The sequence below is a fragment of the Pan paniscus genome, chromosome 1 (assembly GCF_029289425.2).
Source record: "Pan paniscus chromosome 1, NHGRI_mPanPan1-v2.0_pri, whole genome shotgun sequence".
Taxonomy (NCBI): Eukaryota; Metazoa; Chordata; class Mammalia; order Primates; family Hominidae; genus Pan; species Pan paniscus.
Window position 1 is genome coordinate 45,859,306 of NC_073249.2, and position 69,397 is coordinate 45,928,702.

Below are 69,397 nucleotides of genomic sequence, written 5' to 3' on the forward strand. Positions count from 1 at the left end.
ACCCCTCCATGAAACTCCAGCAGGAGCTCCTTTCATGCTCTGCCCCCTGAATCCGCCTCTCCTGCCCTCTCCACCCCCACCTCTGCTCACGCCACATGCGCCAGCTGCTGCCTGCACAGTGCTCCCTCTGTTGAGGGTCCCCGAGTGCCTTCCTTCCCCCACCCTATGCCCAGGAGCTTCCACCAGTCCTAGGTGTCCTGGTCCAGCGTCCCTGCTTTCAGGATCCTTCTTTGGTCTTTGCCTCCTCATGAACTGGCTGCTCCACATTGGTGCTGCCATTGGCCATGTGCATGCCTCTGTCCCCACTTACTGCTTTATTTTTATTTTATTTTATTTTTTGAGACAGAGTCTCACTCTGTTGCCCAGGCTGGAGTGCAGTGGTGTATTCTCGGCTCACTGCAACCTCTGCCTCTCCAGGTTCAAGCGATTCTTCCACCTCAGCCTTCTGAGTAGCTGGGATTACAGGTGCTTGCCACCATGCCCAGCTAATTTTTGTATTTTTAGTAGAGACGGGGTTTCACCATGTTGGCCAGGCTGGTCTCAAACTCCTGACCTCAGGCAATCCACCTGCCTTGGCCTCCCAAAGTGCTGGGATTACAGGCGTGAGCCACCGCTCCAGGCCACTGCTTTGTATTTTAATGTTCTATTCCTGTACCTGTGCAACTCCCTCCCCACCTCCTTGCCCTGCTGTATGTCTCACATCTCCAGCACCTGGAGTCCCTGGCACGTAAGAAAGGCCTCTACATCCTGAACAAGGGAAATATATTGAATGAAGGAATGACTAGAAGTGAGCCGGTCCGGTGGGCAGAGGCTCACAGGGAGGGGTTGAAAGCGTGGGCGTATGGAGAGGCAGGTTGGGGGAGCAGCATTTGAGGTAAATTAGAAAATAGTGCCAGACTTAGCCGCAGGGGGAGAAAGGCTTTGAATATACAAAACACCCCTTCCCTCGCTGCTCCTGTCAGCACCTTCTCAAAGCGAGGAAAATAAATCTGTTTTCTTTATGACAAAGCCTGATTTGATGATAAACCCTCTCAGCTTCCCGGGAGGTGGCAGTGACTCTGATAGGTGGGGAGGAGGCAGGAGTACGTAAAGGAAGTGGGGGCTGGGGGAGAGAAAAAAAGAGAGAGAGAGACAGAGGCGGGGGAGGAGAGGGAGAGAAAGCACTTGTTCTGTGCGCTGATTACTAATGCGGTGGAAAAGCTGGGCAGGTTCTGGAGGGAGGCATTTATCCCGCATGAGAAAGCAGGCAGCGTGTTTCAGAAGCTATCCCCAGGCCCCCGCCGCCAAGCTAGAGGGAAGGAGATGGGGAAGGAGAGGGCAGGGCAGGGCCTGGGGCTTGGCTCTGCCCTGAGCCACAGCATGAAGAGGGACAGGGCTGCTGAACTCTTGGCTCTCAGGGCCACAGTCACCTGGGGCTCTTCTTTTTCCAGGGGGCTGCTTCATCCGCCGAAGTCGCAGCCTTCTTCCTTGGGGACGTGTTTACAGGGTCACTTGGCTCCTTTCTCTACCTTTCTGGGGGGTGGGGGAAACCCAGCCCCATTCCTGGCACCTAAAGTTGGAAACTGAGGGAGGCTCCTGGGAGTCCCCATCCCTGAGGGAGGTGTGGTGTCTTTGGGGTGGCTGGGTCTGAGCAGCGTGTGGATGCCGGGGAGCCAGGAGGCATACCCCTGTAACTTTCCTCTCTTACCATGAAGAGAGGCAGAGCCGTCTGCCACAGGGTTAGGCAACTTGTCCCTCATCCCTTGTGGGGACCCCTCTCTAAGTAGCCTTCCTGTTAAGAAAACAAAAGAACATGTGAGATCACGGAGCTGCAGACTGCACCTTGGAGATCACTGAATCTTCTCTTCTGTTGGCCAGAGGAGGGAATAGAAGAAAGCAGACATGCCTGAGGCCACACAGCTGGTTAGTATCCAAGCGGGAGCAGTGGCCCCTTCTACCCAAATTCCAGTCTCCACAGTGCAGCCCCAGACAGGGGCCTCTGCTTCTCCTGTAACCCAAATCAAACAAGGCCTTCCTGCGTCTACTGTGAGGCACACTTCAAGCTGGAGACACACCCTAAAGAACCCAGTATCTGACTCTAAAAGCTTTAAGACACAGTGAAGCACCTGCCTGAGTCTTCTGGAGACGGTGGCCTGCATTACACCCACACTTCCTTCAAATGCTCTCTGTTCCTTTCTTCAAAGCCCCACACCTCCTGGAAGCTGCTCACATTCTCCCTCCCTCTGCAGGCTCTAGCCCATGAGGGGTTCCTGCCCTTTCCCCACCGCCCCTCTTCTAGGTCTCTCTTCTTTCTCCATTTCTGTTCCCCATTTCCACTCGTTACCTTGTTGCCTGGTAGCCAAGCAACAGATCCTTCCTCTTTAAAAGGTTAAACTTGCTCTGGTCACTGTCACCCTCCAGTCTGTGAATCATGCTGCCTTTCCCTCCTGCCTCGTGCTTTCAGCATGACTAACAGGCAGAGAAGGCGGCAAGGGGTGTGGGTTTCTCAGAGAAGGATCCCGTGCACTCACAATAGAATCCTCGGAGGCTTTCCTATCCAGGACCCTGCCGCCTCTGACCGCACCCCAAGCCTTCTCTGCTGCTCACATGGGCTCCTCTCTCCTTTGTGCTTTTCGCCTTCTGTTCCCACTGCCTGGAAAACGTTCCCCTCACATTTTGCATGGCTGCTGCCTTCTCATCACAGAGGTCTCAGGTCAACCATCACCACCCCCAGGAGGCCTTCCTTGACTGCCCTATCTCCTGTCACTGGCCTCCACTACCAGTCACTGCCATGTTCACTTCCTTTTGTTGTCATCTAGCACCTGTCCCTGTCTGAATTGTATCATTTATCTGTTATTATTTGTTTATTCTGTTCCTGCCTGTCTCCCTGAGGCCAGGGACCTTGTCTGTCTTTATTACTATGCTGACCCTGGTGCTCAGCACTTAATAAAGAATCATTAAAACAAAATGAATGAAGGACACTAAAGGTGGGTAAGATTGAGGCAGGGCCTGGATCTGTGTAAATCTCTTTGTCGACGGGGCCTTGCACACTCAAGGGTTCCTTCTCTACCCTGCTCAGGAAACTGAGACTCAGGATTTACGGGAGACCGGGGACCTCCTTGGTTAAGAGTTAGGACATCCCCGTCAGCCCCTGAGATGTAGGAGCTGTGGCTGCCTGCTCTATTCCGGGTGGGGTGTGTGCTCTTGCTTCTGGGGTGTTGATGTCCCCACATTGTCTATTTCTCTTTCTTTGCAGGCTGTCATAGAAGTTACTTGGACAACACCACCCACCCCTGGGGAGTGGGGTGGTGGGAACTTGCTTGGTGATGGCAACAAACAAACAAACACTTTCCCCTTCCCACTTCTCTTCCGGTATTCCAGACAGGAGGTAAGTGGGCAGTTCCTGGACTTCATGGAAGTAATGAGGCAGTAAGTTTGGTGCTGTACCCTCTCAAACTGTAATGCTCTAGAATGGAGAGGAGCAGCAGAGAGGCAGGGGCATGCCAGGCCACCTCTCTAGGAGTTCATGTCCCCATTAGAAAAAAAAAAAAAAAACTGGGACAAAAGTCTGAGAGAGAGGCTCGATCAAGAGCTCAAACCTAGCCTAGAACACACTCGGGCTTGTTGTGACTCTGTTTACCAATAAGCAGGAAGGAGCCTATTGTACTCAGGGTTACAGAAGCGGAAAGAAATCCCATGAATAGGAGCACAGGAGCCAAGAAGTTGGGCTCAGAGACAATAGATAGGAAGGGAGGGGGTGTGGGAAGGGAGATCCAGACTGGTGAGGCTTAGAGGACAAAGCCAGGTGTGCAGGGGCCACCACTAGGAACATCAGGAGAGGAGGGGTAGAAAAGGAGCCATTTACATGGTCAGATTTCTGTAGCAGGTCTGCCTCCCCACCGTGCCGTGGAGCGAGCTGGCTTGGCACAAGGTTTATTGGGTATGTTCTATGAGCAAGGAAGTGTGAGTGAGGCAAGATGGATTTAGCAGGTGTGTCAGACACGCAGTTCCAAGGCCAGAGGGCCAGCAGGCTTTGCACTCAGGTCAAATTTGAATATCTAGTCTGCCTCTTACTCCTCACCGTGTGACCTTGGACCAAAAGTTAACCTCTCTGCCTTCTTTTTTTTTTTTTTTTTTTTTGAGTTGGAGTCTCACTCTCTCACCCAGGCTGGAGTGCAGTGGCGCGATCTGGGCTCACTGCAAGCTCCGCCTTCCGGGTTCAAGCAATTCTCCTGCCTCAGCCTTCTGAGTAGCTGGAATTACAGGTGCCCACCACTACACCTGCCTAATATTTGTATTTTTAGTAGAGACAGGGTTTCACCATGTTGGCCAGGCTGGTCTCGAACTCCTGAGCTTAGGTGATCTGCCCGCCTCGGCCTCCCAAAGTCTGCCTTCTATAAAATTGGGGTAGCGCCCACCTCATCAGGCTACGATGGAGATGAAACAGGTGATGTGCGTAATGTGTAGGGCTAGCATGATGTCCTACAGATGGTGGCAGGTGCTTTCCGCAGCCTGCACCTCTGGCCCTGGCGTAAACCAGAGAAGATCACCATCTGCACTAGGTAAAGCCCTGCCTAGACACAGGTGCATGGACCAAAGGACCCTGAGGCCTCTTTGGTCCTTTGAAATATTGACTTTCTGACAGCTTCCTGTCTTCATTTCCTATCATCTCTGCAGGAATAATGTACTGATCTGCTGACATTAAGAAGGACCCTATTTTCAGACTGACTTCTTCAAAGGAGCAGCATCTACATTGGCAAGGTGATTACAACCCAAGCACACAGCTGATTTGGAAGACTTGAGTCCCAAAAGATGACTTTTTTTTTCCTCCTCCTCTGCAGGATGCTTTAGCTTGAAACATCTGGGTAACTGCTTAACACCTTCCTATTTTGCAGAACATTCCCAGCATCGGGGCTGTTTGCATCTTTCTGGGCTAGTATTTTTCAGGATTATTTAGAGCCAAGGACCTCAGGCACTGGGGGAGGTCCTGCTCTTCTCTGCCCACCCCATTTCTCATGCCCCCACTTCCACCTCCAACACTCCCTCAAGGGCAGAGGCTCATCTTCCACTGTATGTCCGCAGGGTTAAAACCTGCCATCTTGCCTGTCTCCCAGGACATGGCTCCTTCAGGGATTTCTTTCTTTCTTTTTTTTTTTTTTTGTTTTTTTTGAGACACAGTCTCGCTCTGTCACCAGGCTGGAGTGCAGTGGTGCAATCTCGGCTTACTGTAACCTCCACCTCCCAGGTTCAAGCAATTCTCCTGCCTCAGCCTCCTGAGTAGCTGGGATTATAGCGCACACCACCACACCCGGCTATTTTTTGTATTTTTAGTAGAGACGGGGTTTCACCACGTTGGTCAGACTGGTCTCGAACTCCTGACCTTGTGATCTGTCTGCTCGGCCTCCCAAAGTGCTGGGATTACAGACGTGAGCCACTGTGCTGAGCCTCCTTCAGGGATTTCTTAGATCTCCAAGAGAGGTGCTGCAGCTCTCACAGGTGTTGGGCTCCAGGAGCCTGTCCTGGGAGGCAGGGGGCCTCTCTGTGGGAGGAAGCACCTCTCCTAAGACTGCCCAGTGATCCTTGGGGGACACTGATTATGGACAACGTGCAATTCAAAGGTCGTTACCTTTGGTTTCAGGATGGGTCAGAAAGGGCGTGAAAAGCTTGGATTATTCTCTCTTCTGCATGGACTAGAGAAGGGTCAGGAAGGCCTGCAGCTAAGCAAGCTTTAAAGCCATGGTATAGTTGATCTGGGCTCAGAAAGCTCAACTTGTGAGACTAGACTGATTGTGTGTCTGTATTTTCTGTACTTCCTTCCTTTTCTCCTTTACCATTTGATACCTCTTTGTCAATGGTAGTCTGTGCTACTGGGAACAGTAGGAGAGGGTTGGGTCTTTGTTCTTAGACTAGAAATGTAATAAGATAGGGATAGGCCCCACACCCCCTGGGCTTGGATATGCTTTGAGCAACAGATTTGGAGTGAGGGAACTCCAAGGGGCCAGGACAGAGTGAGGTGCTGGTGTGATCAGGATATAGGGTAGTCAAACTCAGGTCTTCAGACTCTCATTCCAGTGCTCACTCCCTTGCATCACAGTTCCTCTACAGGTGCCATAACAAGAAACACTTCCACTCCCTCCTGTGTCTGAACTGTGTGTTAGACACAAAAGAAAAGAATTCTGGAGTCGGTACAGTGGCACACATCTGCAACCCCAGCGACTCAGGAGGCTAAGGCAGGTGAACATTTGAGCCCAAGAGTTCAAAACCAGCCTAGGTAACCTAGTGAGACCCAGTCTTTTAAAAAAAGAGAGAGAGAGAGAAAAGAATTCCTGAAGGCAGGGCTGGGACTGGTAGTGCCAGGAGGAAACAAAAAGCTATTTGCTGTGGTGCCTGAGCACAGAAGGAGAATAGAGAAAAAGGAGGCAGAAGGAGTGCAGAGGGGAGGAAGGGGAGAGCAGGCGTTCTGTGTGGGCTCGTTTGAAAGGAAGTACACAAGCCCATCCAGGCCATGGGTTTGGCCATATCTGGAAGGGCTGGACAGGCCAGGTTCAAGACAAGAAGGCCTCAGTGTGGGGAATTTTATTACAATGAGGCAGGAAGGAGGTGGTCCTTGGGCTTCTTTGTCACCCGCAGGGAGAAGGGAGACGTGAGAGCTGTGGGGAAAGAAGCAGGCCTCCTCCCCCTGCATGGAGACCTTTGTCCATGCTGCCGGCGGCCACAGGAGGGAGGCGTGTGAGATGGCGCCTGCTGGAGAATGTGATGCCCGCTGGTCCAAGAGATGACCTTGAGAGAGAGGAGAGACAAAATTGAGCTGGTGTCTAGTGTGGGGGAGAGGGGAGGGGCGGGTGAGGTGGGAGGAGAAAGCTGAGAGGCAGCTAGACAGGGAGGGGGCGGGGAGAGCCGGGGCCACCTCCCCGTCTGGTCTGTCTGCCTCTGTCCTGGCCAGAAGGAAGGAGGACACAGACACAGGCATGTAGGGGTGCGGCAGAGATGGGGGGCCATGTGTCTTTGAGCCCCAAGGTTCTCCTGAGCTGAGACCTTCATTACCTCATGTGCTTCCTAAGGATACAGGCCTTGATCCTGGTGGGGGCAGGCCCTGGACTCAAGCTCCATAGGCAGCCCCCCTTTTTCTAGCCTGGGTGATGCCCTCCCGAGTCCTTGCTTTTCAAAGCATTTTGGGGGGACGTGGTAGGGGCACCCATCCTCTGCTCCAGGAGCTGGAGATGGGATTTCCCATTTCTCTGACAAGAAGTCCCAAGAAGTGATGGCTGTCACTGCAGCTCCACCCCCATGCCCATCTTTCTTTTTCTGTTATAGATTGTTTATGTTAAGTCATCGTTCTCTGGGACAAAGTACTTAGCCTCTCATTTTCATCAGTAAAAGCAGGGATAATAATTCCTTCCTCACAGAGTTGTTAGGACTGCCAAATTAGGTCCCATATGTAAAAGAGCTTGCTGAAGTGCAAACTGACAGCAGAAATGTAAGAGATTACTATTCCCAGGGAAGAGACAAAAGAGAAAAGGAAGCAGGAGGGGAGTCCAGGCAAGGTCAGGGTGGGGAAATGGCCTTGGCTCCTAAAACAGACTTAGCTCCAGCCTCTCCAGCAGCCCCTCCCACCCTCCCTTCTCCACGAGCCTCCTCTGGCCCTAGGCCTTGCTGGGTAACCTTCGGAAAAACAGGACCCTGGAGCTGAGAATGGGGCAGGCAGAGGGGGAGGTCATTGAAAACTCATCCTTTCTCTCACGGAGAGGAGGGGCCCTGGCCTCTTCCCCTTGACCTCCTCCCGCTGATACTCATAGGACAGGTTAGGGCAAGACCCTCCTGAAGGCCACAGGGTGCCCCAGAGGAGGGAGGCACTCCCCTTCACACAGAGCTGGCAGAATAGTCACCAGGGTGCCGCCCAGAGCAAGTGCCCTTGCCAAGGTCAAATATGAGTTGCTGCTGGGCCACAAAGGACCTGGATGAGTGAGGTTAGGAAAGTCTGGTGTTGGAGGAGGTGGATTTGATGCAAACCTAGACTGCCGGCTGGCATGAGGCCCTCAAGCTGGCTGCCATGCCTGGCTGGACCCCACAGCCCCTCCTCTCACTCCCTTCCTTTGTACTCTCTCAGGGCTGGCTTGCATCTGCTCTGTGTCATTCTCTCCATCTTTACCATTCTACAAGACAGGAGGGCCTCACTCTGGCTAAAGAGGTGCTGTCTGCCTTCCCTGCCAGTAGCCCAACCCTAACCCCTTTAGGTACCTGAGAAACAGGAGGCCTAGCTGTTCACATCAAGATCGAGAAGGAACAGCTGTGGGGTTTCTCTCTCTCTGTCTCTCCCCATCTCTCTCTTCCTCCTTCCCTCCCTGGTGCAGAGGGACAGATGCTCTGTTTAGAATTTCTTCAGGGAGACAGACAACAAGGGCATTCTTTCTATTCCTTGGGCTTCCCTAGCCAAAAATGGGGGATTAGCCAAGAGACAGCTGCAGAGGCAGCGGCCCTTGGGGAACCCCTCCCGGAGCAGCAATGGCCTCGGGAAAGAAACTCTCTGGAGCTGGCCTCCTTTAATTGGAACTTGAAAATCGTGTCTGCATTGGAGTGTGGCAGAGAGCAGGACTTCAGACTCTGGCTGGATGGACCCCGGATTGAATCCTACCTCTGCCACTCTCTTGCTGTTTGGGTTTGGGCCTCTCCCCTTTCAGAAGCCTGTTTCTTCATCTGCGGTCTGAAGATGAGCATCCCTACTCACTAGGGTTTTTGCTGGAATTAAATGAGTTGTTGCACAGAAAAGCTTCTATTATAGGTCTGGCAAACTCCAGGAGTCCAGGGATTGTTAGATCCCCTGTCCCACAATAGAGCAGGAGCCAGGTGACTTTCTGTATTCAGCAAACAGTAACCGAGAGGCATGTGGGAATGATGTGGCTTCCAGTACCCAAAAGCCCCAGTTCTGGAAAACCTTTTTTTTTTTAAATTAGATTTTTGAAAAAATTGGATTCCTCGGCCAGGAGTGGTGGCTCACACCTGTAATTCCAACACTTTGGGAGGCCGAGGCGGGCAGATCACTTGAGGTCAGGAGTTCGAGACCAGCCTGACCAACATGGAGAAACCCTGTCTCTACTTAAAATACAAAATTAGCCAGGTGTGGTGGTGCATGCCTGTAATCCCAGCTACTCAGGAGGCTGAGGCAGGAGAATTGCTTGAATCCGGGAGGCAGAGATTGTGATGAGCCAAGATCACGCCATTGCACTCCCCCCTGGGCAACAAGAGTGAAACTCCATCTCAAAAAAAAAAAAAAGAAAAAGAAAATTGGATTCCTCAATCCAGGGTCTCTTGCATTTGGAGAACTTTAGGCTTTCAGCTGTTGCATGCCTAGGCCTTGTCATAATCCAATAAAGCAGGATATGGAACGGGATATTGGATATGGAAGGGGATAGGATTGGTGGATGAAACAGAGAAACGGAGAGAGAGACAGAAAACACACACACACACACACAGAGAGAGAGAGACAGAGAGAGATTCCGCTGTAACAAACTCTTGGAAGACAGAAAGAGGAGGCAAAGGAGAGGAAGGGCCAGTGACAGCTCTGCTGCTCTGAAAGTCAAGGGGCCCTTGGCTCACTGCCTTCCCCGTCCTTCCCTGGGGCCAGGTGCGCTGGAATCCTAGATTCCCTGGGAGTGAGGGTAGGTACCATGACGGCATGAAGTCACCTCCCACCACCTTCAAGACTTCCCACTGCCAGTCTGTAGCCTGTGTGTTGAGTCCTGGTCCAATCCTGAGTCACCCGTGTGAACTGGGGTCAGTGATTGGTCTCTAGTTCTCCATCTCTCCATCTGAAGAATGTGAATAATAATTTCTGACTTGGCTGTTTACAGGACCGCCGTGAGGATCCAAGTGCACAGTGAGGTGGGGGGAGGCAGATACATGGATTCCTTTCCACGTGGCCCACAAGAAACACCTGTCCCTCCAGACTCGGGGACCACCAGGGACCTTGAATAGTTTCCTTGGCAACTCATTGCCTGGCTAACTCCCACTCCTTTGGGTTTCAGCTTAAACATCAGTTGTGCAAGATCTTCTGGACCCCTAAGTTGGGTCCTCCTCTTGTAAGCATTCATAGCATTCTCTACATACCCTTTACAGCACTTTTATGAGTTGAATAGCATGGTTATTGGTGTGCTTATTTGTTTCACACCTGTCTTTTGCACTAAATTCTAAGCTCTCTGAGGAAAAGGAATATGTTTCTGTTGCGTACCATCTTATCACCACGTAGCAGTGGGTGCTCCATAAGATCCTCCTGCGTGAGTAAGTGAATTCCCTGCCTCATCCCTCTCTCATGCCTTAGCATGAGGCCTGAGGCCAACAGCCCGTCCATCACATACCCCTTGCCCAAAGCCTCCTTATAACCGTCAGGAGAAGGGTGGCATCTCCTCCTCTCCCTTCTAACTCAAGGAACAAATCATTGGCTACATGATAGTTGCCCTTCTTCCCATCCTTCCAGCATAGTAGCCCCTGCCCAGGATCCAAAAGACAGAAGGTAAGTAATTGCTATTTGTATTTATCTTTGCACAAGGCTGCCCTCTGGTGGTCGAACATGCAGGAGCGAATGGGAAGGATGGAAACCCCAGTGGCCAGGAACCAGCCCAGCTGGCTGAGCCAACCACGCTCAAGAGACTGGCCAGCGAGCCAGGGAGTAGGTAAGTGCTACAAGAAGCGCATCTGGGTGAAGATTCGTGTCAGTTCTCCATCCTTATGAATGGCTCCCTCCAAATCTAACAGGAGGCCCTGGCCTCAGAAGAGCAGGAAATGAAGGAATGCCCTATAGAAATCTTACCTACCTCAGCCCCAGTAGGATGGTGTGCAGGTAGGGGGAGCTGGTTTAAGTAGCTATTCTTTCTCCTCAGTGGTATGCAGGCAAACATTTTACAGTCAGCTCTCAAAAAAGGAAATCCCAATTTGTAGTGTTTACCAATTTCTGTAGTGTAAATACCCCTACCATGGCCCATTTTAAACCACCGATATGATGTCACTGAATGAGGAGCTGGAAGAGATGCCCAGTAGCACACCATTATCTAGAGTTTCCCCCATACAGATACCATGGACAGAAATAACTTCAAGGGCACGGTTAATAGTGAAATATAGTAAACTAATTGAAAAATGATGATTTTTGAATAATTATTACATTTGTTTTCAATATAATATATTTAATTGTGAGTTTATATAATTTAATTTTTCATAATGGCTGTGTTTAACAACTGACTTGCAAAATTCTGGAAAATTTAGTAATCGGTTCCTGCAAGTAGTAAGAGCTGGCCCCAGCACATCACTGCTCTCCTCTTCCCCACTTCTTCCTTCTCTTCCTCCTCCCCCTCTTCCTCTCCCACAGCTTTCTTGGCATTCTCTGTGGGTGCAAGAGATGGGGAATATGGAAAAGAGCTCCACTGCAGACACTGCTATTTTCTGAGCCAGGAGCCATAAGTGTCAAGGAAAGAAGATGGAGAAATGCAAATTTGGCTACTGAAAGACATTTCAGTACATGAGTGTGTGTGTGTATGCATGCGTGTGCATGTGTGTGATTTTTGCAAGGGATCGAGAGGTTGATTAATGCCTGGGCTAAAGATCACTGTTTAAAGATAAGGAATTGGGCTTTATGGCTGGAGGCCCATGCCTGCGTGGTCCTTGGAGGGCTCTTACCTGGGAGGAGTGGAAGGGCTCCGAGCTAGGTGAAGCGGCCGATGGGGAGCCGAGGCAGGCAGAAGTAGGCGCTGGGGAAGAGGCTGAGGTTGATGGGGTTGCCATCCAGGCGGATGTCTTCCAGCTGCCTGCGGGTGTGTTTGTGCTCCTCGGGGTCACAGAAGACGTCTCTCTGCATGGTCTCTATCAGGTTATTCTGGGAAGAACACATACCAGCTGAGCCTCACCAAGAGGCTCTGCCCCTTAAGCAGCACCAAAGGCTCACATCAGCTGTCCCTACCAGCTCTGCCTGCTCTGGTGCAACGGGAGAAACTGAAGCATCTAGGGCCAAAGCCACACAACAAGGGTGAGAAGAGGAGCCCCAGGGGGGATGGATGGAGAGAGAGGGCACAGATGAAGAGGAAGAGAAGGGGAGAGAGGAAGGAGGGAAGGACTGAAGGGAAGGAAAGAGACAGAGGGTAGGAAAAAGAGAGAAGGAAAAGCAGTTGGGTGAGATAAAATAAAACGGTGGAGGGAGAGAAAGTGTTTTAAAAAGAAAAAATGGAGAAAATCAAACTGGGGTCATGGACAACTATTTAGACAAGACCTCCCAATCCTTGTCTCCAATAAACCCTCCAATCAAGGAGACCCCACAGCTGCCTAAGCCTCATGCCTCTCTCTGCCACGACCTGCTCCTGGTATCTAACTTCCATCCTCCATGCTGTTTATCACCCTTGCTCTGGGTGGGGCTCCTTACCTGCAGGTGTACAGAGCGCAGGCTCAGGGGCAAAGGCCCCGGGATAGAATCCAGCAGGTTGTCTGACAGGTAAAGGAACTGAAGCTTCTCCATTGCCTGTGGAGAAAGCAAAGAGTGTAGGAGGCTGGTGGGTCCTGTTGGACCCTGGCAGTGAGGAGGGCTATGAGACCAGAGACAGGTGGCCCCATTTGTTCACTCAGGGCTCACTTAGCCTCAGCCATGCGCCAGGCTCTGTGCTGGGTGCCACAGGGGTTGCCCAGGTCTTTAAGGATCTTACAGACACTAACTCCAACTGGATGCAGGAGGAAAGCTGCTACCATTGAGGTGCCAGCCACTGAAGTAGGAAAGAGCTAATCAGCTGGTAATGACACTGGGTAGTGCAGGGGAGGGGCAGGGACAGGGTAGAAGGGAGGACCAGGGGACATTTCCGCTCTGCCTCAACTTCTCTGCTATCAGAAGGGACTTTCCCCAATAACAAGTCTCCAAATGCTAAACCTGGGGCCACGGACAATTATCTAAACAAGACCTCCCAATCAATGTCTCCAATAAACCCTCCAATAAAGGAGACCCCACAGCTGCCTAAGCCTCATGCCTCTCACTGGCATGACCTGCTCCCTGGTATCTAACTTCCATCCTCCATGCTCTGTTTATCGTCCATGCTCTGGGTGAGGAGCAGGTACAGAGCAGACACTCGGGAGACAGCCAGACCAGCAGAATGAGAACCTCAGGCACAGAGAGGTACACAGTGTGTGCATGGGACCGTGCTCTCAGAATTAGACAGTGTTAATCAGAGAAAGGTTTGGGAAGAGACAAGCCTTCAGCAGGGCTCAGGGAGCAAATAAAAATGATAGTTACCATTTATGGAGCATCTACTATGCGTATCTAACCCTCCTGTTCTCTTTGTAAAATGCTATCTTATTTAACCCTCCAGCAGCTGTGTCAAGCAGGTATTATTACCCTCATTTTGCAGATGAGAAAACAAGGTCAGAGAGGTCAGGTGACTCTCGCACAAACCCAGGTCTCTGTGGCTCCAAAGCCCAGGCCTTATCCTGGGCTGAGAAAACAGCTCTGAGTCAAGGCAAAGCAGCACCTCCTAATATGGAGACAGCTGGCATGTTGCTGAGGCTGAGCAGTGGGGAACTTCAGGGATCATGCAATCCCGTTCTTTGAGACCAAAAAACTGAGGCCCGGGGTCACGTGGCCGGCTTCTGATTCCCAGTCTAGTGCTCTTCCACCACAACAGTGGTAGTGACGCTGTTCTGTAAAACTCCCTCAAAGACCACTGCAGACAGGAGAAGGCTGAGAGGGTGGAAGGCACTGGGGAGGGCAGGGCAAGAGGGCGAGCAGGTGTGCCTCTGTGCTCTCATCCTATTTCAAAAATGCAAGTCTAATTTGGTTTATTTGATGCTTCTAAATAGGAATTAGATTGTGTAATTGATTCTACTACTTGAGAGACAGAGAGAGAAAGAGAGACAGCACATGGGCGAACACACCCAGGGCTCTTCCTAGCCCTATTGAATGGGCTGCCCCAGTGGGCATATTTGTGTCATACAACTTAGCCCTTCCCATCAAAACTGGCCAGCCAATGACCAATCAAATAGTCTCTCTTGGACAGGCACAGTGGCTCACGCCTGCCATCCCAGCTCTTCGGGAGGCCAAGGTGGGCAGATCACCTGAGGTCAGGAGTTCGAGACCAGCCTGGCCAACATGGTGAAACCCCATCTCTACTAAAAATACAAAAACTAGCCGGGCATGGTGGTGCATGCCTGTAATCCCAGCTACTCAGGAGGCCGAGGCAGGAGAATTGCTTGAACATGGGAGGCAGAGGTTGCAGTGAGCCGAGATCATGCCACACTGCATTCCAGCCTGGGCGACAGAGCCAGATCTGTCTCAAAACAACAACAACAAAAGCCTCTCTTGAGTATTTGATCATAGAAAGACAACGATTCATCAGTCACTTACTGAAGGGTTTTGGAAATAAAAGGATACGTAGAATTAGGGCCAGAATCAGCACTATTCCAAGCCAAACTCACGTGTATGTTTTCAGGGAGCAGAACCTGTGAGTGTGCAGAGGATGCTGGTGAGCAAACAGGTGAATTGAGCAGATGCACAGAAAGAAGCCAAGACAAGAGGCTGTGTGTCCCAAAGAGGGAGAGAGAGTTGTCCACCTGGACTTCTGAACCCCCATTCCCAGTACAGGTTGAGTATCCCAAATCTGAATATCCAAAATCCAAAATGCTCCAAAACCCAAAACTTTTTGAGCATCAACAAAGTGCTCAAAAGAAATGCTTATTGGAGCCTTTTGGATTCTGGATTTCAGGTTAGGGATGCTCAGCCAGTAACAGGCCCATGAGGCCTGATAGTACTGTTTCCATTCATGGAGGTTCTTGGGATGGCCTTTTCTTGGGTCAGAATCAGTTTCTTGCAACTGAAAGAATCAATAAATGGCAAATTGAAAAGGATGAAAACAGTGGGTGGTGGTGGTGGAGGTGCGTGGTGGGAGTGCAGGTGGGCGGTACAGGTGGGTGGTGCAGGTGGGTGGTGGTGGTGGATATGGGTGGTAGGAGTGGAGGTGGGTGGTGGTGGTGGCAGTGGAAGCAGGTGATGGTGGTGGAGGTGGAGGTGCAGGTGGGTGGTAGAGGTGGCAGAGGTGGAGGTGGGTGGTGATAGAGGTGGAGGTGGGTGGTAGAGGTGCAGGTGGGTGGTGGTGGTGGAGGTGGGTGGTGGTGGTGGAGGTGGGTGGTGGAGGTGGAAGTGGGTGGTGGTTTGTGGAGGTGGGTGGTGGTGTGTGGAGGTGGGTGGTAGGTGGTGGTGGAGGTAGGTGGTGGTGGTGGTGGTGGTGGAGGTAGGTGGTGGAGGTGGAGGTGGGTGGTGGTGGTGGAGGTAGGTGGTGGTGGTGGTGGTAGGTGGTGGAAGTGGGTGGTGGTGGTGGAGGTGGAGGTAGGTGGTGGTGGCGGTGGTAGGTGGTGGAGGTGGGTGGTGGTGGTGGTGGTAGGTGGTGGAGGTGGGTGGTGGTGGTGGTGGAGGTGGGTGGTGGTGGTGGTGGTAGGTGGTGGAGGTGGGTGGTGGTGGTGGTGGAGGTGGGTGGTGGTGGTGGTGGTAGGTGGTGGAGGTGGGTGGTGGTGGTGGTGGAGGTGGGTGGTGGTGGTGGAGGTAGGTGGTGGTGGTGGTGGTGGTAGGTGGTGGAGGTGGGTGGTGGTGGTGGTGGAGGTGGTGGTGGTGGTGGTGGTGGTGGAGGTGGGTGGTGGTGGTGGTGGAGGTGGGTGGTGGTGGTGGAGGTAGGTGGTGGTGGAGGTAGGTGGTGGTGGTGGTAGGTGATGGAGGTGGGTGGTGGTGGTGGTGGGTGGTGGTAGGGGTGGAGGTGGGTGCTGGAGGTGGAGGTGGGTGGTAGAGGTGGAGGTGGGTGGTTGTGGAGGTAGGTGGTGGTGGTGGCGGTGATAGGTGGTGGAGGTGTGTGGTGGAGGTGGAGGTGGGTGGTGGTGGTGGTGGTGGTAGGTGATGGAGGTATGTAGTGGTGGTGGTGGTAGGTGGTGGAGGTGGGTGGTGGTGGTGGTGGGTGGTGGTAGGGGTGGAGGTGGGTGCTGGAGGTGGAGGTGGGTGGTAGAGGTGGAGGTGGGTGGTGGTGGAGGTAGGTGGTGGTGGTGGCGGTGATAGGTGGTGGAGGTGTGTGGTGGAGGTGGAGGTGGGTGGTGGTGGTGGTGGTGGTAGGTGATGGAGGTATGTAGTGGTGGTGGTGGTAGGTGGTGGAGGTGGGTGGTGGTGGTGGTGGGTGGTGGTAGGGGTGGAGGTGGGTGCTGGAGGTGGAGGTGGGTGGTAGAGGTGGAGGTGGGTGGAGGTGGGTGGTGGTGGTGGGTGGTGGTAGGGGTGGAGGTGGGTGCTGGAGGTGGAGGTGGGTGGTAGAGGTGGAGGTGGGTGGTGGTGGAGGTAGGTGGTGGTGGTGGCGGTGATAGGTGGTGGAGGTGTGTGGTGGAGGTGGAGGTGGGTGGTGATGGTGGTGGTGGTAGGTGATGGAGGTAGGTAGTGGTGGTAGTGGTAGGTGGTGTAGGTGGGTGGTGGTGGTGGTGGGTGGTGGTAGGGGTGGGGTTGGTGCTGAAGGTGGAGGTGGGTGGTAGAGGTGGAGGTGGTTGTGGTGGAGGTAGGTGGTGGTGGTGGCGGTGGTAGGTGGGTGGTAGATGTGGAAGTGGGTGGTGGTAGAGGTGGGTGATAGTGGTGGAGGTGGGTGGTAGAGGTGGAGGTGGGTGGTGGTGGAGGTGAGTGGTAGAGGTAGGTGGTGGAGGTGGGTGGTGGTGGAGGTGGGTGGTGGTGGAGGTGAGTGGTGGAGGTAGGTGGTGGAGGTGGGTGGTGGTGGAGGTGAGTGGTGGTGGAGGTAGGTGGTGGAGGTGGGTGGTGGTGGAGGTGGGTGGTGGTGGAGGTGGGTGGTGGTGGAGGTGGGTGGTGGTGGAGGTGGGTGGTGGTGGAGATGGGTGGTGGTGGAGGTGGGTGGTGGTGGAGGTGAGTGGTGGAGGTAGGTGGTGGAGGTAGGTGGTGGAGGTGGGTGGTGGTAGAGGTGGGTGGTGGTAGAGGTGAGTGGTGGAGGTAGGTGGTGGAGGTGGGTGGTGGTGGAGGTGGGTGGTGGTGGAGGTGGGTGGTGGTAGAGGTGGGTGGTGGAGGTGGGTGGTGGTGGAGGTGGGTGGTGGTGGAGATGGGTGGTGGTGGAGGTGGGTGGTGGTGGACGTGGGTGGTGGTGGAGATGGGTGGTGGTGGAGGTGGGTGGTGGTGGAGGTGAGTGGTGGAGGTAGGTGGTGGAGGTAGGTGGTGGAGGTGGGTGGTGGTAGAGGTGGGTGGTGGTAGAGGTGAGTGGTGGAGGTAGGTGGTGGAGGTGGGTGGTGGTGGAGGTGGGTGGTGGTGGAGGTGAGTGGTGGAGGCAGGTGGTGGTGGAGGTAGGTGGTGGTAGAGGTGAGTGGTGGAGGTAGGTGGTGGAGGTGGGTGGTGGTGGAGGTGAGTGGTGGAGGTAGGTGGTGGAGGTGGGTGGTAGTGGAGGTGGGTGGTGGAGGTGATAGATAGTGGGTCTAAGGCCTTGACTCACCCTGAAGGCTGCAGGCTGTATCCCCGAGCTCTGGAGCCGATTTAGGCGGACATCCAGGAACTCAATGCCACTGGGCAGCACGGGCAGAGCTTCCAACTGGTTCTCTGGGAGGATGAGGTCCTGGAGGGCATGTAGCAGGCGGAAGGCATCATTATCGATGGAGGAAATGAGGTTGTTGGAGAGGTCAATCCTCTTCAACTTTGCTGAGAGAGGTTAGGGGAGAACAAAGAGAGAAACCAGAACACACTGTCTTTCCTTGTCCAGGTTGGAGCTGTCTCCACACCTTGCTCCATCCCTCTCAAGATGAGGGGATTCTAACCAGCTCTCCACCTGCACTAGGCCCAAACCAGAGGAAATAACATAAACCAGGACTCCTTGGAAAAGCCCTCGGATGCCTCAGTGCCCCTCCCTGGAGTTTTGTCCTGTGCAGTGGCCGCCCATCTTGCATCCTTTAGAAGAAGCCTCTTGAAAGCAAGAACAAAGAGGCCCAGGAATCCCTGGATCCACCTCACCTCCACTTGTGAGTCTAAACAAAAGGGCAGTGAGGCCTGGAAAGGCTCTGGGTAATTAGTGGTAGAATTTGGATCAGAGCCCAGGTCTCCTGTCTCAAGCAGGGCATAAGGCATAAAGAAGCTAAAAGCACACAAACAACCATGTAAACAGCATCAGTGCCATGGAGAGTAGATTTAAGACTGTCCTGCCCAGAGGCCAGCTGATCACACAGCTGTCACTGCTGGGACATCCTGAAGATGTTGGCAGATCATACCCTCCCCTCCCAGCTTCCCAGACCTTTTTGGAGAACAAATAAAAACAGGTCCCTTCCACCATCTAAATACTTCAAGGAAGGGACTTCTAGAGACTTCGGGCTATTTCCCTTTGACAGCTGGAGGGACTGAGAGCCAACAGGAAAGAGCTAACATGGGGGGGCACTAACACAGTGTTGGTGACTGTCCTAGTGGCAGGGTGGCTGCATATGCCTGCCCCCACTCCTCTTTTCCCAGGGCATTACATACTCAGCCCTTTGAAGTCTTCGGCCCTGATACGGCTGATGCGGTTGAAGCGTGCATACAGGTAGGCAGTCCTCCGAGGAAGAGGAGGAATGTCCTCTAGGTCAATGTCATCGCAATACACAGAGGAACCGAGGCACACGCAGACCAGGCAGGTGGGCAGACCTGGCCCAGGTGGAAGACAGAACAAAGGGAGATCCCTTTAGCCTCTGGGGCCAATGGCCCTCGCCCCAGGGAGTGTCTGAACCATGGCCATCTGTGCCTTTTTGATAGCCTATGGGTTGCTGCCCAGAACTGATGGGCACCATGTACACAGTGCTGTTGTCTGCTCCCCTGTCACTCTATCCTCTACCCCAGAGAGGCAGGTCCATCCTCAGTTACTACCCAGCCCAAGCCCTTTTATACTTTCAGCAGACCCTGGTTCTGTGTACATTTTCCTGGGCCTATGTGGGTGTTTCTAGGAAATCCCTTGGTCTCTTTTCCACAGGATTCCTCTCTGGTCCCAAAAAGTAAAGCCAGAATTAAGTGGGATGGCCAGTGGTTGCTGGCTCTGCCATCTGCCTTGGGGAAGAGAAATTAGACATGTTCTGTGTGGCTCCAAGAAGCACAATAGAACCAAGGTGGAGTACAGTGCCTACCCAGCAACCACTTCCCCTTCTTATGGCATCAGCATGCTAATTTTTCTTTGGGAAGCAGCCCTCTCCTGTTCTGTCCATGACCCTGTCTCTGTACCCACGGGTCATGAGGTTAGGCCAGGTCAGCCACCCCAAGTAGTTGGGGAGACTTTATTGGATCGTACAACTGAATAGCGCAGGTGGTTTCTGTCACTTGCTATCACAAGGCACAGAGATTACTGAGAGACCAGTTTAGCTCAACTCAAGGAATAACTCTGGTAGCAGTGACACAGCCCCCAGATTAAGGAGCTCTTCTCTGCCAGCAGTGACCAGCAGGAGTGGGTAGAGCAGAGGGGCCCCAGCATCTTTCTTATCCTGAGGCTTTGAATGGTGGATTCAGCTGAGGCCCTTTATGGCCTCTTTAAGCCTGAGACTGTAGCTCTGAGAGGTCATGGATTCCTGACTGAATGGTTTTCCTGCCAATGCCCCAATACTCCAGGTCCACCCAAGGCAAACATCCCAAGAAGAGAACAGGGAAACTGCGGGCAAGCAGGTCCAGAATGAACTTCACCCCTCCTCTGCCCACTTCTGATTTCCAGCAGATTGCTGAGGCCTCACTGCCAGGGATGCCAGCCGCAGCCTCCGGGAGGGCATCAGGGAAGGAAAGAGAGCTGCTGAGGAGGGACTTTGAAGCTGAAAAGCAGTGTGACTGCTTCATTTGCTCCCATGCCAAGTGACAGCCACAAAGTTAGTTATTCTTCTCTACAGGCTTTTAATTGTCTGTAATCTAATTACCACTCAACCTGCTTCCCCCGTCATGCTATTAATTAAGGCAGGGTGGCTTTGCTAGGGCATAAGGGAGTTCTTGCCTTTCTTTGCTTCTTACTCAACTTGTACATTCAGGCAAAAGTATCAGGGACAGCCAGTGCCTGTCTTTGAATTCTTTTTTCCTGTTCTTACTGTGGCTATTTCCCCTTCTCTCCCTGCTAGTAAGGGTAGCCCTGACCCTCCATGCCCCAACCCCAATCACGTTCCACTTTGGTACCCCCTGGTGCTGGGTCACAGCTGCTTGGCCTATGACCTAGGGATATTGCGACCATGTGACTGTGCACTTACCATGGTTGGGCTGGGAACTCAGTAGCAGCCCTGCTGTAGTAGGTCTGGTCATCGTGGGGTTTGATGAGGGTGTCCCTGGAGCCGTAGTGCTCTTGGCGGGACTGATGCTGGTTGCAGGAGCGAGGCTAGTCATCTTAACCTGGAGATGTAGCACAGAGTACACAGTAGCCCAGCTTTTGCAAAAAAGGGACTTAACTTTGGACTCTGGGAACCTCAGTGATGGATTTCAAACCAGCAAAGAGTCACTGTGGAGGAGGAGGAGGGAAGGATAGCAGAAAGACTGTGCAAAAAGGGGACCTGACAGAGCATCAGGTCCAGCATGTCCATCCTATGGATGAAGAAACTGGGGCCCAGAGAGGAGAGGGATGAGGATCAAAGAGCCAGCAGGTGGTCAAGGCAGAGACAGAACCTGCTCTCCCGATTTCCCAGGCCGGCACTCTTCCCCTGCTCCACACCGACCAGGCTCACGCACAATCGAGTAGGGACTTCTGGGCTTGCACCCCACGCTGCTGCAGTGAAGGCCAAGAGGGCCTGGGAAAGAACTTCAGACTGGAGGACAGTTTCAGAAAAGAGATGGGGGATGTGGCACTTTTATTTCCTAGAGAATATGATGAGGACATTGCGAACCCCTCCCCCAGTGAGACATAGCTTTGGCAGGGGGAGGCAAGTATGACTTTTGAAGAAGGAGAAGTCCCAGGTTTGTGTCCTGTTTCTTAGTATCATCTAAGTGACAAGTCCCTATGGAGGGATAAGAATTTCCACCTCACAGAGAAAGAGGTGGAGGCTGGAGACACCTGCACTTTGGGGCAGGTGGGAGGGCCCTGGCCTCTGACTCCCAGTGTCATGCAGGGAATGTAGTTGGTCTGCTGTGTCCCTCACCTCGGGGAGTTGGTCCCCATAATCTGTGAGCTCCTCATAGTTGCTCAGGTCAATGACTTCACCATAGTTGTCTGGGTTCAGGACATCATTCCGCAGAGGCAGAACTTCAAAGGAATCGCCTTCCCTGGGCATCTGCTCCTCTCTCCTCTTCCTCTCCTTCCTTGGGAGAGAAGCTGTCCCTGTCTCCTGCAGCACCAAGGCCAGCAGACTCAGGAAAGCCAGGAGCCTCATGGGGAGTCAGATGGGACTGAGAATCCCTTCAGCGGCTGGTCCTGCCAAGTGGGCACGAGGAAGGGCAGCGATCTGAGGGACAGGCTCTCCAGAGGGTTGTGGGAATGGCTCGCAGATTTACTCCACTTCCCACCCCCACACTTGCAGACTCAGTGCTCTCATCACATGCACAAATTCCCTACCAGCTGGGACTATGTCTTGGGGGGTATCTCCTAGCAGCCCCCTCCCTCCACCGCCCCACTTGAGTGTTTTTACACGCTCACCCAAACACTGATATTCACTCACAGAGGCATGTGCAGACACATCTCAACACAGACACATTCACAAGAGTCCCCTTGTTTACAAACGAGGCACACACTGGTGCATGCACACAGATGTCCTCTCTTAAACAACCCCATGCTCAGAACATGACTGCTAGTCACTAAGCTCGATTTAGAGAATGTCAACATCAAAGAATCTTATGGGGTCTTTTTGTTTGTTTGTTTTTTTGAGACGAAGTTTCATTCTTGTTTCCCGGGCTGGAGTGCAGTGGTGCGATCTTGGCTCACTGCAACCTCCGCCTTCTGGGTTCAAGCGAATCTCCTGCCTCAGCCTCCTGAGTAGCTGGGATTACAGGCACCCACCATGCCTGGCTAATTTTTGTATTTTTAGTAGAGAAGGGGTTTCACCATATTGGCCAGGCTGGTCTCGAACTCCTGACCTTAGGTGATCCACCCACCCTGGCTTCCCAAAGTGCTGGAATTACAGGTGTGAGCCACCGCGCCCAGTTGACTCTTGTGGTTTTTTATAAAGATCATCCATTCATGCATTTGCTCAACAAACATTTATGGGTGTCTATTGAGTTCCAGGCACAGGACTTGTCTCTGTGGGTACAGAATGAATGAGGCACAGCCCTTCCTAGGAGCACCTAGTCTCTTTAGGAGACATGGACTTACAATGAAACATACAATGTAAAAAAGAATGTTAGTTTATGAAATATACTTCTAAATGCAGCTTTTTAGAAACAGTTTATTACAGATACAAGAGTTCTTTGTGTGTGATTGCATGAGTGTGTACGCATCTGGAAATTTCCTTAGATACCTGTGTATATTTGTGTGTGTGTGCACACAGATGCCTGCGTATGTATGTGATATGCATGTGAGTACAAATGTTCATGTAGTTCGTATATGTATAGACGGGTCAGGAAATGCATGTGGTGTGGTGTTGTATCCAGGCATAAGTGTATACAACAGTCATACCCAGTGTAGGCTTAACACAGCCCTCCCCAAAGCTAGCTGCACAAGTTTCTAGTAGACTCTCCCCCTTTCTTTCTTTTAAAATTTTTTTTATCTTTTAATTTTTATTTTATTTTCTATTTTTAAGACGGTGTCACTCTGTTGCCCAGCCTGGAGTGTTATGGCATGATCTCAGCTCACTGAAGCCTTAACCTCCTGGGCTCAGGCAGTCCTCCTGCCTCAGCCTCCCAAGTAGCTGGGACTACAGGCGTGTGTTACCATGCCCAGTTAACCTCCCCACCCTTTCTTAATTTTAGCTGGGCAAGGGGGCAAGCCTCTAGCAGTAGCAAGAGGTGTTTCTTCACCTTACCTCCCATACCTCACCCCAAACGAATTACATAATCTCAAAAAAAAAATTTCTAAGACAGTTTAGTGCCCACCCAAAAGTCTTGTCCAACTTCTTTGGCCAGAGGCCTAAACTCTCTTCATTTTCCCTTCCCAATCCCTGCCCCAGCCAAACACTTTGCCCTCATTTGCACACCGATGGCCAGAGGCCTCAACCTTGAGCCTTACCCCTTCAATGCTTCTGGATCCTGGATGGAGAGCCCTGCAGCTTCCAGAAAGGTGGGGACTCTGGTGGAGGCTGTCTGAACTGGGGCTTGGGTTAGACAGTGGTGCCCGGGGGAGGGCAAGGAGTTGGCCAGGCCTGCGACCAATCAGACTTCTCATTCCTTCTGATGTCCAGCTGTTTCCCCTCCTCTTTCCTCAGGGGGTCCTCTGCCCCATTCCTGTGTTTGACAAAAGAGAATTCTCCCCCCACCTTCCGCTTCACCCCCCCACCTCCAGCTCCTGCTCTCTCTCCTCTTACTCTGTCAGCTCCTTCTTTCTTTTCCTTGTCCACTCTCCTGATAAGGCCACATCTTTGAGGAACAGGCAGTGCCATCCCCTGCAAGGAAGGGGCCCCATCCCTCAGATTCTGAGTCCTCAGAGAAGGCTGGAGTGGGGGGATATGGAGAGATAGAGCTTGTCTTTGCAGCTTCTTTCTCCAGCCAGAGAGTGACAAGGCTTCAGCTTCATAGCCAGAATCCAAAGATAAAAAGAGGTGGAAATGAGGCACTTCACCCTCACCTAGAGCACCAGCACAGAGACCATAATTGAATAAAATCACCAGAGACAGGAGCTGCAGGCCTAGGTAGTTCAAAGAGAAGGTGTATGGGGGATGAGATCGGATTTGAAAGCCAACTTCAAGTTCACAGATGATGATCATGAGGATACGGGAAATTCTCTAAATCTGCTAGGAGGAAACCAAATGGAAATTGGGAGGTGGGCCCTAGAAAGGATCATAAACACCAGTAGACATTGTGTAGGGTCTCGGGGGCCTGGGAAGTATCCTCTCCCGCACCCTCAGAGATGTACAGTCGTCCCTCAGTAACCATGGGGGATTGGTTCTGCACGTCCAGTGGATACCAAATCCACATATGCTGAGGTCTTTTATATAAAATGGTGAGTTTGCATATAACCTACGCACATCCTCCTGTGTACTTCAAATCATCTCTAGATTACCTATAACACCAAACACAATGCTTACACCTCACTCCATTCACATGGATTCCACATAGTACTGGCACACAGCAAATTCAAGTTTTCCTTTTTGGAACGTTGTGAATTTTTTTTTTTTTTCTGAATATTTTCAATCTGTGGTTGGTTGAATCCACGGATGTGGAACCCACAGATACAGAGGGCCAACGGCATTCATCTGGAAACACTCCCCTTTCCTTGGTGCCTCGAGCAGGCTGTCGAGCAAGTCCTTGCTGAAGGCAGAGGTGGGGTGGCTAAGGAGTCTTCCCCAGCTTCTGCCAGCCTGTGCCCCGGCGCCCACCCAGGTTTCTCAGTGACTCTCCTTGTTCCCTACTCCTTTCCACCAACCAGATACTGAATTCAAGCTGTGAGACCCCCTAAAGATCTAGTCCAAGTCCTTGTGGTATAGATGAGGAGAGTGAGGCCCAAAGAGGTGACGTGACTTGCCCTAGGTCACACAGAGCCAGGGCCAATGCCTAGATTTTTTGACTCTCGGGTTAGAGAGTTTTCTTTAGTTCATATGACCCTCCCCATTTCCACCTTCTTCCCCAGGAGTCCTGAATCCATGTGTTTCCAGGCCTTCAGAGCAGATGGCTTGGCAGAACTCATCTCTGCCCTGGCACACCAGGTGAAGAGGCAGATCTAATAGCCTGGCCCTCGAGGGCAGCATTTGGCTTGCTGTGTTCCTGGGCACGAGCTGGTGCGAGAGGGGGCGTCCCTCAGCCCAAGAGCCTGGTCACCAGAGAAGAGCATGTTCTTGTACCCCTGGCAGCCCCCCACCTGGGAAAAGACACCATCAGAGGCTCTGCTGGGTGGAGGGAAAGATAGCCCTGGATCCTGGAGGGCATCCAGTAGGCAGATGGCACATTTGGCGGGCTGTATGCCTCCATCTTCTCTCCACAGCCTAGGCTTTGCAGCCAGAGGCCCTCCGCCCCCACAGCCAGCCTAGGCAATCTCCCCCCTCCCACCCCACACATTTATTCCTGGGAGAAATGCAAATGCGAGTGTTCATTCACTCTCCCTGCCGCCTGCTCCCACTCTCCCTCCCTGCTTTCCCAGAGACATACGGTCCTGCCATCCCTGCTTGGTTGCCACACCCCCACCATCGTTCCTCCCCAATGCATACACACCTGCTCCCCCCACTCCCTGCAGGAGCCACATCCAGACTCAGGCTCACATCCTAGACCCTCTCCCAACTTCTTCTCTTGCTTTCCAAGCTCACAGGTCACACACTCTTGTTCTCATGAATATGAGGGGCTGTCCATGGATGTGTACATGTGACCTGGTGGGGGAAACGGCTAACCCCGCAGACTGCTGTTCCAGGCAGCCCAGCTCCCCAAGAGCCTGGCAAAGGAAGCAGGTGGCGGGGGAGGCGTCCTAATCCTAATCTCTCATTAGGAGAGGCAAAAGGCGTGTTGATGAATCGGAGGCGGCAGGTGGTATGGACAGAAGTCTGACCAGCCAACCCTGTTGTTGCCCTTTTCATGGATAGGGAGAGAGAGGCGGGGAAGTTCAGGAACCCTCCTGTGTTTTGGATGACAGGGGTATATCCCCTGCTGAGGGCTTGTAGCCACATAACTCCACTCCATGACCGGAACATGACCCTCTCCTCTTTTTCAGACACACAAGCCCCACAGGGTAGACTCCACACCTTCCTACCTTTGTACTCATGCTGTTTCCTGTCCAGGTGGCGTCTTTTTTTCTTTCATCCACCTGGCAAAATCTGATTTATCCCTTAAGAGCCAGCTCACATGGTAGGAGTCTTTCTGGTTTTCCTCAGGTAGAGGTAAAAGCCCTTTCCTTTATACTGTTCATACACAGTAGTTTCACTCGTGTCTGTGTGAAGAGACCACCAAACAGGCTTTGTGTGAGCAACAAGGCTGTTTATTTCACCTGGGTGCAGGCGGGCTGAGTCCGAAAAGAGTCAGCGAAGGGAGATAGGGGTGGGGCCGTTTTATAAGATTTGGGTAGGTAATGGAAAATTACAGTCAAAGGGGGTTGTTCTCTGGTGGCCAGGGGTGGGGGTTGCAAGGTGTTCAGTGGGGGAGCTTTTGAGCCAGGATGAGCCAGGAGAAGGAATTTCACAAGGTAATGTCATCAGTTAAGGCAGGGACCAGCTATTTTCACTTCTTTTTGTGGTGGAATATCATCAGTTAAGGTAGGAACCAGCCGTCTGGATGTGCACGTGCAGGTCACAGGGGATATGATGGCTTAGCTTGGGCTCAGAGGCCTGACACACAGCATTATTACAAACACTTAGGACACAGAGGTATCCATTCATGGATTTCTTTCCCTTTACCAAGGTATGAGTTCCTCAAGGGTGTGCTGCTATGTATATTATCCATCCTTGAATGCTTAGCTGGGGACCTGGCATGTGACCGATATCCACTGAACATCCGTGAAGTGAACCGAAGTCGATGTTCAGTAGCCAGGTAGGAGCAGCGAGGGCGTCACCTGGCAGTTCTCATTCTAAAGAAGATGGTGTAGCCTGGGAGGGTCATGAATCCCACTTTTGCAACCAACCTTCCCTCAGAAGAGAGAGTCTGGGACACCCTGTTCTAACCCTTCTGTGGACTTCCGCATGGCATGTAGACCATTCCAGATGACTTGGTCTATGCTCTCTGTCCTTGAGATGGCTCTTTTACTGTTTTGTATGCACACTGCATCTCCCCAGTTAGTGTGTAAGCTTTATTTGGGCAGGAAAGACGACCGTTTTGTGTCTTTCTGTGTCTGCCTCAGTACAGAGCTCCTGGGAGACCTTCGACAATTTAGTACATGTAGCTTGAAAGAACCCGAGGCTTTGGGTTTCAAAGGCAGCTGTCAGATTTCTGGTCTGACTTTAGGAATATATATATTTTTTTGTCTGTGGGTGGGCAGTCTTGTGGAATTGAGGATTAATTTTTCATGAGGGTTGTGAGTTTGCGAGAAATTCTTCAAGAAAAGGCTTTGGGGCTGGGCATGGTGACTCACGTGTGTAATCCCAGCACTTTGGGGAGGCCAAGGTGGGAGGATCACTTGAGGCCAGGAGTTCCAGACCAGCCTGGGCAACATAATGAGACCCTGCCTCTATTTAAAAATAATGAGAAGAAAAGAGGAAAGAAAAGGCTTTTGGATAGCTTTCGTAGGAATTTCTTAAGAGTATAATCTTTTCCCCACTCATCTTGTTAGAGCAATTAAGAGGCTTTGGGGCTGGGCATGGTGGCTCAATGGTAGGGGGTGGGTGGCAAGATGACTTTATTTTTATTTTTATTTTTATTTTTATTTTTTTTAAATGAAGTCTCGTTTTGTCTCCTAGGCTGGAGTGCAGTGGTGCAATCTCGGCTCACTGCAACTTCTGCCTCCAGGGTTCAAGCAATTCTCCTGCCTCAGCCTCCCAAGTAGCTGGGACTACAGGCATGTACCACTGCACCCAGCCAATTTTTGTATTTTGAGTAAACAAGGGGTTTCACTATGTTGGCCAGGCTGGTCTTGAACTCCTGACCTCAGGTGATCTGCCCGCTTTGGCCTCCCAAAGTGCTGGGATTACAGGCGTGATCCACCATGCCTGGCCGGCAAGATGACTTTGAAGTGTTATTCTTGACCTGTTCACACCGTGGAGTTCACGCAGGGTGTTTTTCATATTACTTTATTTCCTGTACTGTGAAGTGTGTTGAAATGTGGAAGTTATTTCACAAAGTTAACAGGGTCTTCAAGACAGAAGAGATATACGTGCAGAGTACACACATATACCTACGTACACACCTGTATATGTCGATGACGACAGCATGGAGGGAATGAACTTGTGCATGGAGAAGGGGGCTTTTTTTAAACTTGAAAGAAACCAGCCCATTCTGTGTGTGTTTGGAGGAGGGGAGCCTGTAAAGCCTATTTACCTTGAGTCCCCTCTGGCTTACAGCTGCAGAGAGCAACGGAGAGCAGACATATTCTAGATTGGGCAGTGGGATGATGGTGATTGCGTTGCTGCTCAACGAGTCTGGGTTTGCAGGATCAAGGTAATGACCTCTCCCCTGAGGGCCTCATCAAAGGGGCTGAGGCTGCAAGCTGTGAATAAGATGCAGAAGGGGCTCTTATCCAGGCCGAAGCACCAGGTTGCTTTCGGCCATAATAACGTGTGGACTTTAAGCAGGAGCCTTGAAGAAACCAGCTGCAGCTAGAAAGAATGCGGCGATTGTAGTGGAGCACGGGGGAAGGAGGCTATGATGAAATGGGCCCTATTTTCCATAATTAGCAAAAAAGAAAGGTGAGAAGGAGCATAACGGGCATTTCTTGAAGTTAGGGACCCAGCTTAATCCAATTTCTTAAAAACCTTTGGAACTTTTTTCATCCTAACTTGGGGGTGGGCACTGTGTCTTACTCATTTCTAGAACATCCATCCTCTATGCCTCCCACCAATATACACACGCAGGGGGCTGAGAAGGGGCAACATCCCTTGGAGGAAGTTAGGGGGAAAGGTGAAGTCGAGGCAGCCCTGTCTGGACCGGGTTCCACTTGGAGACCTGCCAAGCTGTTCACCTGGGCCAGGCAATGGAGGGTGGGGAAGCCTCTAGGGGAGGGACAGTCCATACAGAAAATAAATTACTGCAAGGGAAGGGGCAAATATTTAGGACTTGTCCTGCATTCGAGTATGATTTAAAGTGTGGAGCTGCAGACTCGGAACATGAGCGCCGGAGGGACCTCAGAGGAGCATCTTTTTTTTTCTTTTTTGAGACGGAGTCTCACTCTGTCGCCCAAGCTGGAGTGCAGTGGCACAATCTCGCCTCACTGCAACCTCTGCCTCCCCGGCTCAAGCGATTCTCCCGCCTCAGCCTCCCAGTAGCTGGGATTATAGGCGCGCGCCACTATGCCTGGCTAAATTTTTTGTATTTTAGTAGAGACGGGGGTTTCACCATGTTGCCCAGGGTGGTTTCGAACTCCTGAGCTCAGGCAATAATCTGCCCGCCTCGGCCTCCCAAAGTGCTGGGATTACAGGCGTGAGCCACCGCGCCCGGCCGGGAGCATCTTATCCACCTCCTCGGTTTACAGATGAGGGAGCTGAGAAGGCACCTGGGAAGGGCCTACAACAAACGGGAGCCGACTATGTCCTCACCTGGGCTCACTCACGATGGGAATGAGCCCAGTCTGGGGACGTTTGTGCCCGTTAGACCCTAGAGGGGAGCGACACCATGCACACGGCCCATGGCTCTTCCGTGTTGGGACCCCACGGGCCTCCTCCACCGAGGAAAATCACCCCAGGAAGAGGGCCAGGCGCAAGACTGGGACCAGCTGTTACTCCCACCAGCCACTAGGTGGCACCGATGCGTCTGTCTCCGAGGAGGAGGCGCATTTTCAAACGTGGAGGGGCTTCTGGGAGATGTCCAGGTGCTCCGCCCCTTCTTCCCTGTTTCTCAGGAGCCGCCTCCCGAGGGTGGAAATGGCTGGGCCGCGCACACTGATGGAGAACAGATGGCGGGGGCGGGACTGCTGCCTCTTCCTTCCCCCGCCCCCACAAAAACACTGTGAACCCTCCTCCCTAAACCCGAGGTTGGGCAAGGGGGCCGCAGGACCCATCGACGTCACGCGGGCCCATCCCGGGCTTGAACCCTTCCCCTCTCCCATGGCTGCTTCCTAGTTCCTTGGGCCATTCTTCTCCTTGGCTGTTCCTCCTGAGGCCCAGCCAGGAGGGCGTGTGCTATGTTCACCCTGGAACAGAAGGGGGCGCCCTGCGCATCCCTGTGTCCTGCTGGCCAGATGCAGGCCCCTGCGGGAGCCCTGACCCTGCATTCTACCTCCGTCATTCCCTCGCTCCTCCTTCCCGATACCCGGGCCAGCAGGGCCAGGGCTATGTCTGGTGCCGGGGAACCAAGCGGCGGAGCAGCAGCTTTGCCAGAAGGGATCCTTGGCCCAGGAGAACTGGGTTTCTCGGCCTCTTTGAGCCAGAGCTGCCGAAGATGGAGGAGCCCCCAGGGGGACTTTCTGAACCTTGCCTCCGGGCTGTTTGCTCGGCCAGGACCAAGATCAGATAGTCCACGGCCCAGATGTACCCAGGAGTGGCGGGTGGGGGAGGAGAGAGAAGGGGACACCAAGTCTTTAGACACATCTGTGTTTCTGGAGCAAAGGGAAACCACAGAAGGCCAGGAGTTTGGGTGTGCACTGGGTGTCTTTCAACTGGGTGGAACCAAACTGAGCCCTTGGAAGTCTCGCTCCTGAGGCTGCAGAAGAATAGATGGCTTTTCCCTGCCTCGAGGGTGGGATAAGGGAGGCAAAGCTGGGAGAAAGAAAGGGAGAGAGAGAAAACGAATGGCCGGCACAGGTGCCTGGGCCCCAGCCTTCAAGTGCGGTCAGAGCAGATCCGGTGGCGGAGTAGGGCCTAGATGACCACGGACTGCAGGAGGCGGAAGCACATCATGAGGTCCAGCGGGATGGGCGGCTTCAGGTAGTTTCCATCCAGCCGCAGGTAGCGCAGGTGTGGCACGTTCTCCAGGTCCGAGGAGAAGTCATGGAACGCCACTAGGTCGTTGGGGCAAATCTGGGTTCCGTTGATTTCTACGGAAAAAGAAGACGAGAAATCAGAAGGGAGTGGAGGCTGGCGGCCAAGATGAGGAAGGGGAAGGGGGGAAGACACCCGAGAGCAAGGACCGTAGACTTCTCTCTGAAACTGGCTAGCTTTGGGAATGTGTGATCATAGATGAGCTGCCTTGACCTCCAGGCTCAGTTTACTCATTTGTAAAATGAATTAAGTTGGAATTGATCAACAACTGTTATTGCAAGTTAACTCTAGAGAATTGGAAGTAAATTTTGAACTGGGTCTTCAAGAATAGGTAGAATTACAACAGGTGGAGACCTGGGGGATGGTGTTCTGATAGAGGAATCTGTTTGAATGAAGTTGTGGAGGCCAAAATTCTGCTTGTGGGCGAATCTGGGAATAGTAATAGTGCAATGTGATGTACTAAGGAGAGTAAGCTGGGAAGGTAGTTAGGCTTTCAAACAGTCTTTCACTAAGAGGCTTTTGATCTCCGGTCTGAGGAACGGCAGTGAACAGGACCGTCTTTGTGAGAGCGATGTTATTAATAGGCTACTTGAACCATGGTATCCTGGAGCGTTAAATCTGGAAGGGTCCTTAGAGATCCCTATGTTCAGGTTTATGCTGTACAAAGATAATCCGGCTACACTGTGGAGAAGCAATGGAGTAAGGTGAGATCTGAAGCCAGTAGGTGGATGTGAAAATTACTCTGCCGGTTTTCCTTTGAATTGGATGTGAGACATGAGGATGGGCAAAAGATGGTAACTGAAATAAGGATGACAGGAAGAGGAAAGAGGATCTGGGGAGAGCTCCGGAACCCCAGGGACATGATGAGCCTACTGATTCTGAAGGGTCCATGGCCTGAGATTCCATTTCCTCCATCACATCTTGTTGGATGCCTGTGGCACCAGGCATGCCAGCATTTAAATGAACTGTTTTATTCTCCCTAAGCCTTGCCTCACTTATCATTTATGGAGGAGCAGGAGGAGGAAGAGTAGGCATCATCTTCATTGTAATTGTCTTCCTCTTCCTTTTCCTCGTCTTTCTTCTTTGCCATTGGAGTAGCAGAAGGGCCCTGACACAGGGGTTTTCTCTTATGAGCTTGGGGCTGCGGCCTAGCCACCCTCATGCTGAGTTCTTCAATCTGTGAAATGGTAAGAGTGGTGCCTGCCCTGTAATCAGGGGAGAGAATGTTGGCAAAGGCATTTTGTAAGCTGTTTAAGGACAGTACCGGTGGCAGCATTACGGTCATTGTGAAGAACGTAATCATCCCACTGACCTAGGCCCCACTCAGCCCATTCTGTCTGTGAAAGGCACAGGAGACAGGCTGGTTGGGGTGGGCTCATGTGGGTGAGGTGTGAGTTCTCTGACTTCAACCTTAGAAGGTTGGGATGTCCTCCAGCAACCTGTTCTTCCACAATCTGGTAGAGACCTATCAGCCATTTATTAATCAAGGTATCCCTTCTGTCTGTATTTTGGCCTCATAGCTTCCTGGGGGTAATGTGTTTTATTTTAGTGTGCTGTCTCCGGGGTAAAATTATACAGTCTTCCCCTTTTCCCATTTTTTTTTGTAAGATTAAAAAAAAAATCCTCCCCTACTTCTTGAAATTATCCCAAATGAGTGAACGATCTATTCACCCATTGTTGGTGTCGGTGTAGAGACACCAACAATCTCCATCTCATTCTTTGGTTTGGAACCTAAGGATCCCCAAATATCATTCTAGGGGTCCTTCTCTTTTCCCTCAATCCCTCTCTTCCCTTCTGCTGCTGCATCCCTTCTGTGAATGTAGGCTGATTTTGTTCAAGGACCAGAAAATATTATTTCACTTCTAAACCTTTCTGCTAATGCTCTGCTCCAAGCTGAAATTTTTGATTGAAGCAAAACTGCAACTTCCAGCCTCCTCTCCTGGGCTGCAATTGATACTCCAAGTCCAGAACCCTGTAAATGTCACTTAGGCAAACTCTCCCTTAAGTGCACCTAAACATCGCACCCTTCCAGATAGATTCAGAAAGCACCAGCATGCAGACCTTCTTTTCCTGACTGCCACATTTTTACCAGTTGCATACCCTGAATCAAAACCCAGACTCAGGCTTGGGAAGAAGCATCTTCCCACAGGGGCAGGTTTCTGCAGAGGGCAGACCCAGGACATTTCAGGATAGGTATTTAAATGTCTCTGTTCTGTTTTTAGCAGAATGTCCAGGAGTACATTCCATGTCTACCCTACCTATAGATCCAGTTGCCAAGGAACTGGGGCTGAGGAAGAATGGAGGAAGAAAACCTATGACCCTCCAAGTATGGTATTCTGGGCACTTTCTCCATATTAAACTATTACATCCTCATATCACCTTTGTGATAGAAGATATTATTACCATTCTCACTTTACAGATGAGGAAACTTCCCAGACTGGTCAAATATCTTTTCAAGGTCACCCAGATAGCAAGTGGCAAGGCCATAAATTGAAGTCCAGTGCCAAAGTGGATGCTTTTTATACCACCCCACCCTGAGTCTCCCTAGAGAGGGTGGAGGTGCTACACAAGCCAACCTCCTTGCCTTCGGCCCCTCCCCGGCCCACCCCACTCACTCTCGATGCTATTGTTGTTGAGGTACAGGTGTTCCAGCCTGTTGTTGATGGCAGGCACACTGCTGATCCTGTTGTGAGACAGGTGGAGCACAAGCAGGTTGGAGATATTAAAGGAGTTCTTGGGGAGTCCCCTGTCTGTCAGCTTGTTGTAGTTAAGCCGAATGAAGGCAAGATTGGGAAAGCTCTTGAAGTATCCGTTAGGGATGGTCTCAATCTTGTTACTGTCCAGGTAGAGCTGGTGAATGGCGGTGGGGACCCTGGGCGGCATCTTTCTCAGGATGTTGTGGGCCAGGTTGAGCTGCATGAGGTTCTTGAGGCCATGGAAGGTGTCAGGCTTGAAGACGCCGTCGCTCAGCCTGTTGTGCTGGAGATCCAGGAGCAGCAGGTTCTCCAGCTTGCTGAAGACACCAGGCGGGATTCTGGAGATGTGGTTCTGGCTCAGCCTCAGCTGCTCCAGGTTCCGGGGCAGGGCCGAGGGGACCTCTTCCAACTGGTTCTTCTCCATGTAGAGGAACACCAGGCCGGGCAGTTTCTCCAGCACCCTCTGGTCTATCTTGCGGATTCGGTTGTTGTCCAGGTTAATCCATCGCAGGCCTGTGGCATTCTGGAAGGACTCCACCGGGAGCTCAGTGATGAAGTTGTTCTGGAGATAGAGGTAATGGATGCGGGGCGGGATGACAGGGACCTTTCGCAGGTTGCGGCTATCACAGTAGAGGGCAGATGGGAAATCAGGGGGGCAGTAGCATTCGCGGGGACAGTCAGGGAAGATAGATGGAGGGCCTGGAGGGAGGGGAGGAGGCAGGTCTGTTGGCTCTGCTGGTTCATCAGGCTGAGGAAAGCTGGGTGTGGGCCTGGGCCTGGGCCTGGGTCTGCGCCCGGGCCCAGTCCCGGGTCTTGGTCGTCTTGTTGGCTGGCCTTGGGCCACTGAGGCCAAGATGAGAAGTGGGAGGAGCCAGCAGAGGGGTGACCTCATGATCCAGGTGATGCACCTGCAGGGAGAAGACACATAAGGTCATTATCCTTGGGCCCTCAGTAACTAGTTGTCATGTTTTTGAAGCCAGAGTTGGGCAGAACTAGAGCTCCAGGGAAGATGGGCAGAGCTCAGGGAGCTGTAGAAGCATCTCCTTGTTTGCCTGTACCCAGCAGGTAAGGGAATAACAAGGGCTTGAGGCTCTGGATTCCCTGGCCATTGGCTTAGCCACTCGATGTGTTGAGCCTGCTCTGAAGAGGGCGGGGGGCATGCTGGTAGAAAGCACATTGGTGGCCAGGTGCGGTGGCTCACACCTGTAATCCAGCACTTTGGGAGGCCAAGGTGGGCAGATCATGAGGTCAGGAGATCGAGACCATCCTGGCTAACACGGTGAAACCCTGTCTCTACTAAAAATACAAAAAATTAGCCAGGCGTGGTCGTGGGTGCCTGTAATCCCAGCTACTTGGGAAGCTGAGGCAGGAGAATGGCGTGAACCCGGGAGGCGGAGTTTGCAGTGAGCCGAGATCGCACCACTGCACTCCAGCCTGGGTGACAGAATGAGACTCCGTCTCAAAAAAAAAAAAAAAAAAAAGACACATTGGGGCTGGTGGGACAGTGGCATACAAGCCTGTAATCCCAGCACTTTGGGAGGCCAAGGCGGGTGGATCACTTCAGGTCAGGAGTTCGAGATCAGCCTGACCAACATGGAGAAACCCCATCTCTACTAAATACAAAAAATTAGCAGGGTGTGGTGGTGGACACCTGTAATCTCAGCTACTTGGGAGGCTGAGGCAGGAGAATCGCTTGAACCCAGGAGGAGGAGGTTGCAGTGAGCCGAGATTGCACCAATGCACTCCAGCCTGGGCAACAAGAGCAAAACTCTTTCTCAAAAAAAAAAAAGAAAGAAAGAAAGCACATTGGACTCCGAGTCAGGAGTCCTGGGGCTTGTCAGAGAAGACCCTTAACCACTCTGGCCCTCAGTCCTCCCATTCACAGCATGAGAAAATCATCAGTGTCTTCATGAGAGGGATGTTAGGATGTATGAACCTTAGAGTCCTGGTTAAATCCAGAAAGGTCCTTAAAGATCCTATAACATAGTGGTTTTCCAACTCTGCCTTCATTTCTGTGGCACACCCCTGTGGGGAGGAGACTGAGGAGATGGCCCTGGGGTACCCTCAACCCATCCCTGTGCCAACCTCAGCAGCTCTCTTTAAAAAAACCTATTATATATATTGAGGTTTAGCCAAAGCATTCATTTGTTGAGGGGCAGGGGACACGTTTCTTTGCTAAAAATGGCTTGAAATCCACCAATCAACTCCAGACCCCACCATTTGCAAAAACTGAGGACTGGAAGGAAGAAGTGGCTCGCCAAGGCCAAGATGCTGTTTAACAGCAGACCCAGGGCAAGAACCAAGGCCTCCTCCCTTCCAGAGGAGAGCTAGTGGGATCTTGGGAAGGGAGGGAAGTGCTGCCGACACCTTTGCATCCACCCTGGCTCACAGATGCTCTGGGCCTTCCCACCCATCTCCCTACTCCCTGCACTTGGCTCAGAGAACACTGGTCTTTGCCATTGGGAGATATGCCAAGAACGTCTCCCCAGATATGGAGGCTCCCAGGAAAATAAACAGGGAAGGGATTGAAAGATGAGGAGAAAACACTTTCCTTTCTTTTGATCACATATTGCTCCCATATCTTTTGGAGTTGGTGGTATTGGGGTGGGATATCAAGAAGAACCTCCTGCTAGCCTCAGTGACATTGAAATATGGAGCTGAAGGATGTTTTGGTGTTGCCCTCCTTCCCATTGGCCCCAATGACCCCCCAGATAGGGCCATGTGGTTTGAGTTGTGTTGAAACTGGGGAAATAACAACAGACTCATGGCTGCAAACAGAAAGAGGCAGCTCCCACAGGCATCCCCCTGGCCTAGGCTAGGAAGGGTCCCCGGAGGGGATGCCCTGTACCTTCCCCTATCCAAGGATATCATTCCTATGACACCCCCAGCCAGGATCCCTGTTCCCACATTGCTTCAACTGGCCCTCTTTGCCTCTTCCTCAAAATTGGGGTGCCCCTTCCACTACCTCGAGGTCTGGACACACTGGGGATGCAGGCTTCTCTGAGATAGGGTGGGCTGGAGTATGTCCCCAGCTTGCGTCTGGACCCTGTGATCACTGTGCTGATTCAGACACTCTGCCTCTCCCACCTTCCCTTTGAACCCATGTCAGCTTAGACTTTTCTTGCTTGACCCAGTGCCTGGCTCCTTGCTGGCTTTGATCAAAGAAAGACAACAGAAGCCACTCACCAGCTGCCAAATTCTAGGACAGATGCTCAGGAGAAGCTGAATGTGACAAGAAACTGGAAAGAGAAGTGCTTAGCCATGGATGGGTGGAGGGTGTCTCACCGCAGCTTATGTGCATGGACACACACACACACGCCCTTGACCCCCCAGTCTGCACACTCACACACACACCTCTTCAGGTCCCATGCACATAAGCAAACTCACTCACTTATCCTCTGTGTGCGTGTATGAGCCCATATGCAGTACACTGAGTATTGGAAGGAAAGAAGGAAGGCGGAAGGGAAGGAAGGCAGAGACTGTCTTTCTCCACCTCCCTCTAAGGTGGTCTCTTCCAAGGCAGGCCTCTCCAAGGAGGTCTGGAAGGCCATTTTCCCTGGCCCCCTATCACAAAGGACCTTGCAGTTAGGTTTTTGGCTTGATCTCCTGTTAAGGATATAACATTGTCAGAGATACATTGCAAGGATTAAAAAGAGAAGGCATTAATTGCAAAACTTTAAGCTTGAGTCTTGTTGGCTGAACCCCACTTCACTTGAAATTGGTGAACTATGAATTAACATTGTGTAAGTTCTGTAATTTTCTGGAAAACAGAACAGTCATCTTGCATATAAATTAAGGGGGTGGTTAAAGCATTGGTATTCTAAAACAAACATTTCTAAAAGCCTCAATTTTTGTGACCCTGATTTTAAAAAAAAATTTATTTTCTAATCACCCAGAAGCCTAGAAATGATCTAGAAATCTTTCATACTGTGAGAAGCCCTGTCCCAAGGAGGCTCCCAGCACTGGCGGGAGTTTTTCTATATCCCTTCATTGCCTTTGTCACCGAAAGCATATGCCAGGGACTGGGCACCAATTTGCCCAGGGCTTCCAGCAAAAGCAGTGAGGCACTGTGGCTGTGGCCTGTGCTGGGCAGGGTGGGGGGGGTTTCCTTGGCTCAGTGCCAGGGCAGCCCTGGTCTTCATTGTCAGGGGTGAGAGGAACAGGCAGGTTACTCACAGCTCCACCCAGCAGGCTGGCTGTGCGCGCCTTCTCATCCACAGTAAACACAGGCCTTCCTCATCCCCATGTGCAGCACCAGACCCTTTGGGAACTTATCTTTTCACTAGTCCTCTGACCCGTTTACATTCCAGACCTCTGGGCCTAGCCAAGCTGCTCCCAGAGCCAACAGGAGGTTCCCCAGGAAATGCTCCCAGGAGCAAGTTATGTGGGGAAGCTGAGCCTGCTCTCCTCCCCTTCCCTCAGCCCCAGGGCTGAATCAGAACCATTCCAAGTGCAGGGATGCTTCTCTCTTAAGGAAACAGCATTCATTTCTAAGGCTTTTCTCATGGGGTGATGCCCCTTCCTGCTGGAGCTTTGCCATGAGGCGGGATGAAAAGTTCTGACAGCTGACAGCACAGCCATTCTCTCTGGCAGTGCTCCGTGATGTCCTAGGTCTCTGAAACCAGAATCCATGTGACAGACTGAGGGGACCTGGACTCCATGGGTAGTCATAGTCCCTCCTACAAAGCCTCAGACCCACACTCTATGCTCCTGCCTTCTAGAAACTTCTGTCCAATCATAAGGTTCCTTAGGATGGGTCCATGTGTGTGTTTTTAAATTTTTCTTATGCTTTCACAAGTGCACTTCTCCACCCACAGCTTTCTACTGGGCTCTGCTCATTGCTCAATCAGTGAAGGTTTGTTGACCACCTACAACAGCCAACTGCATGCAGTTCTGCTCTCCACCATCAGTTCTGGAAAAGCTGCTGCTTCACGGAAGAGAAAGGCAATTGCTTTGCCCAACCCAACATTCACTCTCCACATTAAAGAACGTTTCCTAAGAGAATCTTAATTTTTTTTTCTTTTTTCACTTTAAACAAAAATGAGATGGGGGTCTCACTGTATTGCTCAGGCTGGTCTTGAACTCCTAAGCTCAAGCAATCCTCCCACCTCAGCCTTTCAAATTGCTGAGATTACAGGTGTGAGCCACTGCACCCAGCCTCTAAGAGAGTTTTAAATTCTAATTTCAATTCCAACTATTGTGGATCTGGGCTTGACTCCTGGCTCTGACTCTCCAACCCGGGCTCCTCATCTGTGTGAGGATCAAATGAGATCATGCATTTGAAGGCATGTTATAAAGTGCAAAATCTCTGCAAGTGGCAGAGGCTTACTTACTCATTTATTTGTTTATAAAGAGCAGATTCTCTAGAGAGACTCCTTGATTTTTTTTTTTTTTTTTTTTTTTTTTTTTTGGTGTTACAGGGTCTCCCTTTGTTGACCAGGCTAGAGTGCAGTAGTGCAATCACAGCTCACTGCAGCCTTAACCTCCCTGGGCTCAGGTGATCCTTCCATCTCAGCGTCCTGAGCAGCTAGTACTATAGGCATGTGCTACCACAGCCGGCTAATTTTTGTCTTTTTTGTAGAGATGGGGTTTTACCATGTTGCCCAGGCTGGTCTCCAACCCCTGAGCTCAAGTGATCTGTCCTCCTCAGTCTCCCAAAGTGCTGGGATTACAGGCATGAGCCACAGCGCCCCATGGACTCCTTGATTTTTAAAGTGAGATAGCCCCCTTCCCTATCTTTCTCATTAATTTAATGTTCAAACCCAGGAGTGGTGGAATGTTTCTGCTCAGGGCAGGGTTGGGTGGAAGTCCTGATGGGTTGGTCAAGTCATTAGGAGCAGCTATTTAAGGCTAATTGGCTTTGTATGGAGAGGTTGAGGTTGGGCTGGGAATGAGGTTGGGTTTGTCTCCCAGGGCTAGGCAGGGTTAGCAGCAGGGTTATGCCGCACTCTGAACTGGCATTCTTCTTACTTGTCAGATCTCCTGTCTAATTGGTCACCCCTAAGCCTCCATGCCTTGACCCAGAGTTACCCTGCAGTGGAGAATGGGGCTGCTTCTGACCCAGCGCTGTGCCGGTGAACGTCGGAACACCCCTCTCTCTTTTTTCCCTTCTTTCTGTTCTCAACCTAGGTGTCTGAAAGCCATCCTGCTCTCTTTATCTCTTCCTGTAGTCCAGAAGGGTGCTGGAAGCAGGGAGAATCAAGCAGTCTTTGCCAATTTATGAGCAGAGTTAGTAGAGGAGTGAGCCTGAGGCCCTTTCAAGGCCCCCATTAGGGCTGATGTGGTCCTGAGATAACAAAGGAGCCTTATGGGGGCATGATGACTTCAAGATGCCCCTTTCTAGGAAGGTGAAACGATACAAGGATGAGCTTGCCTGGGGCAGTGGGAGGAGAGCCTGTGGTGCATACTAGTTAGGAGAGAAGATTCTCGCCCCTCCACCACTACCTAGTGATGCGAACCCTGTTCTGGGCCTCAGTTTTCTTATCTGTAAAATGGGAATAAAAAAATCTTCCCTATACCTATATTCCTTACCCAGTTGTCAGAAGCAAGTGCAGTTAGCAGCTTTAAAATGCACTACAGATCAAAAAGTGCTAAAAATAAAAATAACACTATTATGAAGAGACCATCTGTCTCCCCAGTGTCTACCACAAGGCAAAGTGTAAACAGAATGAAGATTTTCTGGCCTCAGGCCACTAGTTTAGAAGAGAAAGTTTTCCATTCTGAGCGGTGGGGAAGAAACCAGGGTGAGACGACTCTTCTCTGACAGCCCGCCACCTACCATATCCTCTGCCCCGTTCCCCCAGCATCTCCAAGCCTTGAAGAAAGCCTAGAAGAGTGTGTCTGATGCCTTGAGTGATTATAGATCTGAGACCCAATCCTGCAGTTCTTCATTCAGATGCTTAGCTAGGTAGGCTTAGGCAAAGCAATTGCTTTTCTGCTCTATAAAATGGGGATACTAACACCTTCTTTTCTGTTTTGAGGGTTAAATGAGTTAATACATGTAAAGTGAGTGTTTTGTGAATGTTAAGGTCTTGTTGATATTATTTCAAAGTAATGGGGTCTCCTTCCCTCCAGCCTGGCTAGAGGGCAGCCCCCATGCACTGCTCGAAGGCAGGGATCCTTGTGAGTGGGGTACCAGCTCTTCCACACAGAGCAACTTCCTCCCCTTTGTGGCTTGTGAGATCACACTTGGGTCTCAGAAACAACTAACTGAGGAGACTCTGGAAGTCCCCAGCCACCTAGGGAAAGCTTGTTCTGTCTTTCTAATTCACCAACTTCTCACCGATGCTTTCTGCAACAGGTGAGGGGACACTGGCCACAGAAGGTGCAAGTCTGCCTTCCTCAGCGGGCCATGGAGTTCCACTGCGATTCTTGACTTCTCCCAGCCTTTTGCACCCAGCTTTTTGCCCCTTCCAGCCTTGAAATGCTTCACTCACATGCCCAATAAATGGGATTGCCCACTAGGGAGGTGGAGGGGGCATGAAGAAAGTGTTCAGCTCACCCTCTGTGAGAGCCCAGACAGGTGGCTGCTGGGAAGGAGGAGCAGGGACCTGTAAGGGTCAGGGGAAGGGCCCAGCACATGCTCCTGGGGTCCTGGGGCAGGCAGATTAGCAGGTGAGGGGAAACAGAAGCTCTGTGGAGCCATCTTGGGGGAACTTTCTTACTGGAATGTTCCTCTGTGGTATATATGGCTGCTTGTGCTTGCAAGGAGGAGAGAGGGAGACAGCTCTTCCCTGTTTACTCCCACTCCCCAAAAAAGAGATGGCCTATTTGGGACACTCTGGTGCTCCTTTTCCGGGACACAGTCCTTCTGCCCAGCTAACACTGCCAGAGTCTTGGGCTTAAAAATTACAACAAAGCTTTCTCTCAGGCCCCTGATTCTCGAGCCCTGGTGGACCATCAGAATCTCCTGAAGTATTAAAACAAGATTCCTGGGTCTTGATTCAGTAGATCTGCAGTGAGAGCCGACATCTGTATTTTTAGTAAGCCCTCCACACTCCTCCCTCTCCTGCCCTTAGGTGACTGTGAAGATCAGCTGTGTGTGGGACCCCTGATCTCCCTACACCCCGCCTGCCTTGGGACAGACCCTCTCTATTAATAGAGAGGAATGAGCAGGGGAGCAGGAGAGGGGCCGCCCTTCAGTTTTCCCCTCCCCAACTGCTTAAGGAACTGCTGCCTTTTTTTTATTTCTCCTCTGCCACAGGACCTTTTGCCAACCTAAACGGTTGGAATAATTTCAGAACGGCTTTAAAGAAAAATATTTTTCTGGCTGCCTGCAGGAAAAAAAAATAAAAAAATGAACTGTCCCCAGAGCTGGGAATTAGGACCTTCAAGGATTGGGAACTGGGTCGCTTTCTTCTTTCTTTCCAAAAGCCAAGTGGTTTGGACCAGTGAGACAGAAATTGAAAGCTGCTGAGAAGACACTGTGCAGGTTGGAAAAAGCCGTTTTTCTCTCCCTCCTACCCAGTGAAGCCCTAAATAATGAAGAAACCCTTCCAGCTCCCGCTCTTGCTTATCTCCTCCCTATTCGGCCTGGATTTGGGATGCAAGATTTTCTTCTGGCTCTGCCATCTCAGTGGGAAAACGTACTCTATCTTTGCTCTTACAGCTAGGGAGGTGTGTGTGAGAGGGCGAGAGACAAGATGCAGGGAACATGTGTGCATGCATGTGTGTGTGTGTCTGCTGGTGTCTGGTGACGATGTGGTCTAGCTCTGCATGTCAGATGCAGAGGGCAGAGGTGAATGGACAGGATGTCTTCATTTTGTATGGTCGTGTGGGGTGATGGTAGTGAAAGTGCAGCCTCCGTGTGATGTGTGTGACTTCCACAATGTGTGACAATACACAAAAGGTGCAAAGAAATGGGTTCTGGAGTCCAGTTTCTATGGAAACACCTGATCTGTAGAAACACTTTGTGCAGCGTGGCTCTCTGTGCTACAACAAACATCTGCAGCAGGAAAGCTTAACTTTTGCAGTAAGCAAATATAGGGGTACAGAGTGATGAAAAGAAGAGGAAGAGGCTATAGGAAAGAAGTTAGGGAGACTAAATTTGAACTCATTTGAGAGGAGAAAGTGGTGGGAGGAAGGGAGGAGTGAGAGGATAGAGACTAGATCAATAAATGGACAGATCTGGAGGAAACTTACTGGATGAAAGATTCTTCCCAGTCTCCTGCCCATCTCCCGACTGGGCTTACCTGCACACACCTGCCTCTCCTCTCAGCTCTGAGTTTAGTCCTCCTCTTCCACCCCCTCCCTTCGGCGGAGCTGTGGCAGCAGAGAGCCAGCTAGAAGATCTGATCTCCCAGTGGTGTGTGCGTGCTTGTGTTTGCCTGACTTTTCTTCCACCAGATCCTATTGGGGTGGGGAGGTTAGCTTGGGGGGAGGGAGGGGCAGATCATAGGGAGGGAGGGGAGGAGAGGAGAGAGGAGGGAGGGAGGGGAGGGGAGGAGAGAGGGAGGGAGCTTGGGAAAGGAGGAATGACAATAAAGTCTTTATCTGGCAGCCAAAACTCCCAAAGACTTCATCCACACACCATTCCCACTAACAGACTCATTTTTAATAACATTTCCTTCTGCTGCTGCCGCTTCTGGAGAGGGGTTGTTTGACCCATGTTTGGAAAACAAGCCAAATTAACAGAGGGAAAAGGCATGAAAAGCAACCTCTGTGTAAGCCAGGACTGGATGGCTGGGTCCAGCACTAGCCTGTTTAATTCCTCCTAACAATCGCCTTGCCTTCTGGGGCCGTTGCTCCCGTAGTGTTAAATTCCTAAACCAGTGAGGGGTTTGGGATGCTTCCTCTGAGCAGTGACAGTCTTTCCCTAAGTTATCTTCTCCAGGAGGTTGCAAAGGGAGTGGAGTCTCAGGCTGGCATAGGAGATAACTTCGGTTTGGCTGCCAGGGCTGTTCTGAGAACCAGAGAGGGAGAAGTCTGGCCTGAGTTGCACAGCAAAGTTAAGGCAGAATTAAGATTTAATGTAAGACCTAAAGTCACTGTTCCTAGCTCATGTGGACAATGTAGTGGCTTCTTTCAGCTTCTCCATATCACACTTAGGTGAGATTTAGGGGCTGTGTGGTCATCACACAGTGATGGGAAATCCAAATTTCCCCTGTGCACATCAACACCCCAGAAGACCCAGTCAAGTAACACCACTACCTCTAACAATCCTCTAACAATGCCCCTCAATTAAGAAAGCACAACACACTTGCAGGTAAGTAGATGCCCATCAAAATTTCCTGCCATGGCCAGGCACAGTGGCTCACGCCTGTAATCCCAGTACTGTGGGAGGCAGAGGCAGGCGGATCACCTGAGGTCAGGAGTTTGAGACCAACCTGGCCAACATGGTGAAACCCTGTCTCTACTAAAAATACAAAAAAATTAGCTGGGTGTGGTGGCGGGCATCTGTAGTCCCAGCTACTAGGGAGGCTGAGGCAGGAGAATTGCTTGAACCCGGGAGGCAAAGCTTGCAGTGAGCCAAGATCATGCCACTGCACTCCAGCCTGGGCAACAAGAGCGTGACTCTGTCTCAAAAAAACAAACAAACAAAAAAAAAATTTCCTGCCATCCCAGCTGACTACTTAGAAAATGCAACGCAATTTTCTTCTCCATTATTGGTTCCATGGAGAGCTGCAGAGCCCCATGACAGGGGACTGCCTGCCTGCCCTCCCCAATATGGGGTAGAGGACAGAACATTAAAATTAGGGTCTGCAGCCCTGGGCTCAGCCACCCACAAGCTATATGGTCTTAGGTGAATCACTTGATCATGAGGACCTTCAGTTTCCTCATTTACAAAATGTGGATAATATTGACCTCACAGGGTTGGGAAGATTAAATATTGTAAATGTGAGAGCACTTTATAAACTGGGAAGATATTAGGGTTTAGGAAAGGGATTGCGATGAATGGTAATTAGCCTAAGAAAAGGAGAAGGAAAAATAAAACCCAGACCTTTCTCCAACCCCCTTCCACCCCAGATCTCATGGCTTCACACCCTGCTGGTGAGGTCTTGCTGGAAGACAGCACGGTTCCTCTCCAGGTTCACATTAACTGTGGCTCTGCCAGGCTGCTCACGTGCTTCATTTCTCATCCAGATGGGATATGGCATCTTCTGCAGGCCAGGAACATCAGACCCCAGATTTGCTTGTTTTCCTTGGTATGGTGGGTGGTAGATGATAGAGGGCAAAAAAGACTGGCTGGGCACGGAGACTCATGTCTGTAATCCCAGCACTATGGGAGACGAAGGCAGAAGATTAATTGAGCCCAGGAGTTCGAGACCAGCCTGGGCCATATGGGGGGACCCTGTTTGTACAAATAATTTAAAAATTAGCTGGGTGTGTTGGTGTGTACCTGAAGTCCCAGCTACTTAGGAGACTGAGGTGAGACGATTATTTGAGGCCAGGAGACCAAGGCTGTAATGAGCTATGATTACGCCAGTGCCCTCCAGCCTGGGTCACAGAACAAGACCCTGTCTCAAAAAATAATAAGGTGAGCAAAGTACAGTGAGGTGCAGATATGATGGGTAGAGTGTCTGTGGGGATAGACAGACTGGAAGGAGTGTGGAGTATGGGCAGGGGCAGGGGTGTCACCTGTATCCATTTGTATGACAGCCATCCAAATCCCAAGAGTCTATGCTCTCGGGAATGGATGGCCAACTTCCAAGCCCTGCCTAAGCCAGTTATCTCCCTTCCTCCCTCTCCTCTCTCCCGCATCCCACGCTATGCAGAGAGAATTGGAAAGAAGTATAGACATGGCCAGCAGGATATTCAGGAGTGTCCAGAATAGAGTTTGCTAATCAGTGGCTTGTGGACCTAATATGGCTTGAGTACCTAATTTTTTTGACAGCACATTAATTTTTTAAAAGTTTTGTGGAAATTTTAAAACGTATACATATTTACACAGGATAGTATTAATATCCCCATTATCTAATACCTAGCTTCAACAATTACCGACTCATGGCCAATCTTGTTTCTTCTGTGTTCCCCACTCCCACAAACCCTACTGGTATATTTTGAAGCATTGGTTAAAAAAAAAAAAAGGATTTGAACACCTTTAGTCAGGACAAGCACTTCCCAGTTCAACACAGTCGCCATCCTGGTAGACAGGGGTCCAGGTTCTTGGGACCTGGCTTTGCCCCATTGCATGCTGTGTGACCTTGAAGATGTCCCTCTCCCTCTCTGACCTCAGTTTGCCATTTATAAAACACGAGCTTGTACCAAATGACCTATCAGTGCTCTTCCAACAATACTGTGAAGAGAGAGTATAAGGTTTGGGGTTAGGAAACCTGGATTAAGATGTCAACTCTGCTGTTCTCTAGCTACCTGGTGAGCAGGTCTCAGCACACGAGCCTTGGTTTTCTCATCTGCCCCATCTCCCTCCCAGGGTATACCCGAGATAACACGAGGATCATTGGCAGCAATGGCAGGGGAGTATTTTGTGATTCACTGGCTTCATGCACCCTGGGACTATGTGGATCCTCCAGGAAGAGCCTCCTCTACTCCCCTAGAGTCTCAGGGACACCAGTGGTGTGTCTTCAACCCAGGGGAGGTATTTATCTCTTGCTGGTGTAGCCAGAGGACAGTCACAGGCACATGATGTGAATGCTGGGGCATATGGTGAGAAGTCCAGATATGCACATTGTTGCTGCTACTGCTGCCTGGTCCTAGGAGAGGGCTAGGGGCAGCATGGTTAGGAGACAGAATGCAGGCAGGGCCAGGCAGCAGAGGGAGGGGGCTCTCCAAGTTGGTGGGTTTCAGCTGCATTTGCAGAGTTGGGACCTGCCCACACTTCCCATCCAGACCAAAATCCATTTGGGGGGCTTACCATTTCTTTGACCCTCACAGTAATTGCTGCCTTGGTTACAAGCAGTGAGTGCTTAAAGCAAGAGAAGAAAGGACACAATTGTGTAATACTCTTTCCATAGAAGTACAGGAGGGAGGTACTCAAGCTTCCCACCTCCCCCGTGGTGGTCCTGAGACTTTGCCGGGAAGGAGCAGTGTGGGCCTGAAGAGTTTGGCTCAAACTGCTCAGTGGTCATCAGGACCCACAGAGGCTGGACCTGGACGGACCCTCACCCTGTACTAGTTGAGGCTCCCAGTCCAGGGTGGGTGGGGTCTGGGCAAATGCATAACGGGGGAGAAGCTGTGTTAGTCCTGTGGCAGCCTGTCCCACCCTCCAGCCTGGGGGGCCTGGGTTGCCTGGGGTGAGTGGGCCCCTGCTGGGCAGAGACAGCATCCTGTTCATCATGGTATAACCCACAGCACCCACCAACGGCTTGGCACACCCTGGGTGCTCAGTAGGGGTCTGTTTCATTGAATTTAAGAGGGTTGAACAAGGAGATTCTCTGTCACCCTCTTTTTTTTAAAATAAGGTTATTATTTTTTGAATAGGTAATACATTCTCTTGATTGAAAATCTAAGAGGTATAAGAGCTTGCATAGGGAAAAAGTCTTTTCCCTTGCCCATCCCCTCATCACTCACTTTCCCCCAGAAGACCGTGCGCCAGTTTCTTGTGTCCTCACAGATTTATTTAATGCACACTCTAGTAACAAATAAGCAGCTATGCACTTTTATTTTCACTTAGTGGTACAGGTATATTTTGAAGATGATCATATTGGTCCTTTTGGTGATTCTTTCTCTGCCCCCACCCCCCAATATTTATTTATTTGAGCAGTCTCTCTTGGTGAACATTTGGACTCCTCTTTTTTCTTTCTTTTTTTTTTTTTTGTGACAGAGTCTCCCTCTTGTCGCCAGGCTGGTGTGCAATGGTGCAATCTCGGCTCACTGCAATCTCCGTCTCCGGGGTTCAAGTGATTCTCCTGTCTCAGCCTCCCGAGTAGCTGGGATTACAGGTGCCTGCCACCAAACCCGGCTAATTTTTGTATTTTTAGTAGAGAAGGGGCTTCACCATGTTGGCCAGGCTGGTCTTGGCCTCGAACTCCTGACCTCAGGTAGTCTTCCTCCCTTGGCCTCCCAAAGTGCTGGGATTACAGGAGTGAGCCACCTCACCTGGCCTGGGCTCCTCATTTTTTTTTTTTTTTTTTTGAGATGGAGTCTCACTCTGTCGCCCAGGCTAGAGTGCAGTGGTGCAATCTTGGCTCACTTTGAGCTCCGCCTCCTGGGTTCACGCCATTCTCCGGCTTAGCCTCCCGAGTAGCTGGGACTACAGGCGCCCACCACCACGCCTGGCTAATTTTTTGTATTATTTAGTAGAGACAGGGTTTCACCGCGTTAGCCAGGATGGAGACCTCCTCATTTTTAAGGTAGGCAGTGCTGGAGTTGGAGTCTCACAAACTTGGTTGCAGGCCTGGCTCTGCCTCCTCTCCATGCTAACGGGGCGGCCTTGGGCTACGCAGCCCTTCCTGAGCCTCAGTTTTCTCCTTTTATGTCTCAGGTATTCAAGGCAGTCCATCAGCTCAGTAGTGACAGAAACACAACTTTATCCTATCATTTCACTTCTCTAATTTCTGGATCCAAGTGCTCATTTCACCAGGATCGTGAAATACTCCATCTCAGTCCTTGGTACCCGTGGGGGACCACCCAGCAGCTTGAGGCAGGTTTATGCAGTGGCAGCTCCAACGGGGATGGAGGGTGTCTGTGGGGAGGGGACGTACATGGCTCCTGGCTGATGCTGCTGTGGGACACACCCTCCATCCCACCAGGCCCCTTCTGGCCGAGCAGCCCTCTGACGCTTCCTAGGCTACATGTAGGGGACAAGAACTTTCTGCAGGAACTTTCCTCTCTGGAAACATGCTGGCTGCCTGGCACTCTGCCAGGGGCAGGCTCCCTGATTCCCTCTCTCAGGGCTCTCATTCTCCTCCAGCCCAACTCCTTTTACATGCACATTAAAGCCAGGGGCCCTTTTCTTTTCTGGGGAAAGAAGTTTCCATGTTCCCCTTTCTTCTGGCCAAGACACTGTGTCTATGCCCAGAAGCCCCCAAGAACCTAGGCTTATGGAAAATGAAGCCAAAGGCACAGGCAGGCGGCTTCTGCTTCCTGCCTCCCCACAGATCTGATCTGCTTGTTTCGATGAGAGGAAGGGACAGGGCAAAGGCAGCGGAGGAAGAAATAAAACTTATCTGTCGACCACACAGTGAGCACAGCCGGACTGGAGAACCCCTAAATCCCTCTGTGCAAATTGTCCGTGATCCTGTTGAGGGGTTGTCAGCTTGTGGACCATCTGAGCAGTCCTACAGAGAGAGGGCTGTTGACACCTGGTGGGAAAGAGGGTGCTGATACACGAATGCTATAGACATGGCTTTTAGGCCTAAGTGCAAAGGCTACACTGTCAGCTGGTGTTAGCAGACAGCACTAGCCTGGGGCTGCTCAGTAAGCACTGCTCTGGGCTTCCCTAGGTCTCCCAGAAGCCAGGCTCGAGTGAGTGGTGATGGCATTTTGCCTTCCAAGGTGAGGTCCTCCTAGATTCTGGGATCTCCCAATCACATCATCCTGAAACCCCAGCCTAATTTAATTTTATGTTGTAAAAGTCACAAGTCACAGCAAGTCACAAGCACCTGGATCGAATATCCAGGTTCCAGGTATCATCCTGAGCAAGCTTCCAAATGCCATCCTGCTCCATGTAATAGACTATTGGGTAATGACACTGCCTCATACAGGCACAGTCCCACTGCATCCTGTGACGATGGCCAGTCTGTGGACATGTGTGGTCAGTTATGCTGCATGTCACAAGGTCTAGGAGGGCAGGAGCAAGGCAGCCCTGCCAGGGAACCCCACACATGACCTTGGGGGTCCCCACATCCATTTGTGCACCAAGCAACGTCTCTAAATTGAATAACAGTAACAATAATAAAGCCTCTTGAGAATTATTATAGGCAAAGCACCCTTCTTAGCCCACCCTTCTTAGCTCAGTGAGGCAGGGACTGCTATAATACTCATTTAACAGGTGAGAGACTGAGGCACAGACAGTTTACATTCCAAAGGTCACAAATCTAGTAATGGCAGAGATAAGATTTGAACCCAGGTCGTCTTCCTATGATGTTCTTGTTTGTGTATATGTATACTGTTGTGATGAATAAAATGCAGATTATTTAAAATCATCTTTAAATTCATGTAGCTTTGTGTCATTACGTATTCATACAAGTCCAACTATCATCACATACTTCTTTTTTAAGTTGAAAAGAAATCTTTGCACTTAAAACTGTTAAGAACCACTGATCTAGGTTTCAGTTACTCCTTCTTAAAAGACAGAGTTGCGTTCAACTGTTCCCTTCACCCTGCTCCCCACGCCCTGGACTCTCCAAGTCCAGTCAGTTCTATTTCCTCGATGGCCTGACAGCTGGCCCCCTCTCTCCTGTCATGGCACTGTTTTCTTCTAGACACTGGCCCACTGCTACGGTGTCCTGATGGGTCTCCCTGCCCTCCACCCTCCACCTGGCTCTTCCTCAGGTCACCTTGCATGGTTCCCTGTCCCCATGACCATTGTTCTTGGCCCACAGCACATGTTAGATTCACCTAAGTGTTCCTGAAAGTGCCTGAGGCCGCAGCCCTAGAGATGCTGGGTCAAATACATGTGCGTTTTCCAGGCTGTCGTCAAGAGTGATTCTGATCTGTGCCCTTTGCTGATAATTAGACCTGTAGAATGCAGTCCAAGCTCCATGGTCTGTCTCCTGCTTACCTTTCCAGCCCTGTTTCTCAAAGTCTAGACTCCAAGCATGTGACTGTCTCACAGCAGCCAGAGTACTCCAAGAGATTTCATCTCTGCATGCCTTTGCCCACTGCTCCTTCCATGTAGAAAGCCCTTCTTCACTTATACCTGTAATCCCAGCACTTCGGGAGGCCGAGGCGGGTGGATCACGAGGTCAGGAGTTTGAGACCAGCCTGATCAACATAGTGAAACCCTGTCTCTACTAAAAATATAAAAATTAGCCGGGTGTGGTGGCATGTGCCTGTAGTCCCAGCTATTCGGGAGGCTGAGACGGGAGAATGGCTTGAACCCGGGAGGTGGAGGTTGCAGTGAGCTGAGACCACACCATTGCACTCCAGCCTGGGTGACACAGTAAGACTCCATCTCAAAAAAAAAAAAAAAGAAAGAAAGAAAGAAAGAAAAAAGAAAAAAAGAAAGCCCTTCACCCCCAAGGTGTTACATCTTCTAGGATGCTCTCCCGACAGCACTCTCCTCTTTGACCCCTGGTCTCTCCGTTTGCTGCCAGTGGATGGCCCTCCCAGGAACCGTGCCACTTCCTCGCCCTTCTCTGCTCTCCCAACAGCACTCTCCTCTTTGACCCCTGGTCTCTCCGTTTGCTGCAGCAGTCCCCCAGTGGATGGCCCTCCCAGGAACCGTGCCACTTCCTCGCCCTTCTCTGCTCTCCCAACAGCACTCTCCTCTTTGACCCCTGGTCTCTCCGTTTGCTGCAGCAGTCCCCCAGTGGATGGCCCTCCCAGGAACCGTGCCACTTCCTCGCCCTTCTCTGCTCTCCTGTCTGCCTTATCCACAAGCTCCCATGGGCCTGTGCCAAACCGGATTCCTACTTGGAGTCCCAAGACCTACATGGTTCCAACATAGAGTAGGCGCTCAGGATCCTGCACTCTGGCCCCAGCAGGAATCGGGCAGTGAGCCGAGAAGCGCTAGAACACTTTCTCCTCTTAGCGTGTTTGTCTGAATAATTGCAAAATCCTCCTGTTTTTATTTTTTTCCTGAAGCCTTCTCATCTTCTAATCTGTTTTCCATGACCGAACAAGTGTGTTATTTCCTCAAACACAAACCTGATCATGTAATTCCCTTGCTTAAAATTTTGCAATGTCTCTCAGGTATTTATAGAATAAAATTCAAATGCCTTGGCATGACATTTGAGACCCTGCAGCCTGACCTGACTTTCTTGCCATTCTCATTTCCTTTCATAGTTCCTGTGGAACCAGAGAACCAGACTCATGGGATCCTGGTTCCCTGGGTTTTTTGTTTTGTTTTGTTTGTGAGACAGAGTCTCGTTCTGTCACCAAGGCTGGATTGCAATGGCATGATCTTGGCTCACTGCAACCTCCACCTCCCAGGTTCAAGCGATTCTCGTGCCTCAACCTCCCAAGTAGCTGGGATTATAGGTGTGCACCACCATGCCTGGCTATTTTTTGTATTTTTAGTAGAGACGGGGTTACGCCATGTTGGCCAGGCTGGTCTCAAACTCCTGAACTCAGATGATCCACCCACCTCGGCCTTCCTAAGTGCTGGGATTACAGGCATGAGCCACCGCACCCGACTGGTTCCCTGAGTTTTTATGCCTCTATGCCTTTGCCCAGTCTGAGTTCAGCTGTCCTTCTTTCTCCTGTTCTCCATTTGGGGGAACTCCTATTCATCCTGCAAGGCCCAAATCAAATGTCACCTCCTGTGTGAGGCTCTCCTCGGTTCCCACGGGCAGAGTGAGCTCACTCTTGACTGTGCCTCCCTGGGCCACAGCTCTGCACAGCACTGTTACTTCTTGTTTCCACGTCTGCCTACTGTGTGATTGAAGGGTCTCCAAGGCAGAAACCCAGCTCCTGGCAAATAATTAAATAATAATGGTCAGGATAGCTAGCCCTTACAGAGTACTTACTATGTGCCATGCATGTGCTTTACAGGGCATTGGCTCATTTAATCCTCATAACAGCCTCAGGAGTAGGAGCTATTATTACCATCCCCACTTTACAGATGAGGAAGCTAAAGCAGAGTGTTATCATACAGTCAGTAAGGGTTAAGGTATTACAGTAAGGGTTGAAGCTGGGATTTGAACCCAGGCAGCCTGACTCCGGGATTCACGCTGTCTATGCGGTCCTGATAAATGCCCTTAGAATGAATGGTAATCTGCAGGCTCTGAGCTAGTGAGTGTGTGTGTATGTGTGTGTTAACAAGACATGATATGACTCTGTCCCTGCCCACATAAGCTCTGGTGTCAAACTGGGTTGGAAAGGTGTTCTCCTGAGGCCTGGTACAGACTGTGGCTTTCAGTGAAATAACAGAATTGTCATCTCTTCCAGCAGGTGCTACCCACCCTCGCCCACTCCCCTCATTTCTCCCACAAGCCTCGGCCTCCTTTCTTTGTTATTTCTCCTTTATTTTGTTCTGCTTGGCCAGTCTTGAAAAATGACTGGTTGGCCTGCAGCTCGGGGAGCGGTGCTTGGTCTTCCTCTTGGCCTCTCCAGGCCCCTCCTTCTAACCCCCCCCCCGTGCACAGCCCTGGCCTTGTTCAGAGCCAAATCACAGGGTTCAGGGGCTGGGCCACATGTCTGCCCACCCCGCTGCCTTCTGAGCCTGTGAGCCTCCCGACTCCTGCCCCACCACAAGCAAATGACCCAGCCAGAGGCAAAGACCAATACCAAGAACATGCTCAGTCCATGTACTCCCTCCCCAGCCTCCCAGGCTTGGAACTGCTACTGCAGGATGTCACCAGCCATGTTCCCTACCTGTCTACTGCCTGAGCCCTCCTAGGCTGGCATTCTTCCCTGGCAGGCAGCCCACCTGAGCAGACCCCTCTGTTCCTATGCTTACTCTGCCTTCCACTCGCACACACTCACTTATGGATTTTCCCTGAACCCCTACGCCCACGCTTTACAAAGCCTGGCTCTGCCTTTAGATCTGTGGAATATGCCTCAGGCAGAGGGGCTGTGTATCCCTGGTCAGCCTGGCATTTCCCAAGAGCGCCAAGAGAAGAGAGTCTCCCAGCTGATGGTGTGGGAAAGTGGGGCCACGCTTGGCTTTATCCTTGTTCTCCCTCCCAGGTCGGTGCCCAGAGAGGGTAGCAGGGGCCTGGGGGCTAGTCAAAATGCTCCATGGAGCAAGGCATGCTTGCTTCTGCGCTAAAAGCTTACTCACAGCCTCAAATGAGCAATACGGAAGCAGACAGGATGATCTGAGGGCACCAGGACCCATAACGACTGTCTGACCCCAAAGGTACATAGTAAAGGATAAAGACTTTTTATGGCTGTGGCTCGTGAAATAGCACGATGGAGGATCCAGAGCACTGTCATGAGGTGTCCATGCCAAGAGACACTGTGTTTCCTTCTAGTGTTTATGCTGGCTTTGGCGTCATCAACAGTGGATTTAGCCAAGAGAGCTCCGGGCCGAGGCTACGAGCTCGGGAAGTAATTTACTGGGTACAAATGCTGCCCCTTCCATCCAGTCACCTCTCTGCAGTGCATTGCAGCCACCCCAGCCATGCCTGGGGAGACCATCCTAGGTGCCCTTTCTTGGGAGGCACTCTGGGGTGGGACTAGCGTCCATGCAGCAGCAAGACCAGACCCTCCATGCCATGGCCTCCTCCCCACATGGTCCCTGGGAGCTGCCCCTTGCTAATCTCAGGGCCTCAGGGCCAGCTGTCCCATTCCAGGAGGCCATTCCTAAGACAGAGCAGGGCTCTGGGGATGGAAACAGTTATGTGAGCAATGGAGCATCCCATCTTGGCCCACCCCAGGTGTGGGGAATTTTCAGGCCCAGTTGAGCCAAGCCACAGAATGAAGGCAAAAAGGCAAAACATGTTTTGGAAGGTGGCTGGCAGCCCCAACTGTCTGCTCCATGGGCCAGGGCTCCATGAAAGGCTGTGGAGTTACCGAAGTGGTGCGGGGCCTGGGGAAAGGCAGCCCAGGACAGTGATGGCTCTGCTTTCTTAAAGACCCTCAGAAATGAAGGCTGTCTACCCCACTGTGCCTCATTCCCCCAGTCATGGTCAGCCTAGCACTTCAAGCTAAAATGACCTTGTTGGGAAGTTCTTCCTTCCATCTACCTTGCCTCTCTCATGCTGGAATTCAGGCTTCTTTCTATTTAGATCCTTGTTGGAAGACAGAGAAGCCCTTTTCCATCTTGAGTGGAATTTGGATTTGAGGACAGCTTTGGGCTCCTTGGAGACAGGTGCTGGGTGAAGGGCAGGTGTTGTCCTTAGCACTATTATGCCATTAGCATTACTCATCTGCCGGGCTCCTGCTGAATGCAGTAGCTCTCCGGGCGGGCAGCCACCCTCCCTCCTGTTTTTTCTGGAGAGAGGGAAAAAAAGGGGAGGTGAGGAGGTGTGGGGAAGTGTGGGCAGAAGGAGGAAGGGAAAGACACAGAGAGATAAGGGGAGCCAGCGACCTCTAAGTCCAGGTTTCTGGTGGGCTCCCGTTGCTGTCTCTACTCACGGGGAGGGTGGGCCAAGGGGAATTTGGTTCCTGAGGCTGTTACACTCTGATTGCTGTGGACCTGAGACCCTTTCCCTCTCTCCTCCTTCCTCCCTCCTCCTCCTCCTTCCTCCCTCCTCCTCCTCCTTCCTCCCTCCTCCTCCTTCCTCCCTCCTCCTCCTCCTTCCTCCCTCTCTGGCTCTTTCTCTTCTTTTCCTCTCCCTGCCTTTTCTTTCTCCCTCCTGTCTTCGCGCCTCCCGCTTTTCTCCCATTCCTCCATCTGCCAACCCTTTCCTCCCCTCCGGCCGTGCACTCTAAGCTCCCTCCTTGCTCTCTGCTCCTTCTTCTCCTCTCCTCTGTCTTTGGGCTACTCTAGCGGCTGAGCTTAGGGAGGGGATATGAAATTCATTAGCTGCCACATTGCAGTGGGATTAAATCATTCTGGCAGCTTCTCCGACATCACTCTTCTCTCCATTAGGGCCCTCACAGAGCTACAGGCACCTCCTGGAGCCCTTCAGTCCCGCTCCCTGGTCTGGCCTTGACTCTACTCCAGTTCCTGTTGCCCAGAGCCAGGCCCCATCCCTCATCCGGAGCCCATGGTGGGTGGGCGTGGAGGTGGTTCAAAGCCTGCTCACTCCAGCTTCTCCTCTAGGGGTTTCCCTCCCAGGCTCTAAGCCCTGAATTGGGCGCTGATTTGACCAAGGGAAAGCACCCTTTTTCTTCTTTTCTCCCTTGGCTCCTGAGCCTATCTTCAGGTGCCCTGCTGCCCTCCTGTGGGGGCTTCTGCGCCAGCCCTGCCAGGTCCCTCCACCGCCCATCTTTTTCCTCTCTGGTCACTCAGGCCTTTTGCGTGACAGCTTCCGCTCTCACAGAGTCCCCAAGCCACCCTCAGAGGAGTGATCTAAATTACTCAGGCTCCCCCTTTAGACTAAAAGCTCGATGAGGGTGTACAGTATATCCCAGCACCCTGCAGGCCTGGCATTCATTTGACAAACATTTACTGAGCACCTATTATGTGGGTGGCACTATAGTAAGCTCCGAGGGTATAGCTGGGAAGAAAACAGACATCATCCTTGTCCTCCTGAGGTGTTCGGTCCAGTGGAAAATACAGGAATAAACAAACACATAAATGAACATAAGCATATCACAACTGGTGGTGCTATGAAGCAGGGAAAGGACACGTAGTAAGTCCTTAAAGGAATGCATGAATCATGAATTAACTCCACATTTTTTTTTTTTTTTTTTTTTGAGACGGAGTCTTACTCTGTCACCCAGGCTGGAGTGAAGTGGTGCAATCTCGGCTCACTGCCACCTCTGCCTACTGATTTCAAGTGATTCTCCTGCTTCAGCCTCCCAAGTGGCTGGGACTATAGGCACATGCCACCACACCTGGCTAATTTTTTTATTTTAGTAGAGACGGGATTTCACCATGTTGGCCAGGCTGGTCTCAAACTCCTGGAATCTTGTGATCCACCTGCCTCGGCCTCCCAATATGCTGGGATTACAAGCGTGAACCACTGTACCCGGCCAACTCCACTTTTTTTTCTATTTCCTTTTCTACTTTGCTTCCAAGCCTGCAGGCTGGTCTGGTCTGTGCCACCTAAAAATATCTCTAATTATATCCTGTCCTAAATTATTCTCCCATTTGTTCCTCTTGTATTATTAGTTTTGTCTCACAATTAATAATACTAATACATTTCCATGCATTAAATTGCTATTATATGCCAGGCAATATGTTAAGAATCTTAATGTATGGCCTCATTTTGATTTTTATTTCTACTTTAAAGGAAACTGAAACTCAGATTAAATAACCTGTCAAAAGCCACACAGCTAGCACCAGGAGAAGATCCATGTCTTATACTTCTTCACTGCTCCATGGGGCCAGGGGCCCCCAGGATCCCACAAGAGAAGCTGGAGAACCAGGCTGGTGGGGAGTGGGGGACCTGGAGACACAGCCGCTGCTAGTCCAGCAAGAGTGAGGTTGGCACCCTCTCTGCTCCATCAAGGATTCTCCCCTGGTGCCCTCATATATACTCTGGCACCCAAAAAAAAACTCTGATCTCCAGGCCATGCCACCCACCTCCCAGTGCCCCCACCATCTTCACTTTTATGTTTCCCTGCCTTTCCTCCCTTGCATCAAGGTCTGCCCACAAAAGCAGCAGGAGCAAAGCATTCTGGCTCCTTCTCTTCTTGTAAGACGAGGCTTTCTTTTCTAAGAGGCTTCCCCGGGTTTATCCTATCCATCTTCAACTCGAGCTCCTCAGTTCCTCCAGGCCCATTTCCATTTAGCCCTGGATCTATTCTGATAAACAACTCTACCCCACGTGCTACCTACTGACCCATCTTAATAACTATACACGCTCATTAACACTGCATTTATAAAAGGGGCTTTCCCACCATCCCCACCCACAGGTGGCTGGGATGGTGAACACCGCCTAGCCTTTACACTCCCCATCAGGGGTCCACTGCAGGGCCTCTTGCCACTGTATGATTCATTCTGTACCAGAAGCCAGAGTTCTTACTTTTTAAATCAATTTTTAAAAATTATAATTTGCACAGAGTAACAGGTTACAAATAGGTACCCATTTGAAGTATACAGCTTGACAAACTTTGACACATATGTGTATGTATATATACCCATGCAACCACCACCCCAATCAGATGTATTGAAAAATGTTTTAAATTGAGAAAAATTATATATATTTAGGTTATACAACATCATGTGTGTGTATACATAACATACATTATGTTGTATAACTTAAATATATACAATTACACACATACACATTGTAGAATGGCTAAATTGAGCTAATTAACATATAAATTGTCTCATGTACTTCTCATTTTTTGTGGTGAGCATAAAAAAAGTATTCTCTTAGCAATTTTCAGTACACAATATATTCCTGTTAACTACAGTCACCGTCATGCACAATAGATCTCTTGAACTTACTCTTCCTCTCTAACTGAAATTTTGTATCCTTCAACCAACATCTCCCCAACACTTCCACCCCCATCCAGCCCCTGGTCACCGCCATTCTGCTCTCTGCCTCTATGATTTCAACTTTTTTAGATTCCACATATAAGTGAGACCATATGGTGTTGGTTTTTATGTGCCTGTCTTGTTTCACTTAACATAATGTCTTCCAGGTTCATCCATGCTCATGCAAATGACAAGGTTTCCTTCTTCTTTAATGCTAAATAATATTCCACTGTGTATGTACAGCACATTTGCTTTATCTGTTCGTCAATCGATAGATACTTAGGTTGATTCCACATTGGTTATTGTGAATAGTGCTGCAGTGTACATGGGAGTGCAGATATCTCTTCGATATACAGTAGCCCCTTCTTATCCAAAGTTCTGCTTTCTGTGGTTTCAGTTACACACCACCACCAATGGCCTGAAAATATTAAATGGAAAATTACAGAAATAGACAATTTTTTTTTTTTTTTTTTTTTTTTTTGAGATAGAGTCTCCCTCTGTTCCCCAGGCTGGAGTGCAGTGGCTGATCTCGGCTCACTGCAACCTCCGCCTCCCGGGTTTAAGTGATTCTCCTGCCTCAGCCTCCTGTGTAGCTGGGACTACAGGTGCCTACCCCCACGCCAGGCTAATTTTTGTATTTTTAGTAGAGACAGGGTTTCACCATATTGGCCAGTCTGGTCTCGAACTCCTGACCTTGTGATCCGCCCGTCTCGGATCCCAAAGTGCTGGGATTACAGGTGTGAGCCACTGCGCCCGGCCGACAATTCATAAGTTTTAAATTGTGTACTGTTCTGAGTAACAGGATGAAATCCTGCACTCTCCCGCTTCATCCTGCTGGGGATATGAATCCGCCCTTTGTCCAGCATACCCACACTGTAGACGTGACTTAGTAGCCATCTCAGTAATGAGATCAACTGTCTCGGTACAGCAGTGCCTGTGTCCAAGTCACCCTCATTTTACTTAATGATGGCCCCAGAGCACAAGAGTAGTGATGGTGGCAATTCAAGTATGCCAAAGAGACACCACAGAGTGCTTCCTTGAAGTGAAAAGGTGAATGTTTTCAACTTAGTAAGAAAAGAAAAAATATTGTAGGCTGAAATTGCTAAGAGCTATGATAAGAAGGAAGCTTCTATCTATGAAATTGTGAAGAAGGAAAAAGAAATTCATGCTAGTTCTGTTGTCACACCTCAAATTGCAGAAGTGACAGCCACAGTGCATGACAAGTACTTAATTAAGTACTTGTATCCCCATGGATAAGCGGGGGCCACTACACTGATTTCCTTTCCTATGGATATATATCAGTAGTGGATTGCTGGGTCACGTGGTTGTTCCATTTTTAAGTTTTTCTGAGGAATCTCCATGCTGCTTTCTGTAACGGTTGTACTAATTTACATTCCTAAGGGTTCCTTTTTTTCCACATCCTCACCAACTTTGGTTATTTCCTGTCTTTGTGTGTGTGTGTGTGTCTGTGTTTGATAACAGCCATTCTAATAGGTGTGAGGTGATATCTCCTTGTGGTTTTACTTTGCATTTCCCCGATGATTAGTGATGCTGAGCATTTTTTAAATATGCCGGTCAAATGTAAAATATATTCGTCACCATGAAAAATTTCATGTCATGTCACTTGCGCCAACCCAAAACCTTTCAGTGGGATTCCCTAATTTCTAGTAATAGTGGATAAGGTTATTTGGACCAAGCCTACCACTGAAAACAAGTAAAACTGACAGGTACATTTTTTAAAAAATTTTTTGTTTAGAAACGAGAGCTAATAAGACTTAGCAAGAGAGAAACAACCAACCAGACAAAATTAAAGGGAAAAAAATGGAAACCTCAGAGATGGAAACTAAAGGTTTGCCCTGAGGGTATTTGCTGATCCCAGTAAATCTCAACTATTGTTTTGATGTCTACAAGGGAAAGAAGATAGAAATCAATGCTCAAGCTGGGCTGGCGTGGTGGTTCTCGCCTGTAATCCTGGCACTTTGGAAGGCCGAAGTGGGCAGATCACTTGAGTTCAGGAGTTCAAGACCAGCCCAGCCAACGTGGTAAAACCCCATCTCTACTAAAAATAAAATTAGTCAGGTGTGGTGGCAGGTGCCTGTAATCCCAGCTATTCAGGAGGCTGAGGTGGGAGGAGCGCTTGAATCCAGGGGGTGGAGGCTGCAGTGAGCTGAGACTGCGCCATTGCACTCCAGCTGGGCAACAGAGCGAGACTCTGTCTCAAAAAAAAAAAAAAGAAAGAAAGAAAGAAAGAAATCAAAACTCAGGGTTTGAAGAAAGTGGAGAGACATCCATCCCTTCCATAAGCAAGGACCACAAAGGACAACACCCTTGGAGTAAAGGTGAACCCAGATTATACCAGGCTGGCAACAGGAAGGCAGAATTCTCGTCACTGTGGTCCAAGGAAACTCAGTTCCTCGCACTTGATTTAAGGTGGTTTTAGATCAACGCTGGCCACAAGTGTTTGGCAAAGCAAAAAAAACAAAGCCAAAAAAAAAAAAAAAAACCTTCTCTAGAAGAAAGTCACCCTCATTCCTTGGATTTCAAATTATTCCATCAAATTATTTTTCAAGTATGATGAGCAGGAAACAAACAAAAATAAGCAAACATACCAGAAATAGACACCTTGCATAAGAACCCACAGATACAACAGACAAGAGAAACTAAACTGTAAAAATGTTAGGTTTTATAATTATCAGACACAATATAAAACAATTATGATTACTGTGCTTAGAGAAATAAAAGTCATGCTTGAAAATTTTATGGTAAATAAGAAATTATAACATTTGATTTAGATTTAGAAAAAGACCAAATCAAACTTCTAGAAATAACAAATTCGATTAATACAAATAAAAGCTCGAAAGATACAACTAGAGGGAATTCAAACTAGAAGGCAGAAGAAATTATCCAAAATTTAGCACAGAGGGACAATAGAATGGAAATGATAAAAGAAACGTAAAGAGTCACAGAGGACAGAGTGAGAAGAACCAACATATGTTTAATTAGGGTCCCAGAAACACAAGAGAGAGTAATTGCCAGAGACAATGTGTAGACAGATAACAACTGAAAATGTTCCAGAACTGATGAAAGAAACAAATATCAAATTTAAGGAGACAAAATCATCTCCAAAAGGATAAACAGATATCCCCATCCAGACACATTATTATGAAATTTGCGTAAATCCAAACACAAAAAACAATATTAAAGATAAATTATCTTAAACAAAATTTTTTGTTTGTTTTTTGTTTGTTTGTTTGTTTGAGATGGAGTTTCGCTCTTGTTGCCCAGGCTGGAGTGCAATGGCGCGATCTCGGCTCACCGCAACCTCTGCCTCCCAGATTCAAGTGAGTCTCCTGCCTCAGCCTCCCAAGTAGCTGGGATTACAGGCATGTACCACCACGCCCGGCTAATTTTGTATTTTTAGTAGAGACGGAGTTTCGCCATGTTGGCCAGGCTGGTCTTGAACTCCCAACCTCAGCTGATCTGCCCACCTTGGCCTCTCAAAGTGCTGGGCTTACAGGCGTGAGCCACTGCACCCGCCCTAAACAAATGTTTAATATGTTGAAGGAAAATAACTGCCCACCTAAAATTCTTTTCTCAGTGAAAATACATTTCAACAGTGAGAGTGAACTACAGATGCTTTCAGATGATAAAAATAAAGTAGAAAAACAACAAACAAAGACGTGTTTGCTACCAGCTGATTTCCTCTAAAGGAAATTCTATTCTTCGAGCAGAAGGGAAATGATCTTGGATGGAAAGTCTGAGAGGCAAGAAAGAATGAAAAGCAATAAAGTGGCAAATGTGTGGGTAATCCAAATGACCATCCATTGTATAAAACAGTAACAGTAATGTCTTGTGAAGTCTAAAGTTTAAAGATATAATGGATTTCTCAAACTTGTAATGTCCAAACTGAGATCTCTGATATTTTCCTCCAGACCTAGTCCCATTATATTCTTCCCCATCTAAATAAATGGCAACTTCATTTTATCAATTGCCCAAATCTTGGAGTCATCTTTGGTCTCTTTCTCTCATCTCTCACATCAGCAAATCCTGTTAGACCTACTCAGTGGTGTGCTGAAACTGGCCTATGTTGACTCCCAAGAGCCAAAAGTTACAAGTTTTAGAAATCTCATAAGCTGATTGACATCCTGTTGGTAGCTTGAAATCAGCCATGATAGGAATATTTACATCACAGAAATCAGCCAACCCCCATTCCCAAGAGCCAGTTGTTAAATCTTTGCCAGCACACCACTGGGTTTAGCTACAAAACTACGTCCAGATTCTGATCACTTCTCACTACCTTCACAGCCACCACCCTAGTCCCAGCACTATTGTTGCAATAGTCTCTCAAAGGGTTTCCCCGCTTCCTCTCTTGCTTCTCTTCATTTCAGTCTCAACACAGCAGCAAGAACAATCCTGTTACTCCAGTGGCTTCCAATCTCAGAGGAAAACCCAAGGCTCTGGGCCCTTTGGCTTCCCCGTCCCCACTCCTCTTACTTCTCTGACTGTTAATCCTATTACTCACCCTTCATTTACCCAGACCCTCTCACTCCCTTCCTATTTCTCAACCAATCCAGCACTCCCCTTTGGGCCTCAGGGTCTTTGTATTAGGTTGGTTGCAAAAGTAATTGCAGTTTTTTGCCCTTGAAAGTAATGGCAAAACCCCACAATTACTTTTGCACCAAACTAGTACCCCCTACTCCCTCCTTCTGGGTGTTCTTCCTAAGATCCTTCAGGGCTTTATCACATTTCACCTTCTGAGCAAGGCTGTCTCTGGCCACCCTACCTGAAATTGCAATATTCACACAAAACTTCTTAACCCCCTTTCGGCTTTATTTTCTCCCTAGCAGTGATTATTAACACATTATAAATTTTATAAATGAATCTTTGTGTTATGTCCTCTAATTAGAATGACAGCTCCATGAGGCTGGGGCTTTGTCTGTTTCTGTTGAGTTATATCTCATATTACCAAAACCAACTCTGACATATAGGTGCTCAATAAATAATCTTATTGTGTTGACCCACCCCAGGGGCATTTGAATTTTTAAATTCAGTTGGGGTGGGGAAGGTTTTATCTGGGCTTTATTGGCATCGTGGAGGCAACGTAAGGCCCAAATCTGCAAACTGGCAGCCTGGAGCCCAGACCAGCCCAAAAATGTGTTTTGTTTAGCCCACTAGACATTTTAAAATAAATTAAGTTAGTTGTCAACATTCAAGGATGGGAGATTTCTTATTTCAAAAATCCAGATTTCCAGCTTCTCTGGAAAAACCCAAAGTTCTCACAATCAAGAGGCTTTGTTCCCACCTGGCAACAATCAGCAGCCCGGAGCAGCGCCTGCCCTCTGGCCCCACCCTGCGCCCCACCAGCTCCCTTCCTGCATGCAGCTGGGGCCTGCCTGCTCTCCCTGGCTTAGGCCTGTGTCTGTCTAAATGGTGAGGTCAAGTAGCAAGACCTCTGAATTGAAGTCAGGACCTCTGAGTTTGGTTCCTCATCTGTAAATAGAGGTAATACCTACCCAGAGGGTGGTTATGAGACCTGATGAGGCATCTGTGAAGGGACTGTGTGAGCTGCAAAGCCCAGAACACCCTGAAGGGATCAAGCTCCACGTCACGTCCATTCACATCAACACATCAGGGGCTGCTGATGTGTCTCTATACAGGCCAGCCCTGCCTGAGGACCCCACCCAAATAACCCATGCAGCCTCATTCTGCCTCTCAGATAACATCTGGCTCCCATGCAGACAGTGACCTGCTCACTCCTCTCTGTCCAAAGACCCCTGTCCAAGGACCCCTACCCAGCCCCCTTCCTGGCACGTCTGCTCTGCCACACTGTCTTAGTGGCAGAGCCATGGGGTCTGTGCGTTCTCTCTAACAAGGCTCCACTGTCCTGGGCCAGGAGGCATGCCAGCAAAGCCCTGCAGGTTGAGGCCAGAAGATAATCTACAGGATCCTGTGCAGGCGGGCCCTGAGAGGCAGATGAGGGCTGTGGCCCCTCCGCTCATGGTGCCCACCCGCACCGCCGCTGGAGCCGTGTGGCTCACACTGGGCTCGCTGCCTGAGACCAGGCAAGCAGGGGTGTGGTGAGGTGGGTACCACTTCCCCGCCCTTGGTGGGTTTGGGGCAGGAACGCCGACCGTTATTGGGAGGCTTCAAGAATGTGTGGGGAGGCCACAGGAATGCCAGGGGAGGGGGAGATGGAGGGATGGCAGGGAGGCCAGCGTTCAGGGCTTCCACATGCCACGTCTGCAGGGCTCAGAATCTCAGCTTCAAGGAACCACGTGGTCACTTATTAGCTGTATTGCCTAAGGCAAGTCACTTCATTTCTCTGAGCCTGGTTTTCTCTTCTGTGAGGACTCATTTATTTATTTATTTGAGAGTCTCGCTCTGTCGCCCAGTCTGGAGTGCAATGGTGTGATCTCGGCTCACTGCAACCTCCGTCTCCTGGGTTCAAGCTATTCTCCTGCCTCAGCCTCCTGAGTAGCTGGGATTACAGGCACATGCCACCACACCCAGCTAATTTTGTATTTTTAATAGAGACAGGGTTTCACCATGTTGGCCAGGCTGGTCTCGAATTCATGACCTTGTGATCCGCCTGCCTGGGCCTCCCAAAGTGCTGGGATTACAGGCGTGAGCCACCGCACCTGGCCTGAGTTATTTTTACCTACTCCCCAGTGTCGTGAGAATCCAATGAGATTCTGTGAGACTCAAATGAATTTAATTAATAAGAGTGCCTGCTATGTGGCAGGCACTGTTCCAAGCACTACACGTGCATGAACTCATTCACTCCTTACACAGGCCCTCTGAGGTATAGGCTGTTATTATCCCCATTTTACAGATGAGGACACTGAGGCACAGAAAGGTCAAGGAATTTGCTTAGGAAGTTATAGTTTGTAAGTGGCAGAGCTGGGGTTTGAATCCAGTAAGTGTAGGTGCAGAGGTCAGGGCCCCTGCCGAGCTCTTTCAATGTGTTTTCTCTGGAAAACATTGCTGAGATAACCCTAACATCTACATAAAAATGTAAGGGTAGGGGCCGCGCAGTGTCTCAAACCTGTAATCCCAGCACTTTGGGAGGCTGAGGTGGGCGGATCACCTGAGCTTGAGATCAGCCAAGCCAACGTAGGGAAACCCTGTCTCTACTAAAAATACAAAAATTAGTCGGGTGTGGTGGCAGGTGCCAGTAATCCCAGCTACTCAGGAAGCTGAGGCAGGAGAATTGCTTGAACCTGGGAGGTGGAGGGTGCAGTGTGCCAAGATCATGTCACTACACTCCAGCCTGGGCGACAGAGTGCGACTCCATCTCAGAAAAAAAAAAAAAAAAAGTAAGGGCAAAGTATTCACAGAGATGGTGGGAGATTATTTCACTGGGTTTTAACTCACCAGCAAGTGGAACAGTCACGATGTCCTAAATCTCTTGAGCCCAGTGGGGTGCCTGCTCCTGCGGGGAGTCTGGGATAGATGAGGCTCACAGCTCCCTGGGGAAGCTGGGACTCACAGACCAGGAAGAGAGAAGGAAGCTGGAAGGGAAAGCCTGCTGTGTGTGGATGTCTGAGAGCCGTGGGAAGCTCAGAGAGGAGACACAGTAGGCAATTTCTGGAAAGTCTTCTGGAGGAGGTGGTCCCTGAAAAAGAGAGTGAGGGTGGGAGTGCCTCAGGGGCCGTGGTTGTGGTATGGTTTGGGATCCTTCCTACTGATCTTTATCACTGTTTCCTGAACCCCACTTGTCCTTCCAACGAACGTCTGGCTGGGAGTGGTCCCACCATTAATTTCATTAAATCTATTAATTCCATTAAATGGACAGAGGTAAGGGGCAGTGGTCTCTTTCAGCTTAGGGGTAATTGTGAATGGGCATGATCACCTGCCTCCTATGCTTCATAACAACAACCGGGTTATTTAAAGTGCTCTCCTGATCACTTTCCTCCCAAGAGAGCAGATAATAGCTGGAGGCTGCATCCTGGGGCTGGTGGCCAGGAGGAGGAGGAGGCAGGAAACAAGAATGCCATCTTCCCTCCCTGCTGGCCCTCTCCACTTCTGTCCTATACCATTCTTTCCCCCATTTTGGGCAAGGAGCCAGCTCAGGCTAGACTGTCCCGGGTCTTCCTGGGTGGGTTTCTCGTAGTGCCCGTCTGGTTCTGGCACCGCTTGAGAAGGTCTCTCTGGATACAGTCAGAGAAGAATGAGACACTTCTCAGCCCTGTGCTCTGAGGGTGTAGAGTCTGAGCTGAATGCCTCTGCTGCTGCCTTGGTCTGTCCTCCATTCGTTTGTCTTCACACTCACCATGCAAGGTCCCAAGGTAGGGACGGAGTCCTATGCATGTCTCTCTCTTATGTCCCAAAGAGCCAGTAAGGTCCTGGGCATATGAAACACTGTCACTCAAACCTACTGTATTAGTTAGGATATAAGTTCATGTGCTGTGACAGAAACCACAAATACAAATACTTTAAGCAAAGCAGAAGTTTATTTGTTGCTGGTATAAAAAGCATGGGAAAGCATGACAGTTGGCTTCATAGAGTCAGCAGGTGCTAAGGTGCTTTCTACCTCATCCTCCCCTCTTTTCTAGCTGACTCTTTGTTTGCATGGCCCAAGAGGGCACATCCTCATACCAACTTTCCAGCTGGCAGGAAGGGAAGGGTTGTTAGAAGTAGCAAAGACCACCACTGTATATATCCTGTTGGCCACTTACTCCAATGTCCACACCTAGCCCCAAGATAGTCTGGGAAATGTAGTTTTTATTCTGAAAAGGCAGGAGAAGGCATATTTTAGGACACAGCTAGTAACCTATGCTACACTCACTCACTGAAAAATCTGAATATATGCAAAAAATAAAGTCATGTTATGAAATGAATCCAATTCAGATTTTGCTAAAACAATCAGCTCTCTAGTAAGTATGGTTCCCTTATTCATTTGTTTATCAAACATTTCCTCATCTATAAATGGGACTGGTAGTACACCTCCTGGGGAAATTGTGAGGATACTGAACACATAAATACACATAAATCTCCCAGGACAGAGCCTGCCACATATAAAACGCTGCATCAGGGTTCACTCATAGTATTATTCCTTGGCATTGTCCTGAGTGCCATAAGGATTAGAGGGTTGACTGAGACAAGATCCCTGCTCTCAAGGAGTTCATCATCTATTGCATCAAAGAAAAATGAACACAAAGAACGTCTCTACAACTGTAGTTTTCTGTGCAGGGTGTGCCTCAGTGTCCCCTGGGGCTTCACTCCCTCACAGTTTTGATTAACTAGGGTGGAGGCAGGGCTGGAACATCTGCATTTCATTAAAATCTACAAGAGGCTGCCCTATAGTATGATGGGTGGCATATTAATGTGAGAGCCCTAGGGAGAGGCTAATCTACTCCACCTGGGTCAGCCAGGGCCAGGGTAGGCTTCCCAGAGGAGGTGATGCCTGAAGGTTTCATGCAAAGTGGGTGGGCATCACCTTTTAGGCAGAAGGATCAGCATGCATTAAATCAGTGTCATTTTCTGGAAACTGCAAGAGACAGTCAGTGCCCCTGGAGCATAGGTTCATGAGGGGCGGGGGTGGAAGGACAGGGAAAAGACTGCCAGAAGTTACAAAACAGAGAAACACACAGGGGCTTGACTCTAGCTCAGTGGTCATTTTGTTTCTCAGACAGGATCTGACAAAGCTACCATCCCTGTCTGCAGGAAGAAAACGAATATACACACAAAATCTCACATGCAATTTCAGGAGGTTCATAGACACTGCCCCCACTCCAAGCCCATCCACTGACAGTGAAACCACTGTCAAGTGTGACACACTGAGATATGGACTACAAGGAGAACCTGGTTAAGGGGGATATTAGCGAGTTCACTTTTGGACAGTTGAATTTGAGGTGTTTCAAAAAAAATTTTTTTTTTTGAGACAGAGTTTTGCCCTTGTCACCCAGGCTAGAGTGCAATGGTGCTATCTCATCTCACTGCAACCTCCACCTCCTAGGTTCAAGTGATTCTCCTGCCTCAGTCTCCCAATAGCTGGGATTACAGGTATGCGCCACCATGCCTGGCTAATTTTTTTGTATTATGAGTAGAGACAGGGTTTTGCCATGTTGGCCAGGCTGGTTTTGAACTCCTGACCTCAGGTGATCCGCCCGCCTTGGCCTCCCAAAATGCTGGGATTACAGGTGTGAGCTACTGTGCCCGCCCGAGGTGTTTCAAATTTGACATCCAAGTGGAAATGTCTAGCAGGCAGGTGGGTGTACCGGTGTGGAGTTTAGGTGAAAAGGGTAGGCTGGAGACAGAGATCTGGCTCATCTGCAGGCTGGTGGTAGCTGAAGTCATGGGAGTTGCTGGGACGACCTAGAGGTGGCAGCGATGTGTGGGGTGAGAAGAGCAAAAGACAGTCAGGCTTGATCGGGACTCAAACACACGGGACTTACCTTGGCTACTTTAAGAACACCTCACCAGGTAAAGCAAACCCTGATTAAATTAATAAACTACTTCAGAGTAGGAAAGTCAGGGATGCTGCCCGTGGGGGCAGGGGATGACATGAGCAAGGACAAAATGAGGGAGGGGTGAAAGGCGTCATTGTCACTGCTTCAAGTTCAGGTATAATCGGCTTGTGCGATCATTTGAGAGTCCTTGAAGCAGATAGGATTCCACAGCTCTCTGGCTGAGTAGCCAGCTCCCCTGGCAGGACGGGGGAGCCCAGGAACACTTCCATTGTCCCTCAAGAGAAGGAAGTTCAGGCACGCTCCTCCTTCCTCTGGAGGGGGTTTCTGAGAAATCCCTGTTCCGGTCAGCATGGCAGGACCCGGTGACATACCCCTTGCCATGATGCATCCCACATGGGAGTGACAGTGGCAGGGCTCAGAGCCCTCCCACCTCTCCCCACTTGCACTTTTTCATGTTTCTTTATGAAAAGCCTCGCCAGAGGACGCAAGCTAAAACATATTTAGCTGGAGATTTAATAGAGGATCACCTTTTAAAGAATAAAATTATTCCTTTTGGGGACTGTTATAGAAAGTACTGGACATGTGTTCACCATATTAAAAGGCTGTGAGTCTTTAGGAGGGGCAGGAAATTTTTCTGAAGTGCTAACTTACATTCCTCCCCAGAATTCCCTCCTCCTCTTTTGCCCATGCTTCCCAAAGCCTCCAGACAGGGTTGTATTAGCAGAGAAAAAATCACTGCACCCAGCTTTCATTCCCTTGACTAGATAACATAGATTAGGTAAAAGATTTGGGAGAGGAATATCGTAAGGCCCCTACCCCATGCATGATTGACATCTCCTAAAACTCAGGTGTACAGGATGAAGGAGAACAAGAGAATACAGAAATTGGTGAGTTTTAGAGAAGTGAGCCCTGCACCCATTTCTTCATTCATGGACCAAACTTAGCCCCAGAGAGGGACTAAATACCAGGAGATAAAAGAGGGATCCAAGAACAGTGGGGTCTGTGCCTTCTATATCTGGACAGACCCATGGAGCAACAAGCTCTGAGAAGTGCTGCGTGTTCCTAGGCAGGTAATACACTATTGGGAGGAAATAGATGATTTCCTCATATATAATCTGTTTGTTCCAGCATGTGGTGAAGCTCCAGAGTCTTTGCTGAGTAGCAGAGAAGTAACAGGGAAAGACACCAACCTGAAGGGACCACGGGGCAGGGACAAGGGGCATCTTTTCCTATCTGACAAGCCCACCAGCCAGGACGAGGCAGACTGGTGGAGGTCTCAGAGGATGCCTCTGTAATAGGTGACAAGGAGTTCCCGGACCTGGACCCATCCCACCCTATAAATTAGACCCAACCCTGGGGAAAAGGAGGTTGATTCCTGAGTTAACCAAGACAAAGATTCTGCCAGCCTAAAAGACTGAAAAGTCAAAATAAAAATCTAATTTCTATGTTTTTCACTTTTTGTTTGATTTTTGTTTTTTTTCTTTTTTGTGTGTTATGTTAGTTTTCCAGTCTGAATATGTTCATAAAAATTTAATTTCTTAAAGAAAATAAAGGAAAGCCATATTTGTGCTCACATAAATTGTGAACAAAAATCCATACATTTAATATAATATACATGTATAGATGAACTGGCCTTAAAAAAAACTGGGACTTTAGGAATATATATAAGACAAGTGGTCATTGTACGACAAACCTGA

The 69,397-nt window shown here is 50.1% G+C and overlaps 2 protein-coding genes and 1 long non-coding RNA gene across 7 annotated transcripts; 1 reads left to right on the plus strand and 2 right to left on the minus strand.

Annotated features, from left to right (window-relative positions):
• The first annotated feature begins 873 nt into the window (after positions 1–873).
• On the plus strand, positions 874–39,736 carry LOC117976871 (uncharacterized). The gene is made up of 5 exons (XR_008624662.2): positions 874–1,902; positions 3,236–3,367; positions 4,657–4,740; positions 10,523–10,646; positions 38,063–39,736. It is a non-coding gene; the product is annotated as an uncharacterized LOC117976871 (long non-coding RNA).
• Positions 6,540–23,486, minus strand: OPTC (opticin). Of its 3 annotated transcripts, none has more exons than XM_008976600.3 (8): positions 23,079–23,486; positions 21,061–21,332; positions 20,182–20,320; positions 18,458–18,550; positions 17,445–17,647; positions 12,380–12,475; positions 11,644–11,839; positions 6,540–6,759 (listed from the first exon to the last, which is right to left on the minus strand). In XM_008976600.3, exons 2-7 carry the CDS (start codon positions 21,289–21,291, stop codon positions 11,669–11,671), a joined length of 933 nt encoding a protein of 310 aa, XP_008974848.1. In that variant the 5' UTR covers positions 21,292–21,332; positions 23,079–23,486; the 3' UTR covers positions 6,540–6,759; positions 11,644–11,668. The 3 variants fall into 3 exon arrangements, with proteins under 3 accessions (XP_008974848.1, XP_003823034.1, XP_063453962.1); XM_003822986.4 differs by having other exon boundaries at positions 18,458–18,616; XM_063597892.1 differs by lacking the exon at positions 6,540–6,759 and adding an exon at positions 11,202–11,350 and having other exon boundaries at positions 18,458–18,616.
• Positions 30,147–42,597, minus strand: PRELP (proline and arginine rich end leucine rich repeat protein). 3 transcript variants are annotated; one of them, XM_003822987.5, is made up of 3 exons: positions 42,437–42,597; positions 33,165–34,153; positions 30,147–30,605 (listed from the first exon to the last, which is right to left on the minus strand). In XM_003822987.5, exons 2-3 carry the CDS (start codon positions 34,135–34,137, stop codon positions 30,430–30,432), a joined length of 1,149 nt encoding a protein of 382 aa, XP_003823035.1. In that variant the 5' UTR covers positions 34,138–34,153; positions 42,437–42,597; the 3' UTR covers positions 30,147–30,429. The 3 variants fall into 3 exon arrangements, with proteins under 3 accessions (XP_003823035.1, XP_008974850.1, XP_063453959.1); XM_008976602.5 differs by having other exon boundaries at positions 42,447–42,579; XM_063597889.1 differs by lacking the exon at positions 42,437–42,597 and adding an exon at positions 37,422–37,929.
• Between the last annotated feature and the right edge of the window lie 26,800 nt (positions 42,598–69,397).

Excerpts from the sequence above, each read along its gene's own strand:
- OPTC (XM_003822986.4), bottom strand. The coding sequence starts at position 21,291 with ATGAGGCTCCTGGCTTTCCTGAGTCTGCTGGCCTTGGTGCTGCAGGAG. Across the intron at positions 20,321-21,060 it reads ATGGGGACCAACTCCCCGAG|GTTAAGATGACTAGCCTCGC; the intron begins GTGAGGGACACA and ends CTACATCTCCAG. Across the intron at positions 18,617-20,181 it reads GAGTTCCCAGCCCAACCATG|GTCTGCCCACCTGCCTGGTC; the intron begins GTAAGTGCACAG and ends CACCTGGGCCAG.
- PRELP (XM_063597889.1), bottom strand. The coding sequence starts at position 37,459 with ATGAGAAGGCGCGCACAGCCAGCCTGCTGGGTGGAGCT. Across the intron at positions 34,154-37,421 it reads CCAGCCTGCTGGGTGGAGCT|GTGCATCACCTGGATCATGA; the intron begins GTGAGTAACCTG and ends TTCTCCCTGCAG. Across the intron at positions 30,606-33,164 it reads CAACAACAATAGCATCGAGA|AAATCAACGGAACCCAGATT; the intron begins GTGAGTGGGGTG and ends CTTTTTCCGTAG.